Source organism: Perognathus longimembris, chromosome 1 (genome assembly GCF_023159225.1).
Source record: "Perognathus longimembris pacificus isolate PPM17 chromosome 1, ASM2315922v1, whole genome shotgun sequence".
In the NCBI taxonomy this organism is placed as follows: domain Eukaryota; kingdom Metazoa; phylum Chordata; class Mammalia; order Rodentia; family Heteromyidae; genus Perognathus; species Perognathus longimembris.
The window spans coordinates 73,418,248-73,490,336 of record NC_063161.1 but is presented as its reverse complement, the minus strand read 5'-3'; positions in this window follow the sequence as shown (position 1 = coordinate 73,490,336).

Below are 72,089 nucleotides of genomic sequence, written 5' to 3'. Positions count from 1 at the left end.
AGCCTTTCTATCTCAAGTGAGAACATGTCGTTAGGTTTAGAAATAAATGTCACAACTTTGACTTTGTGCTGCCACTGGGAGACGGACCAAGAAAGGAGGGAGGAAGAAAGCAGTCTGACAGTGACAGTGAGCTTTCTTATTGATTCAATTATAAGAACTGCAGGGCCTGGGATTAGCTCAGGTTCTAATAGCATGCATTGTTCCTTCTAGTATAAAGGTTTTCGCATACTTAGACATTTTGGGAATCTAAAAAAATATATATAAGAAGAAATTAAATGTCTCCTAGAATTCCATTGTCAAGCAAAAAGCACTGCTGATACAGGTGAGCTGTGGAACCTTCTAAGTGAAGGTAGAGACAAGGACGAGGGTGTGCATCCTCCTGGCACTGTTGGCCTGCAGGGCAGGGAGCTTTGCAAATGGCTGTGAAGGTAACAGACCCTCCTGTCTGCCCCTTCCTTGCCTTGTTTCTCAAAATGCATTTGCTGTGTTTGCTGCTCTGCCAGTCTAGTGCCAGGCCCCAGGGGAGCAGGCGTCTCCCACTGGTGTTCTCGCTTAGCACTGACGGAAGCTCACACTGACAGAGCTCACACGGAGTGTGAGAGAGAAGGTGCCAGAATCTGTAGGTCTGTTCCTTTCCCTTCCTGTGACCTCCCATTTCCCTGTGCACCTGGCAGAACACAGCAGGTGCATGAGACCAAGAACAAGCCAGGTGGAGCGTTTGTCTGTGTGCTTGCATGGTCTCTTTTGTCTTCCTTCCCTGGCTCTAAGAATGTGGCATGAACATGACAAGTTTCGCTGAAAATAGCCCTGTGAAGATGACTTGGGCCAGTGCTGTAGTGTTGCAGGTAAGACCTGAAGTCCATGGACTCCTGTTTCAGAAACATACTTGCACTGCTTGCAGCAATGACGGAATTAGAACTCAGTCCGTTTGGTTGTGTTACAGGTCTTTGGTCAGGGGAAGTGAGTTGGGACTGTATTCACTGTGGATGAGGTCAGTGAGGTAGACGTGTCTGAATAATGGCTGCAACTCGGTAAGGACTTCCTGGTGCTGGCTGTTATGCTTAATGTCTGCCATTAAATCACTCACTTTTCCCCCAGTTAGAGAAGCACACAAGTCCATTATCACTGTCCCTGGACACTCAAAGCACAGACAGTGACTGCACAGGCAGTGGGTACACAGGCAGCGGGTGCACAGGTAGCGAGTGGTGGGTCTGAAGCTGGACTGTTACTTTGGCTGTTAACCATCGCATCAGACTTCCTTCTCACTGTCAGACTAGGGATCGGGCTAGGAATCTGGCTCCTGGGTCACATAGGCTCCTACCTCCTTCCTCACTCTGTGTCTTTTCATAATCCCTCCCCAGCCAGCTGGCCCTGTCTCAATCCTGCCCCTTAGTTGGCAGCCAAGTGGGCCGGTGAGTGACACTTAGCTCAAGGATTCAGTGGTGCTGAGGTGGAGGTAGGCAAGCATGCGGCAGAGGGAAAGGAGGGCTGCCTGTGGGTGGATGCCATCCCGATGGAGTCTGTGGGGAAGGCAGGCGTGGCATTGACCTATTGGAATTGACTATGGACGTGTGCAGGAAGCGGATGAGGGAGGCATGGGCGGGCTAGGACAGAGATGGCAGCAAGGAAGTCCTGGCTAGTCCAGAATTGTCCAGCTGGCTCATAGACATGGAGTTGGGCAGGGTGGTGGACATTGCAGAAATCACCGGAGGAAGGGAGGAGGAGGAGGAAATCAAAAGCATATCATTTGGGGCCAGCCACCTGCAAGTACTGGGGGTCAGAAAGAACACTGAAATATTAAGACCAAGAAAATAAGAGCTTTACTATGGCTAACGGACATTCAACAGTGCCTTTTCAAGCACACAATGCCTTAAAGGCATTTCCTAGATACGAAATTGAAAGATGCCCCATAGATAGGGTGCAGCTTTTTGAGAAGAGGTAGAAGAAGCAGGCATTCACTAATACATCAGGCGAAGGAAACTAATGAGCCCTGCAAGGGATGCAGTATGCAGCCCGCCCCCTGCTCCTGAGCTCGCTGCTTCCCAGGAAGAATTGCACCTCAGCACTGGGAACCATGTTAAAGAAGACGCCAACACACACACACACACACACACACACACACATACACACACACACACACACACACACACACACATACACACACACAATCTCCTGTACCTGCACCTGCTGCTTCACAGGGAACATTAGACTTCAGCACTGGGAACCATGTTAAAGAAGACACCAGGGCTGGGGATATGGCCTAGTGGCAAGAGTGCTTGCCTCGTGTACATGAGGCCCTGGGTTCGATTCCCCAGCACCACATATATAGAAAACGGCCAGAAGTGGCGCTGTGGCTCAAGTGGCAGAGTGCTAGCCTTGAGCAAAAGGAAGCCAAGGATAGTGCTCAGGCCCTGACTTCAAGGCCCAGGACTGGCCAAAAAAAAAAAAAAGAAGAAGACACCAACACACACACACACACACACACACACACACACACATACACACACACAATCTCCTGCCCCTGCTCCTGCTGCTTCCCAAGGAGAATTAGACTTAAGCACTGGGAACCATGTTAAGAAAGACACAAACACACATACACACACGTGCACACAAATGCACACGCACACACACACAATCAGGCATTGTTATTTTTACTTATTTATTTTACTTCATTTTATTTTTGCTGGTGCAGTGGCCAGGGCTCAGAGTCTCTCACTCACATGTAGCTTTTCTCCCTCAAGGTTGGGACTCTACAGCTTGAGCCACACCTCCACTTCCAGAATCTATGGAAGTGGCATTTATTTAGGGCAAAGCCCAGAGAAGTGACAAGGGACAAGAGAGGGCAAGTGAGGGAGAATATGTGTGTATGAAAAGGTCATAACAAAGCCCATTTAAATATTGTAAGAAAGATTCAAAGCAGGGTGAACGAGGATAAGGCAAGGGCAAAAGGCAATAAGAAAGAGCGATCCAGGGGTTAAATATGATCAAAATATATGATATTCCCTCCCCACTGTACAATTAACATATACTAATAAAAATTTTAAAAAACGAACTTGGTGCCAGTGTCTCATACCTGTAATCCTAGCTACTTAGAAGTCTGGGATCTGAGGATCACAGTGCGAAACCAGCCTGGGCAGCAAAGTCTGGGAGATGCTTATCTCCAATGAGATACCAAAATGTTAAGCCAGAAGTAGAGCTGTGGCTCAAATGGTGGAGTGCTAGCCTTGAGTGGAAAAGCCCAGGACCAGAGTGCGTGCACACCCACCCACACAGGGACACGGAAACCAACAAAGAACAAACCAAGAAAACGATTGAGCTCACCTTATAGAAAAGCATGACTTCTTGTGTCACCGAACATTTAATTCCCACCCTGCCAAGGGGCCAACGAGGCTTTTCCTCCTCCGTTCCCTGTCCCAGATGGATGCCGCGTGGTCCACACCGGCACCGAGCACCCACAGTCAGTCTCCACCTATACGTGCAACTGCCAAGGATGTATTCACTCTTATTTAGAGACCACAAACTAGTGATAGGACGGCTCTGATTGCCACTACAGACCGAACTGTTCACATTTAGTCACAAAGGAACTAGTGTTGATGGGTTCTTTGCACACTTTAAAACACCAGAGAAAGCCTGAATTACTAGAATCCTATAGAATCTGAGAAAGAAAAGCCATCCACCTGGGGCATCTCAACTAGGAGTAGAACCACCCAGGAGGGTGTGTTTGTGTGTGTGTGTGTGTGTGTGTGTGTGTGAGAGAGAGAGAGAGAGAGAGAGAGAGAAATTAAGTCATGCTGTAGTGAAGATCTCCATATATATAAGAAAATAAATATTTGTTTGCTTCAAAATCTCACCTTATGGGGAATGCAACACCCCCCAGAAGTGCAGAAACAGCAAAAACAAAGTGCACCCCCATGCAAGCATGCCCAGGAAATCCAAAAGACATTACAGAAGCCACTCCTAATTCCTTGCGGTTTCTCTACCACGAGCTACGTGAAGGCTGTCACGCTGTCTTATTTAACTTAGTGCATCCACCAGGCCGACAACCTGGCACACCGGCTCTCCATCACTCTTGACTGAAGCACTGAAGAGATTAGCAAGTCCACTGGGACTCTTCTTACTTAGTTCATTCTGTCCCCAGGGCCTGCATTGGGGGTGCCATGGCTGGTAGTCACAAATCAGATGCACGATTGGGAGAAATTGTGATTATGGTGTGCCTGGCTGTAAAGGACTTTGGGACAGCCCTTCGGCTTCAAATATGGACATTCTGGTAAGAAGAGCACTGACTCTTGCCAGTGTCGTCCTGGGTCGAATTCCCAGAAGCTGTGGTGATGCTCCTGACCTGGCAACAGGACCTTTGCAGACAGGATGTAGATCAGGATTCTGGGACGAGGAGGCTATCCTGGATTCCTACTTGGGTCCTTCAAGGGTCCACATGAGAGGGGACTGATGGTAGAGGGAGAGTTGAAGAGGCTGTCTTGTGTGCTTTGATGGTGGAGGAGGAAGGCGGACACCCCTCCAAAGCTGGTTGACCTCTAGGCTGCCAGTAGAGACCACCAACCTCTTTTAGACTACAGATGTCTAGAACCTCAAGAAAATAAATCTCTATGTGTTTTAAGTAGAACAATTTGTTATAGCATCAATTAGGCACTAATCCAAATACCATCAACTTAGGATCTTTAGTTGCATTTCTCACCTTAAAAGATACATTAAAATGTTCACCGAGGAGGCATTTATAACCGCCAAATAGAGTCAGTACTGCATAAGAACAAAGTAAATTCTGGTTTGTGCACAAGGTAGACTGCATCCAGTCATGAAATGGATGCTCCCTGTATATGTTCCAAATGTAGGATTTCTTCCTTTCCTGATACAATCAAAATGGCAATCAAACTCATCACAAGAATTTTTTTGGGGGGAGGGGGTCAATCACATTGAAACCATAGCCACCTCCCATCTGGGAAGGGACAGCCCCAGGAGCTTAGTCTCGTGCTAATTCTGAGTCCAGAGTTTCAACTTGAAGCCACCGTGCTCTGCCCCACCATCTGTCTACACAGCCAATGGATGAGTCCCTTGTGTCTTTTTGTTGGTTGGATTGAGATTCCATTCTTCAAACCACAAGCAGACAAAACTTTAAAGGAGTCATATCAACCGTGGGCCAAGAAAGCAGGGTTTTTCTCCTCAGCCCCTGTGAGGACTGAGGAATTCTCTTCTGGCTTCTCTGCGTGAGTATCTGGCAGAAACGGAGCTGCCTGACTTGCACACAGAACCCTGTTCAGAGCTGTCAACCACCTTCCTCCTAGACTTCAGCAGCCCCTGCCAGTAATCATCTGTCTCCTGGGATTCAAGTGGTGCCCAAGTCCTGGGGGTTAGGTGGATAATTTCTCCCTTTGAAGCCACACTCTGTCTCACCTCACCGAGGGGGTTACGGCATCCAACTGTGTCTCTGTGGGTTTTTTTGGTCCTTTCCTCCATTCTTGCTGAGATGGTATTATTTGCTTGTTTATCCCTTCCCTTCCCGCAGGAATAGAAACCTGAATTGCCTTTGTATAGAAAACCGAATTATTGAATTTAAAAAATGATCTATTACTCCTTCAGAATCAGGACAAATAAACAGCCGCTGGTACAGCACATCTATCTGTGTCATAAATTCAGAAAGCAGAAATGAGGTTTATACAAAGGAAGGAGAGAGGAGAGAGGGAAGAGGAGGGAGGGAGGAGGGAGAGGGGGGAGGGAAAGGAGGAAGGGTGGGAGGGAAGAAAGGAAGGAAGGAAAGAGGGCAGGAGGAAGAAAGGAGGAAGGGAAGGAGGGCAGGAAGGAAAGATGGAAGGAAACTGCAGGCAGATTATAAAACCGAAAACCACTCAGGATCATTCCTGAGTGCAAACAGGACTGGAAGTATGGCTCAAATGGTAGATCACCAGCAGTGAGGAAAAAAGAATCCCAGAGAAAGCACAAAGCCCTGAGTTTAGGCCCCAGTACCATATGAGGAGTGTAATGTATGAGGAGTGTAACCTCTCTGGGTAAATAGTGATTGTGTGAGTGAATGGATGAATGGGTGCTGGAAGGGGAAGCTACATGCTAAGTGAAGTACTTTGTTATGTGAAAGCCCTCAGATTCTGTGGCAGCTCAGTGAGCCAGATTCTGTTCTTGGTGCTCTTTTCCTGGTGAGGGGCTCCACATGAGTCGGGGCTGCTTAACCATCCTTTCATTCCCAAGTCCAGACTGTGTTCGGGGGTGCTTCTCACTGGCCTTGGCCTCGTACACCTGCAAATCAAGACCTGGAAAAACCCCATAGCTCTCCAAAGCTTCAGCTGTGAATCAGGTTTCTTGGGACTTTTGTATGTGTGAGTTTTTCCTGCCCTTTCTTTTTAGTGCTGGGCGTGAACTCAGGGCCTCACTCTTGCTACGCAGGGGGTCTACCACTTGAATCGTGCTCCCAGCTCTTTTTGCTTTAGTCTGTTTTTAAACTGGGGACTGAACACTTTCCTGTAGTCTGACCTGGCCCACGCTCCTCTTGCCTTTACCTCCCAAGTACCTAGGATTACAGAAGTGCTCCGCTGTGCCTGGCTAGTTCATATTCTCCCTTTCTGTTTTTGTGTATTTGCTGTGCGCACAACTAAAACGTCTATGTTCCTTCAGGAATACTAGACGTTAAGCCTGAGGAAGCAGAGGAAGACATGAACGATAATTATCTTAAATATACTGCTTGGCTCTTCAGGTCACAGACTGGCTGTGCTGCTCCCTGGCGCAGGATAATAATTCTTACAGCAGTACTTACAGTCAGCACGGGTCTGGCTTCAAGTCCTTGTTCTTGTTTGGTGACCTTGGGGCTTCTGTTTTGCTTTGTTTTTATCTTCTCTGTATCTCAGTTTTCTCAAGTGCAATGTGTAGGTGAAGAGGCTGCCTCAGGAACTGGCACTCAGCAGGCAGGCACTCTACCACCCGAGCCACACCCTTGCCCTTTGCTTTGGATGTTTTTTGCACAGACCAGCCTCTGAGTGTGATCCCCCTATCTCTGCCTCCCGAGTGGTATACAGGAATTCAATCGGCAAGATACAGAGAAGCCACGCTTTGAGATGTGGAACCTGCAGTCTTTACTGGGAAGCCGTCGACTACAAGCAGACTCACGTCTCCGTAATCTCCCAGTTTCTAGTGCAGTTACTACTGTAAGGGAGCTGAGCCATAAAGGCATTAAAGAATGAGCAGAAAACCACCTCAACAGACCAAATCAACTCTAATAGAGAGCTGAAGAGGGATGATGCCATGGTGAACTGAGGAGAGTCGAAAGACATGAGGCCTGACACAGTGACAGCAGGGCTGGAGAGGCCTTAACTGGGTCCTGGTTAGGGGGTAGGGTCACAGGGAGCTCAAGGATTCAAAGAGTCTCAGGAGGTTATGGTACAGGTCTGCTTCTAGGAGTTGAGGTGCCTATCACTGGGGGTGGGGGTAAGGATGGGGAATTTCACTTCTAGAGTTTTTGGGAAGTCCCCATTATCTATTAAGATGCCCAGATAGCAGTGAGGGCAAGATGGCGTTACTTAGATCCAGTATCCATATTTCACCAAGTAGCTGGTATTTCAGGTGTACCTACCATGCCTGGCTGGGGCCTCATTTCTCGAGCCAAATTGCCACACCTTAGAGCAAGGAGGTTGGCCACTATGCACTGGCTGTGTGTCCAGGAAAGAGGCATGCGTTCTGGTGAGGCACTTACCAGGCAGACTCACCATGGCCCCCGCTCAAGCACTTCAGTGGTGACCTCATTGCTCAAAGGTGCTGTGAGCCACAGACCTACTCAGCTGCTCTCACCAGTCACTGTCAGGACTCTGCAGATGCTGCACTGGCTGGGAGAGCGTCCCTGCCAGCTATCAGCATCTGCTATTCATTTGCAGTGCAACAGGAGAGAAAGAAGAAAAGCACCCTTGTCCCACCCCAGCAAGCCACTGTGTGTATTTGCAGAAGGCTGCAGCCGGAATGTGTAGGCCAGCATATGGCTCCAGGAAAGCCCACTTGGTTCACTTCACATCGTCCCATGGCCTGTGAATGTTCAACGCATCTTAACATGAAAGTCATCAGGAAGCTGGTTCCTCTCCTGCCTCCCACACGGGCTGGTTCCGCAATGGGCTCTGCAGAACCAGTGATGTATGCTGTGGTAGGGGAGGGAAGAGAGCTAGGGAGGGGCTTTCTGCTGCCAGGAGCCCTGAGAGCTGCTCAGTGAAAGCTTACAGCAAAGAGCTTGGCATCTGCTGAAGCAGGGAGCTTGAACCCCTTTGAATAAAAGCCTAGCCAGTCCCCTCCCCCTGTGGTAGGTCAGGGAGCTTCTTTGAGACAGAAGTTAGGACCCAGGCCAGGCCAGCTTTGGCTTTCAATGAGGGAGAAGAGACAAGCCCTAGAATGCATTTGAGCAGGATTCCCACACGGTAAAGACAGCTGAGTCTTTGGGGCTGGCAAGAAAGAGCAGTTTAGAAAGAAGCCCAGGCATCGTGACTGTTTTGAGAGTGGACTGTGGCATTGCCTGTGGTCTGGACTGGAGCAGGACAGGAGGAGGGGAGCCGAGGGAGGAGGGGACCTGGGGGAGGAGGGTAGCTGCTGGAGGAGGAGGGGAGCTGAGGGAGGAGGAGGAGGGGAACTGTGGGAGGAGGGAAGCTGGGTGGAGGGGAGCTGAGGGAGGAGGAGGGGAGCTTGGAGAGGAGGGGAGCTGCAGACCCAGCAGATGTTGCTCCCAGTGAATGGAAGGCAGGGAGTGCTCAAACAGCTCAAGCCTTCTGATGTCTGAGGGCCCAGCCGGGAGCTCCATGGTGGCCACATGGCAGGGGAGGCATCAGGGTATCCTCCTCCTCCTCCTCCTCCTCCTCCTCCTCCTCCTCCTCCTCCTCCTCCTCCTCCTCCTCCTCCCCCCTCCTCCTCCTCCTCCCCCTCCTCCCTCTCCCCCTCTTCCCCCTCCCCCTCCTCCCCCCTCCCCCCTCGTCCTCCTCATCCTCCTCCTTCTTTTTCTTCATTAGTTATCTGTGGCTGCTGTAGCTAATTACCAAAAACATTGAGGCTTAAATTATCTTATAGTTATAAATGCCAGAACCCGGCTGAAGCCAAGGTGCTCCACGACTGGAGTCTGTTCCTTGGCCTTTTGCCTCGTTCGGCTTAAGACCCACCGGGGAGTCACTCTGCCCTTCCATTTTCATCCTCACACCTCCAGCTGCCTCCTCCAGATTTCTTTTCTCTTGTTTTCCTGGGGTACCCTCCCACAGATGCCAGGTAACAGAGCAATATCCTTGCCTCCAGATGCTTCACCCAATCACATCCTCCACTCCCTCAGCCTCGCTCTGCCCTTCCACTCCCAAAGGCTTCCTGAGGATTTCTCCCTGCATCCTGCCTTGGGCCTGAGGCCGGGTTGAGCGTCCACCCCCAGGAGGAGACAGGAGTAAATCCATCCACGAGAGGCACCGCCAGAGCGCCTGTGGAGCAGAGGACAAGAAGCCAGGGACAGTTAAGTGGCTTCTACAGCATCTATGGAAGGCCATAAAAACCACATTAGGAAGGCTGGCCTTTGGCCTGAGAAGAAAGGGGAGTCACTGAGTGCTTTCCATAGCAGAGGCTGCAGCAGGGGAAAGTCGGACAGAAACCGGGCTTTCTGTGTGTGAGTCCCTCAAATGACTGCCATGAGCTATCAACAGGCACCGTGGAGCAGGTCCAGAAAAGAGCCATGTGGCCTCTATCTTTCAGTATGTAATTTTTGAAGTAAAAGAAAAGCATGCAATCATGCTATAAAATTTTATATGAGAGAAGCTTTTTAAAAAAAACACCTTGGAGTTCAGAGGATAGGCAATCCGCTTAGCTTGACTTGGAGGCTGGGTAGAACCGGGAAGTAAACCCATGATAGACCCACGAGCCAGCTTGTGCCTTAAGCACTGGAGAAACTTGAGGCAGGAAGATCAACAGGGCCCTTGGGTGGGGAATACAGGGTGTGGCCAACACACTGTGGTGGGTTCCCTATGGGTGGGGACCAGAAAAGCGAAGAGAAGCCAGGGAGATATGAGCCTAGTGGTTCAAGCTGTAATCCTAGGTACTCAAGGGGCTAAGATCTGAGCATCCCAGTTGGAAACCAACTCAGGAAGGAAAGTCCATGAGACTCCCCTCTCCAATTATCCAGCAAAAAAGCTGAAGTGGAGGTATAGTATGGTTTAAGTGGTAGAGTGCCAGCTGTGGACAGAACGGCCATTAGAGAAGGCTGGCCTGTGGCACGGGAGGGACAGACAAACCTACTTTCTGTCCTTCTCATCACTCTAGGTCACTGTTCTGGAAATGACAGCCTTATGACTCAGCAGGTAATGAGCAAGAGCAAAGATGTGTCAGACCTCCTCAAAGAGGGGGAATGTCTCCCAGGCCCGATTAAGACTTGATCGATTGTGTTAGCATAGCAGACAGAGCGTTTCCCATTAGTCCTTGCTCTGAGGACCCGGTTGTTGAGTTGGACTTCCTTGCAGCAATGTTTAGGCTTTCTCAGATGTTTTGATAGCTAGACATTCAGAAAGAAGCTGTGCTTGTGACACCAAGGACCAGTTCTTACCCCGTAGTGAATTAACCAAGACCTTGTCACCTTTGTTAGCCTCGTGGTGGCCATCTGGCTGAACCCTTGCTAGCCGTAGCAACCTCTTCCCCTGCCTCACTGTGCTGGCCAGCTGCCTGTTTGTTCTCAGATTCATGACATGCCCTTCTCTCACTCTGTACTGTAGAATACAGCTACATTCCCTAGGTTCCCTGCTCCTGGGCTCAGCCAGTAGGTAGCACTGGTAGGAGACTGGACAGCACAAGAGAGACCAGACCTTGGGAGATGCTATTGCTTGTGGGACTGGTCAGATTTCCATCGCTGTGACAAAATACCTGAGCAAGGCAGTTTCAAGGAGGGAAGATTTGGTCTGGCTTGTGGTTCAGTTGTGGCCAGCTTGCTCCACTGCTGTGTGCCTGGAGTGAGGCAGACCACAGCAGCAGGATGACCTGGCAGAGCGACACTCCACTCAAGGTAGCCAGGAAGCAGAGAGGTGGCAAAAGAAAGAGCCTAGCTCTAGTATTGACTTCCTCCAACCAGGCCCCACCTCCTCCTACTCACACCTCCTCTAGTCCATCAGATTATGAGTCCCCAGTGGATCCCTCCATTGATGAGGTCAGAGCCTGGAGGGACAGTCACCTCTGCCACCCATGGGACAAGCCTTCATAACATGTGTTATGTGGGATACCTCACATCCAGACCAGCACTGTTTAGTCCCCTCAGCAGGCCCACTGCAGCTTCAGCTGTGTAGGTGGCTGGCTCCCAATTCATTGGGTCTAGAACTCCACTTCTTCCTGTATCTCTGGAGCCTGGGACACAGAGTTAGGGTGGCAAGTAGCTGGTCCCTGCTGTCCCACCCTTCCCCCTTCTCCTACTCCCCTATATGATTTATCTCTTCCATCCTCTTTGAAGCCAGTGTATTGCATTCTTTTTCTAATACCTGGAGTAGATCCTTTTGCCAGAGCCATGACTAGCCCTATTTCGTGTGATTTTCTGGATGATATGCCCCTGGAACCCTCAAATGCTATCCTTACAGGGTTGGAATTTAACTCGGGCATCTGTGCTTCTCATTTATGTGCAAAAAAACCAAACCAAAAAAAACCCACAACAACTTTTGCACATTTTTCCTGATTTTCCCCTTTCCTGTACATTTGGGACAAAGAAAGAAAGTAGCTGGGAGTTTCCTACTAAGACAAAGAGACAAATTACCATGCAAGAGAGACACGATTTTAAGATTTATCGGGGCACATCAAAACATTTTGGCTCTTATAAGAGGACAGTGAATAAAATAACTTTTTCAGTTAGAAAATGAGCTTCAGTAAAAGAAAAAGGCTTGTGGACACTTCCAAGTCTTGGTATGGACTAGAAAGCTTCTCCAACAGGCTAGGTGGTACTTGCTTTATACTGTCCGGTCATGTGATCTCCATCACAGTGATAGTCATCCCTCACTATTGGCAGGGAATTGGTTTCCACCACCCCAGAGATACTAACACATATGAGTGTTCTCATTTGTCACATAAAACAGTGCAGAATTAGCATGCAACCTACACATATCCTCCTGTCTTCTTGAAATCATCTACAGATCACTTATAATGCCAAATCCAATGTAAATGCTATGTAAACAGTTACTATACTGTATTATTTAGGGAATTGTGACAGGGAAAAAGTCTGTACGTGTTTAATACATATGCAATTTCCCCCCAAATATTTTGGGTCTGTGATGGAAAAAAACCAACAACACAGATGTGGGATTTGTGGATGGGGGAGGGGAGTGTTGACTCAACTCTGCTATCAAAGAACGGCCATCGAAGAACAGCCCTCATCCACCTGGTACAAACGAAAGGCAAGGAGCCTTGGTGATGAAAGCCAGCAGCAATAGCGGCTGCAGGGCTGGAGGAGTTGAGATTCTTAACAGATATGGCCTGATGGAAACTGAGTGAAAGGGGTGTGGCTTCCCTGGTGGGCTAGACAGGCGGGAAGCAGGAGGAGCGGCTCAGTGACAGTTATTGTTGAGAGCTTCAACACCTCCCCAAACTCATACTCTGGTCTGCTGGCCCTTTGGGGAGGAGGGGGTGTCTTTAGGAGATGGACCTTGGAAACAGGTCGCTATGAGTATTAAGTCCTGAAAGGAGACGTGGGGGCCCAAGCCTCTTCCTCTCTCTTTTTGCATCCTGGCTACTGTGAGGTGAGCAGTGTTTTCCCCCCACCCCACCCCCCCATCATGATGGGGGAGATGACGGTGTCAAGGGACTGTGGGCCAAAACACCTGAAACTGTGACTGCAACCAAGTCTCACTTCCTTTAAGTTGACTTGCTCAGGCATTTCGTCTCAGCAAAGCCAACTCACACAGTCACCCACCTCCATTTTCTGGTGCACAGGACAGTCACCACCTCTGCTCCTTGCTGCTCCAGTTTTCACTCCACAGGAATTGGGGGAAGGTGCTCTCGTTTCCCCTCCCTTCTGGGAAGTTTGGGAACTCTTGAGCTGCCAGTGCTCTGTTCTTGTTCTTGGGCACTTACTTGCAGCCTTCGCCAGCACCCCCTCTGCTCCCTCGTTCTGTTCTCACTTCACACATGGCATCACTCTGGGCTCCAAGCCATTGCCTTGCTTGTTGCATGGAGGAAGTGCCCAGGGCCTATATTTTCACGTTTCCAGTGACTGCCTTGTTGTACAGGGGGCGTCCCAGTGAATGTAGCTAATTAACATTTGCAAAGCGACTCCTGTGGCTGAGAGGAGGCCCACCCAGAAGGGCCAGGTGGATAATCACTGTCATATCTGGGCCTTAACATAATTCCTGGTCCACCTTGGGATGGTTTTTTAAGCCTGGTTAATTGGGGAATTACAGTGTGAGGGCTGACAGCAGCTGTGGTTTGAAGTGGCTGGAACGCGTCTGTGGGTGGTGTAGAGCTGGGTGTAAATGTTGATGGATATGTTAGAGAAATTACCTCTCAGGTCCTTCGCAGCTGCTTTGAGGTAATGTTGGGCAAAAGGACATTTCTGAACAGATGTGCAAATAGCAATTAGATGATTTAAAAAGTCATCAGATCAATATTGATGTGTGGATGAGAGAAAACATATTCCTTGAGCATCTGTGATCTGAGCGAAATCTGAATACCACCTTCCACTGCCCGTAGTCAGTATGAACTAAAAGTCAAGTGAAAGGGTGCAGAAGAGAATACTCTTGGAGCAACTGTGCCTGCCACCTAATTGGCACTTGTTGGACACTTGTGAACCAGCAGACGGCTGAGTGAATGAAGGGTACAATGTAGCCACATCTTCCAAGCTCTCGGTGAGCAAAAATATTCATCAGGAATTGTCAATTCATCTATCTACACTGGGAGGTTAAACTCAGAGCCTCTGGATGGTGATCTACCGATTGAGGCACACCTCCAGCCTGGGTTTTTGCTGTTTAATATGGGGTCTTGCAAACTGTTCTGCACATGCTGACCTCAAAGCTTAATCTTCTGGAGTTCAGATTCCTGGGTAGCTAGGACTACAGGTGTGAGTTCCTGGATGCCAGGGAGACTCCTTCACAGGTCGAGTTTTCACTCATGTTGCCAGTTGCTAATAATGCATGTGTAAGAGGTTCATCCATTTACCTGGCTTGTCTTGGGGGCAGCAGCCCTCAGAGACTGCTGTCTGCTTTGTAAAAGAGAGAGCCATGGAGGCTTTACAATCAAGGAATTGAGTGCAGATCAACTCCTCCATGGGCCACACATTGCACCAAGAAGTGCACCGCAGCTCCAATGCAGGGCAGTACAGGGCAGGGCACTTCGAGTCCCATACTATGCAGTACACAGCAGTTCCTATACAGTGCAGTGCAGTGCACAGCAACTCCCGTAACCACCCTTCAATGCTGTGATTTAAAGTTTTTAAACAATCTTTTGGGAAGTATTGAGAAACCCAGGGCCCCACCCTTGCTAGACAGGCACTCCACTTGAAACATACCTCTAGTTCTTTTGGCTTTAGTTTACTTTTCAGATAAGGGCTCAGACTTTTTCCCCAGGCTGGCCTCACACTGAAGTGCTCCTTTCTCTGCCTCCCAAGTAGCTTCTTGGATTATAGGCATGTACCACCCCATCTATGCTGTTAGTTACTATAATTTCCTTCTTTTCACTGATAAATGAATACTCATTCATTATATGAAGTTTCTCAAGTCAGGTTCCTTTGTTAGGATCCTAGTCCTCTAGGCAGCAATAGTCAGAGGTTGTGAACACAGGACCAATGGGAGCCTTCAGGTGATTTCAGGAACAATGGGAAGTCTTCAGTGACTTCAGGAACAATACGAATTCTTCAGGTGACATCAGGACCAATGGGAAGGCTTCGGGTGACTTCAGGACCAATGGGAAGCCTTCAGGTGACTTCAGGACCAATGGGAAGCCTTCAGGGCACTAGGCTGCTGCCCTTGGAAGGGATTATTGTAGTTGTCCTGAGACTCCAGTTAGCGTGTGGTCTGCAGCTCTGGCTTCCTGCCTGTCACACAATCTTATCCTCTTAAGTTGCTCTTCCCATGAGCCCATGTGCCCCAGTGTCTCTCCTGAGCTGAGCTGACGCCACTGAGCTTCCAGAACTGAAGGCAAATAAACCTGTTTTCTTTCTCAGTTCTCGGCCTTGGGTGTTGTGTTCTAGTGACAGAACTCAGACTGCTGGTGTGTGTGTCAAGGCAGGGCCAATCCCAGAAGTCTGACTGTGACTTTGCTTCCACCTAGGGCTGCAGCCAACATAAGTGAGTCTGTGGGAATGATGTTCCACCACGTGTTGGGAGTCTGTGGGAATGACGTTCCACTGTGTTTCATGAGTCAATGGGAATGACATTCCAGTGTGTTTCATGAGTCTGTGGAATGCTGCTCCACTGTGTTTTGGAAGTCTGTGGAATGACATTCCACCGCATCTCAGGAGTCTGTAGAATGACGTTCCACTGTGTTTTGGGAGTCTGTGGAATGATGTTCCACTGTGTTTTGGAAGTCTGTGGAATGATGTTCCACTGTGTTTCAGGACTCTGTAGGAATGACATTCCCTTACATTTTGTGAGTCTATGGGAATGACATTCTACCACGTTTCTTTACATTTGAATATGAACACCCTTTGGGCTCTGATTCCCACTTCCCCTGGGCTCCCTCTTACTTTTGTTTCAGTTTGTTTGCTTGTAGTACTGAGGCTTGAACTCAGGGTTCACAGCAGTCTCTGGGCAAGGGCTTTACCACCGGAGATGTGTCCCCTAGTCTGAGATAAGAACGTGTTCTTTTCCTTCCCAAGCCAGCCTAGCACTGAGATCCTCCTAATTCTGTCTTCTTAGCTGCTGGGATCACAGGCATGGCCTTCACACCTGACTTGTTTTAAAGGTACAATCTTGCTGACTTTTTACACAGACTGGCCTTTAACCACAATCGTCCTGTATCTGGGACTCCAGGCATAGATGACTTGTTTCCCTATTATCTCTGTAAGAATTGTTTTATACATGTGTGTGATCTGTTCACAGCCGTATGGGCTCATGAACGTGCACATCTTTGCTGAATGAAACACACAGGATCTTCATCTCCCTGAGCTGTGCACCTCCTCTGCCGCCTCTGTGCTCTTGTGAAGAATTCCAGCACTTCTCCCAGAGGCCACAACGTCTAACAGCGTCATGAGTGATGGTGAGATTCTGCACAATTGCTGCTCTGTATTTGCAATAGAAAAATGACTGCCCCTCGTGTTCAGTGGGTCTGGCATTCAATCCAGTGTATAATAGGGGCCGCAGTACCAAAACACCCATCGATGCGAGAAAGAAAGCATTTGTTGAAGGCAAGTGGGCCAGTTGGAGGGTGGGTGGAGGTGGGGGCCAAGAACCTGCCAGAGAGAGGGTGTTGATGGATGGGACGTGAAAAGAGATGGAGAGGCTGAAAACAGCTCTTGCCCCGGCCCTCCTCTGAGGCTGTGGTGTTGGAGCTGTGACTACAGCTGGGGACAGACAGTGAGTGGCTTCCAAGCAGACAACTGGTACTTCCGGGGATAGCTGGCAACTGACTCATGGTATGTGCACACTCACACTGGGATTGGAAGTAGGCCCCGGCACACATGCCAGGCAAGCACTGTACCCCTGAGTCACACCCCAGCCTGATCCTGACTCCTGAGTTTAGTAAGTGAAACCGACTGAGCCCAGTCCCAAAGCCAGAGGCCTTGGAAGGGCAAGGAATGGGCCATGGGAACAAGTTGATGACACCGTGGTGGCCCTACTCTGCTTCCATCCTTGAGTGTTACCTGTCCCAGCCAGGCCTGGCCTCACCCTGTTCACCTGCCTCCTAGGCAGCAGACCTCGCCTAAAGCCAGTGTGGATACTAACCTGCATTCTCCGGGCAGGCATCCCGGCGCAGGGCTGGGTGTGGGACAAGGAAGAACAGTGATGGCGGCCACGAGTTGGAGCTTGGTCAGCACTGCTCCTGTCAGCCTCTGCGCGTGTTCCTTTTCACAGAGATGCTTTGCCCACAGCCAAGCCGCTGGCACCCCCAGGCGGGGGAGGTTGCTGTGGATTTGCCCCTGTGTGTTTGAATGTTGCGTCTCGTGTGGTAAGACATATCTGTAGGCTGTGAAGCTGGATTGTGGGACTCGGTAGCAAGGCAGCCATCTGCTGGTGAGGCAGGTGTGGAGCCTCGCTCCAGGCACAGCCTCAGTCAGACACCATCCCGGCTCTCTCAGCCAGGGCAAGGGATTGGCCTAGAGTTCTCATGGCTCTTAGGGTTGGCAGGAAACTGCAGGAGGCACAAGTTTCAACAGGAAAGGTCGCCCCTGACCTTTTCAAAAAGCGCTTTTGTGGGCGCAATCTTTCCAAGAACAATTTTGCAAAACCCTATCAGAAACGTTTTCAATACCTTAAGGCCTTGGGTCCTTTCATCTTATCTGTATTGTGTAGAAAAAAAGTTCCGTTTCCTTCAGCTCTTTCTGAGGTGTGGTAAGGTGGGGTGGGAGGAGCATCAAGCAAGTGTGACACCCTGAGTTCAAATCCCGCCACTGCCAGGAAAGGAATATAAGAAAAGGAAAATCATTCCCATGTTGGATTTCAAAAAGAGCTCTATCAAATTGGATTTTATAATTTTCCTCCCTGCTAAGGGAAATCTGTGATATTAACCTCACACATGTCCTAAATGAAATGAGATAATTTTACTTCAAAACTGTTTCCAAGCTAGATAAACAAAACCAGCACAGAAATCAATCAGGCTTGTTCCACTTGGATGCATATCCGAGAGAAACACGCGCATGTGCACATGACGTGCTCACACAGTGGGCTTTGTCCTTGAACTTCTCCCTTCTGCAGGGAGGAACACAGAGACAGAAGAACGTTGGCTAGTTCCTGGGGTCCCAGAGGAAAGCGAAACAGAGCTTTGGTGGAAAGAGAGTTCAGTTGAGCCCTCAGCCCCAGCCCTGGCAGACAGCTGCTTGTCAGGTGTTTATATATGGCGAGGTGTGGAGAAACTTGAGCAATTAAAACCCAACCCCCTCCCCTCCATCCACCGATTACCTCAGCCTGGCTGGGCTTGCAGCTTGTAGTGTGTAATTTATTTTTTGGCTGTAATTACTTGCATTACCAGAAACATTGGTGGTAGATATAGTGCCTGGCTCAGCAGGAATAATTAAAAGACAGAGGCCGTGTGGTCAGCAGGAAAAGAGCAAGTATGGGCTGTTGGAGGCATGGATTGGCCATCAGCACCAGGGGGCAGGCAGAGAACTCACAGCTGGCAGACACGGAAGGGTTGTGCACAAGCCAGTGTTTGCTGAGACTTAGGAAGAAAACAACGTGCCTTGGGGGAGGAGAGCCATGCTTGTGGATTGCAGTTCTTGGCTGCCGTGGGCACGATCCCAGTTCCAATCCACGAGACACCTTCTAGGACACAGGGTGCCCTTCCTCGACTCGCTCTAATGGGAACATACGACCTGGCACCAGGAGGCACATCAAAGCTGAGCCATTTTTCCTCTACTCTTCTCATGATGCTTTGGGAAGAGATGGAAGAGTCAAAGATGGGGAAGCATGTCACAAGAGAACAGAGGTTTACTCAAAGATCTAGAAAAAGCCAGGGGCACGAAGTGCACACCTGTAATCCTAGGTACTCAGGAAGCTGAGAGCTGAAAGGTTATGGTTCAAGGCCAGCCCAGGCAGGAAAGCACATGAGTCTCCATCTCCAACATAACCAACAAACATCTGGGCTGGAGGCATGGCTCAAGCAGTAGAGCACCGGGCAGTCAGGTAAGCTAAGCAAGCAAGAATCCTTGGGTCCAGGGCTGGGAATATGGCCTAGTGACAAGAGTGCTTGCCTCCTACACATGAAGCTCTCGGTTTGATTCCCCAGCACCACATTTATGGAAAACGGCCAGAAGGGGCGCTGTGGCTCAGGTGGCAGAGTGCTATGCTAGCCTTGAGCGGGAAGAAGCCAGGGATGGTGGTCAGGCCCTGAGTCCAAGGCCCAGGACTGGCCAAAAAAAAAAAAGAATCCTTGGGTCCAAACCCCAACACCATCACAAAGACCCTGAATGGAGAGGAGGGGAAACATACTAGATCTATGGTGGTGTTAAATTACTGTTCATTTTACAAATAAGGTAGATAAGACTCCAAAAGTTTTGAAAGAACTTTCCACAGACTGTGAATTTTGGTGCTATTGTGTACCTATCACGTGTGCATAAATACAGCATGTACAGTATACTACTCAGTTAATACATGGCTCCACTCCAGTGCTAAAAGACAGTAGAAAAGGCTGCCTCATATGCTTTGCTTGGGATTTATTTTGTGGCATCTAAAATCCTTGCTTTAGAGTACTTTCAACTACATTGCAATACCAAGGTAGGCAATAGCATTGCCGGGGTGGCAAATGCTCATTATCAAAGCTCTTTTAGTAGTTGACGTCACTGATGGCTAAATGATCATGCTTAGCACATCACAAGTGGTCAGTTTTGTGTGGAGCAGGTAATTCTGTAGTTACTTTCATTTCATCAAAGGCTGGCTCAGTGAGCCATCAAAACACCTCTGTTTAGTTAATCTCACAAGGCAGCTAACAGAGGAACAAAGCTCTTAAGAAAGCTGGATTTGATAGTACATGTTTGTAATCCAGATACACAGAAGGTGGCAATCAGAGGATTGCAGTCCAAAGTTGGCCTGGTTAAAACCAAGAGACCTTACCTAAAAAATAAAAAGTAAAAAATAAACTAAACTAAAAGCAAAATGGGGGCTGGGAATATGGCCTAGTGGCAAGAGTGCTTGCCTCCTACACATGAAGCTCTTGGTTCAATTCCCCAGCACCACATATATGGAAAACGGCCAGAAGGGGCGCTGTGGCTCAAGTGGTAGAGTGCTAGCCTTGAGCAGGAAGAAGCCAGGGAAGGTGCTCAGGCCCTGAGTCCAAGGCCCAGGACTGGCCAAAAAAAAAAAAAGCAAAATGGCTAGGAGCATGGTCCAAGTGGTTGGGTACCTGTAAGCTCAGGGCCTTGAGTTCAAGACACCAGTACTACAAAAAGAAAGAGAAAGGAAAGGAGGGAGAGAGGGAGGGAGAAAAGAAAAGCTTAAGAAATTTGTTTAGTTTTACCACTAAGTAAGAGGTGGCACAAGTGGTGATGGAGCCAGTCTGCTGACTGAGCAATATTCTGGATCACTCTGGTGGGCCTGTAACAGGAACTTGTTAGCCCTCTCCATAGGCACCTAGCCATTCTCATCTCAAGGGTCTATGGTAGACTTGCCCAAGATGATGACCATGTTCATATTTGTGCAGGCAGGTATGCCCATGGATAGTTTGGGAGGCCAGAGGCCTCTCACTGATGGACTTCGCAAGAGCAAATATCCAAGACTGTTTGAGGAAGGTGGAGGATGGTGTTGTCCCTTGAATCAGGGCTCTGCTCAGGATTGAACTGGTTGTCCCCGAACAGGACATTCCCCTCAGGGGTGAGTGGGGCTGAAGTCCAGCCCCAGGCCCACAGCCCCACTGAGGACCTTGTCTACCAAGGCCAGGGCAGGGCGTCCCAAGCTTGGCACCCTTGGATCTACGTCTTTCCAGGTAGAGATACCAGTCCTCGCTTGCAAAGCAGGGGCTCGTGGCCTGGCCCTCATTCAGGAGGTGCCACACTGGGTCGGGATGAGGCCATGGCCCAGGAATTTCCTGTCCTTTACCTTTGTGCTGACATAATCCATGGCTCTCAGTTGCTTGACTGCATGGCCCAGGGCCAGCCATGAGCTCCTAACTACAGCTGTCAAATAATTGGAGAATAAAGAAAAACAGACATAAAATATGCCTGGAATTTTCTATGTTGAATCTCTCTCTATTTTGGCAAAGTATGAAAGAAGCTCAGAGAGTGCATTGCCCAGGATAAATTGGCACCAAGGTTTGGAAGGAGGTAAACATTCCGTTATTGGTGCCAACTAGGTGCATAAACCAAGCAAAGACAATGGCTGAGAGTGCTGCAGAAACTCAAGAAGGACCTGGCCACTTTTTTTTTTTATCTGTGTGTGTTTGTGTGTATATGTGTGTGTGTTTGTGTGTGTGTGTGTGTGTGTAAGAAATACAGAGAGAGAAGAGTGTGTACTAGGGACTGAACCCTGTATTTTATGTATACCAAGCAAGCATTCTACCCCTGAGTTACATCGCTGGCAAGATTCTTTAATGCAATAAGTATACTTATTTATGGCACCCAGTGTGAATTTTCAGTCCACATGGGTAATGTGGGCTGTCATTTCTGTTTGTGTTTGAAAGAGTTGAGCTTCTCTCTCCTAGTTCTTGATGTGTCATGGGTTGTTGTAAATTATAGCCACCCTCCTGCACTGTGGAAAGCTGGAACTCACTCCTCGCCCATCCCCCCACCTATATTTTGTCCATCCGTCCACCTTCCTTTCCCTCCCTACTGCTTCACCTTGAACTTGAAAGGCCCCCCAAAGGCTCATGTTTGGGATGGAGACTTGGCTCCCAGCTGGTGGGCGCTGGGGAGTGATTGGATCTCAAAGGCTCTGACCAGCTGCCTCAGTGGGTTGGTCCATTGACGGTTCATAATTTGATAACGTTTTGGGAGGTGGTAGAATCTTATACTGTAGGATCTAGATAGAAGAATTGGGCCCTTGGGGCTACATCTTGTTCGTGCCTCCTTTTACTTTACTTTTATTTTTTAACCATACTGGGGATTGAACTCAGGGCTTTGTACTTGCCAGGCAGGTGCTCTACTGTTGGAGTCATTCCTGTTTTTCTCCAGGCCCTTAGTCATGTTATTTTTGAGATAGGATCTTGCTTTATTCTCAGGCTGGCCTAGGCCTTCTCCTAGGCTTCTCCTTCATCTAGGATAGCAAGTACATGCGATCATGACTAACCATTGGTTGAGGTGAGATCTCTCAAACTTTTATATTCAGGTTGTCCTCAAATTGTGATCCCCCCCCCCCATTTCTGCCTCCCAATTAGCTAGGATTACAGGCTTGACCTACCATGCCCAGACATGCTCCCTCTTTCTCAAATCTCTATGTCTTGTCTCTGTGTCTCTCCTTTCCTCCTTCTCTGTCTTCTTCAAGCTACTATGAAGTGAGCAGCCTGTCTTCCTGTTTTGATTCTCTGCTTCTCCACAGCTCCGAATCCATGTGCCTAGCTGTCTTTCCTCTTTTGTCACATGACATATTCCCAGTAGCTCCCTTTCACTCTCTTCTTCTTTGAGACCAACTTATTTTAGCTTCCACATATGAAAAAAAATTAACTCTTTTTTTTGGTTTTGTTTTTCTTTTAGCTAGAATCTCACTATGTGCCTTTGGCTGGCTTTGATCTCATGATCCACCTGATTACTCATTAGGAAGTATGATATTTGACTCTGTGTCTGGCTTCCCTGGATGCATACTGGTAGGAGGAGCCTCTGAGGGACTGGGGAAGGAGCTTAAGGCTTGCCAGCTGGGAGTCTGCTTGACACCTTCGGCCATGTGCAGTTGTGGGAGGAAGAGGAGGTGACCCTAGGGCTAGATTGGGATGGCAGGGTCTACACAGGATCAATGCCTGTGTCTTTCCCCCGGTCTCTCTGCAATCCTGGCACCCCCCCCACACACACACACACACACTGCCAGCTCTGTGGCCCGTGGCAGGTCTGAAGGGCACCTCTGAACAAGGGCTTCCCCGGGCCAGCTCCTGCAAGGGAGGAAGCAGACAGGGAGAGCGTGGCCCACAGTGAGTGTGTGAAGCCCTTAACAGCCCAGTGGGGAAAAGCAAATGTAATTTCTCTTCTCGGTTTTGCCTCAAATGCATCACAAATTGGAATCGCTTCGTGTCCAAAGCCTCATTAGAAAATGTTTCTGAAAGGCAGCACAGCCCATTAAGGCTCATTCTGAAGAGTGGTTTTACGTTCTTCACATTTGTGCCTATATTTGTTAAAGATCAAGTTCAGTTTGTGAAATTGCCAGCTGTCTTGGCTGAGCTGCAGCGTGGAAGTCAGAACTCTTGGGGGACCCCATTCAGAAATAATAAAGTTCCCTCCCCTCCTAAACTCAGCGTCAGAGCCAAGGGGATCGGCATTGTTGCTCAGAAATCAGGACCGCAGATTAAATTAATTTTATCAAAATCACTTTCTATGAAATGACTGATTTCAAGTCTCAGTAAATTTAACGCGTCTCAGCTGCCTCATTTGGCACTGGTGGCAATGGGACGACTTTCTGGGTAGATGAGCAAGGGTTTGATTTGTCACTGGAGCCCCCCACCCCTCGCTTTGTCATTTTCCACCACTACTTTTTCCAATCCTCAGTTGTCTTTTTAGCAACTTGATGTTGAAACCAAATTGACATGGTGGAGTAGGGTCTCCAATTTAATTTCTATTTTTTAATTGCCACTTAATAATTGTATGTAGTTATGGGTTACAATAGGATATATTGGTTCACATACACCTAACAATCAAACCAAGGCAAGCACTTAGCAGTTTTAGTGGCAAGAATGTTCCTGATCCTATGCTCTGTATTTGGAAATAAAGCATCGTTGTTGACTATATACTGTGGTGGACTACCAGAACTCAGTCCTTAGAAGTGAGATCAATGAGCAGCCTCTCTCCATCCTGCACCCATCCTCTCCCCACCCCGCCTCTGTCCTCTCCACGGCCCTCCATCCCAGGCAGCAGGGTCAAGCAGGGGCCCAGCCAAGGCCCAGCCTGGACTCGTACCTGAAGGGCTGGATGGCTCCTTATAGTAACCGAAAGCAGGTAGAGCCAAGAGGACAAGAGGAAAGTGTGTTTAAGACACAGTTCCAAAAGCAGGAAATATGGAGGTCTCCTGTGTGCTCGGGGCTGAGGACAAGTCAGCCTGGGGAGTTACTAAGCTGGAAAGTTCCACAAGGCAGAAGGGAGTGGAAGGACTGTGAGGGGCAAAGGACCAATGCGGCTCTCCAGTGGCACCATATCAAGTGAAAAAGCTCTTGCACAGCAAGGGAAACCGCAGCATGAGGGAAACCACAGCATGAGGAGGCAGCCCACCAAAGGGAGATTCATGTACAAAGGACTCACCGCCAGCATAAAATTAAATGCCAAAAAGATAAATAGTGCCATTAATAACAGATGAATGGCTTTCAAATGAAGAAGTACAAACACATTTCTTGACCAAGAAATACACAGAAGTTTAACATTTTTATCCATAAAAAGGAGAGAGAGTCTTGCTTACCCCATCATCAAGAAAGGAAACAGCAGCAGGTGCAGGTGGGGTGTGGAGAGGGAGGCTGGACGTGTGGGTGGGAATGTAAGTTAACCACTACGGAAGTCAGCATGGAGGGTTCCAGAAATCCAAAGCTACTTCCCCCCTATGATTCTACTGGGTCACTCATGAGCATAGATCTGAAGGAGTGTAAACCACCATACACGGAAGACATAACTTTATCATGGCACTACTCACAATAGCCAGAACAGTGCCACCCACCCAGGTGCCCCACAACGGACAAATGGGTAAAGAAATGTAGTATATATACAATGGAGTCTTATTCAGCCAGGAAGAAGAGCAAAACAGTGTCATTTATAGGAAAACGCATGGGACTGGATGTCTTCATGGAAACTAAGGTAGATTTAGAGGCAAAGACCACATGCGTTCTCTCATATGTGAAATCTGTATCTAAGGATGAATGGACATGAGCAGAAATGACAGTATTGGGGATGGACAGCAAGAGAAGGGAAGGAAAAGAAAGATAGCCAATATACTCAGATAAGATACAGAGATGATGTAGGTACAACCACAGGAAGGGGATACAAAAAGATCATCAATAATAGAAGCTACAATTACACATAGCACGTTGAAAGTAGTGACAACAGTGATATAACCGTCTATACTGGTATTAGAACTAGGAAATTGAAAGGGAATACCAAAATCGAGAGACACAGGGTAAAAAAAGACAAACAACTACAAAAGCAATACTTGCAAAACTGTTTGGTGTAAATGAACTGAACAATTCATGGGAGGGAAAGGGAGAAGGGGAGGGGGGAATGAGGGACAAGGTAACAAACAGTACAAGAAATGTATCCAATGCCTAACGTATGAAACTGTAACCTCTCTGTACATCAGTTTGATAATAAAAATTAAAAAAAAAAGAAAGAAAGATAGCCGAGACTACAAGCAGCCCAGGTGGGGTCTCTTGGAGACTGAGACTCGCCAGATTTGCTTTCCTCGGTGAAAGACCTTGTCCAAAAGTGGGAAACGGGAAGGAGCAGACCCAGGACAGCCATGCTTTTTATAACACCTCATCCTGTATCTTTAAAAAAAAACGGTTTCCCTTAAGAAAATTAGGTTAAATTCCAGATGAGGGGACTGGGGCTCAGAAGGCAAAGGAGGCCAACGTCAAATCTGCCATGCTGATGTGACGGCACTTGGGAAGTCTTGGTGGATTCCAGAAACTTTACACTGCTTATGGCAGGGTCGGGAGCACTCCCAGGGCCTTGGGGGTGCTGGGGACTCGGGAGCCATCATCCACTGGGACTCTGTGAGTCAGGATTCATCCATCACTCTGTCTGAATGGCCCAAGGAAATCATAGGCTCCACGCCTCCACGGAGAAAGGGGCTGCCTGGGGACAGCCCACCCCTCTCCACTGAAGGGCCGTGTGCCATTGATTTCACTCTGTACCCAAACTACACACACACACACACACACACACACACACACACACACACACTCCTCTCCAGCCCAAGGAGGAACAAGGTGACTTTTCAGGACAGCAATTGTGGAGAGAGATCTGTGTGTCTGAAATCACCACGTATTTAAGTGCATGATGCTACACAAAGCCCATGGATCTTCCAAAACAGGTTGGCTGAGGGTGTGTGTGTGTGTGTGTGTGTGTGTGTGTGTGTGTGTGTGTGTGTGTGTGTTAGTTCTTTTGAAAGTGGCTTCAGTGAAATTCCTCTTCTTTCCTTTTTTTTTTTTTTTTTGTGCCAGTCCTGGGTCTTGAACTCAGGGCTTGGGCACTGTCCCTGAGCTTCTTTTGCTCAAGGCTAGCACTCTACCACTTGAGCCACAGCGCCACTTCCAGCTTTTTCTGAGGAATCCAACCCAGGGCTTTGTGCATGCTAGGCAAGCACTCTACCACTACGCCACATTCCCAGCCCTGAAATTTCTTTTTGGAGGTATTTTACCTGGTGTGTTTAAAATATAGTTTCATTTAGAAGAAAAATAATTTCTTTTTTTTTCTTTCTTGAGAAATCAAGATGCTACATTCCTATATAGCAAAAGATGAGTGGCAAGGAGATTACTACAAGAAATAAAAAAGGATATTTATCACTGCTTCCCAGCTCCTAGGGTTCCAAAGGAGTGTGACATTAGAAATGATACTGAGTTTGGCATGGTGACATATATCTGTAATCCCAGCTACTCAGGAAGTGAAGTTCAGGAGGTCTGAGGTTCAAGGCTGGCCAGGGCCAAAGGCAAAAGACTGCCTGAAAAATAAGTAAACTAGGGGCTGGGAATGTGGTTCAGTGGTAGAGTGCTTGCCTAGCATGCACAAAGCCCTGGGTTCAATCCCTCAGCACCACATAAAACAGAAAAAGCTGGAAGTGGCTCTGTGGCTCAAGTGGTAGAGTGCTAGCCTTGAGCCAAATAAGCTCATGGACAGTGCCCAGGCCCTGAGTTCAAGCCCCAGGACTGGCAAAAAATAAAAATAAAAAAGAAGTATGAGGCCCTGAGTTTGAAATCCCAGTACATCTGAACTAATAAAGTAATAGTAGTTCTTCTAAAAATAATAATTGCACAGATAGGCCACATATGAGTGGTAGCATCTAAAACATAAACTCACAGTGTAAGCAGGACGAGGACTTGTTACAGAACACACCTGATCCCCACTCCAGCAGGTGCTGTGACCCAGTTTTCACCGTTTCATACTGTTCGCAGGTGACCTGTCGTCGGGTAGACTGGGACATGCAGGAATTTCCATGCTGCGCCTTTCTGTATCCCCATGTATCATTCGTCCTGGGCAGTGTGGAGAGGTCTGCCATTGCATAAGGCATTGTGGTCTGAGCCAGCCTCCTCCCTCCCTATCTCTCTTTCTAACCTCCCTTTCCCTCTTTCCCACCTCTCTCCAGTGCTGGAGCTTGACCACAGGCCCATGTTCTGGCTAGACAGGTGTTCCCCAAATGGACTCACCCTCCCCAGCCCTTTTTGCTTTAATTTATTTTTTTTAATAGTCTGGAATTCCCCCCCCCCCCCGATACTGGCTTCAAAGTTGAATCCTCCCCTCTACCACGCCCACCTTGAGGTTTATCAGTTGTGCTAACTTTTTAGGAAGGCTAGCCTTGAAGTGTGAGATTATGGAGATGAGCCCTAAAGCAAGTTCAGGGTGCTTCTGAATCTGTGAGATGCACAGCCCTGAGTCTGAGAAGTACAGAGCGTAGTTTCCAGTCAGGATGAGAAGACATAGGGAGGCCAGGCAGCAGTGGCTCATGCCTGTAATCCTGACCACTCTGGAGGCTGCTATATGAACGTTTGTGAGACTCTTATCTTCCGTTAGCCACCAAAGCAGCTGTGCCCCAAGTAGTAGAGCACTAGCCTTGAGCAAAAAAGCTCAGGTACAACACCCAGGCCCCGAGTCAAACCCCAGGACCAATGCTTGTGCGCACACACACATACACACACACACACACACACACAGATGTTGGGGACACAGATGTCATCATACAGTCACACCTATAATGTATCTACACATCTTCCCCAAAGCCATGGCCTCTCATGGTATATCTGCACGCCAGTCACTGGCCACGCCATCCTTTCATTGCTTTGAAGACAGGAAAATGCTGCTTTTTCACATCTGTACCCACTCCATTTTGAACGCCATTGAGCTTTCTTCAGAATGTGGGTGGAGGTCAGGCCCTGCTCCCAGTTCTCTGCCCTTCTCCTGGTTCACGTCACCAGCGTTGGGGTGCTGGCTCTAGCTCATAGCTTCTGAAGTGGTCTTTCTGCCTTCACGCCTGCTCCCCAGCAAGCACTGCTCAGCACAGATCAAGAAGGGGCCCCAGGGGCTGGGGATATAGCCTAGTGGCAAGAGTGCCTGCCTCGGATACATGAGGCCCTAGGTTCGATTCCCCAGCACCACATATACAGAAAATGGCCAGAAGCGGCGCTGTGGCTCAAGTGGCAGAGTGCTAGCCTTGAGCAAAAAGAAGCCAGGGACAGTGCTCAGGCCCTGAGTCCAAGGCCCAGTACTGGCCAAAAAAAAAGAAGGGGACCAGAAGAGGAGCCAGACTGCACTCGGACTGCTCAGTACCCCCCGGGGCTGAAAAATCCTTTCCCTGGGGGTGGCCAGGTGCAGGGCCCTCCTTCTGACCATCTCCCGCCTGGGCCTGGGCTGGCTTTCCCTTGTCTGGGTACACTTTCCCCACCTGATGGCCCAGCCTTGGCCTCCTTCAGGCCTCTGCTCTGCTGGCCCACACTGTTCAAAATAGCCAGATCTCTGTGTTGACATCCCTGTCCACTTCCCTGTCCTTACCCTGCCCCATGGCTGTCACCACCACTGAGCAAAGTGGGCATTGCCCTCGCCTTTTGGTTTTGTCTCTGCCTGGCCATGGTATCTTGGAAACTCTTTGTTCCTTACAAATTTCCCTAAGACTGACGACATTGCCAAGCATGCCATAAGGACTTGGTAGGCATTTGTTAAGTGACTGACTGGCTGACCGGGTGAATGAATGATTATACAGGCTGTGTAATACCTTCTGCTTCCGCCTCTTTTGTGAACTCAATCAGACCATTGGGCTGTTTCCCCAACCTGTTATTTTTTTTCTGTTTAATAATAGATTTTGATAGTTGCTCTATGACAGTACATAAAGAACCACAGTATTCTTTTTTAATGGCTGCAACAGGATCTCACAGAACAGCTATAATAAAGTGTGTTCAACCAGTTTCCCCTGATTGCCTGGCTGGCAATTTTTCTCTCTTACTAACATGCAGTGCATTCAGAGTTTCTCTGGAATAAACAGCAAGTGGCGAATGCCGTGATTAAAGAGTTAGAGCTGTGTGTGTGTGTGTGTGTGTGTGTGTGTGTGTGTGTGTGTGTGTGCTGTGTGTGTGTATGTGTGTGCCTGTACTGGTCCTGGGACTTGAAATCAGACATTGGGCATGAGCTTTTTTGCTCAGAGCTAGCACTCTGTTATACTTCCAGCTTTCTGGTGGGTCATTGGAGATAAGAGTCGTACAGGTTTTATTGCCCTGGCTGACTTTGAACTGAGATCCTCAGACACCGGCCTCCTAAGTAGCTGGGATTACAGATGTGAACTACCAGATGCCTGATTTTGACAGCCTTCATTTGCCGTTCTGCCTTCTTCTCTTATAGGAGAGCATCTCCTCACTACCCAAACTGGGGCTTGAGTGTAACGTCATACAATTTTCCTCATTTCCATGCTTAACCATTCCATGGCAGGAGCTACACAGTGCCCACTACAGTGGCCAGTCCAACCCAGAGACAGTCACCATGAGAGTGTCTCAGAAATAGAGGCCCTTGGCCCCAGTGGTTTCCAGCATGGCGGGGGGGGGGGGGCGGTTCCCAGGGTCACAGGGTCTGAGTAGCATCTGGCGCATTTCCAGATACTGGAGACAGATTAAGGAGGAATGGTCCAGGTAGAGGGGAAAGATACCCCGGGTGAGGCTCTGTGGTGTTGCAGGAAGTGGTCAGGGAAGCCAGTTCCCCATGATGACAGGTGCCCATCAGGGGAGGGGTCAACCAGGTAGCTTTCTGAACCACTGTGAGAGCATGGTCTAATTGTGAGTGTGGAGGGTGGGTTGTTTTGTTTTGCTTTCACCAGATCACTTAATTTTGACTTTTACAAATCACAATTAATTTTGACTTTTATAAATCACAATTGTAGCTTTGCCTAAAATGATGGAGGAACCAAACAGCTTTAGTAGTACGTAGGTCTCTAATACGCATCCAATCAACATTTGTGCAATAGTGAATTAATGTCACTGTAATTTTGCTGAAATGACTGAGTGTCTGAACGCCAATTCACTGTCTTCAGGGTAATTATATGGAATAATGTTTCGTGGTGACATTTGCATACATGCGTGTTATATATCTTCAACGTATTCTCCCGACCTCATTCCTCCTGCTCACCTCCAGCTCCCCTCCCACGATCTCCATCATTTTCTCTTACCGTTCCCTTCTAGCTCCATGTCTTTTCTCTAAATACCATACACGAGAGAAAACATGGAGTTCTTTCCAAGAAAACAAAGCTTTCCTGAGATACTCATAACTAGGAGCTTCTTAAGTTTCTTGGAGAACTCAAGTTTGAAAAGGCTTATTTTCCAATCATTATTTTAGTGGATTCTTTTGGGGGGAGAGTGGGAGGAATAATCTTTAGCCAGGGGAGACAAAGAGCTTGCACATAAATCTTCCTGAGCAAACCTGGGTAAAGTGCTGATGTACTTTATAAGCTGTAAACTAGGTTTTTATTAGCCATTTATGAGCCATTTTTTATGATGCAAGTTTAATATTAAACTATAAAGTTCACAATGCACTTATATAGACAGACTCCATTCACTTTGTAATTCTTGACTTGGCTACCCCACGAAAGCCAAGCGTATCGTGGTGTATCAGTAGCTGGGATCTGCTGGGACTTTGGAAGTGGGCATAGGGTTAGAGCTGGGGGTTGGCAGGCACTGGGTACGTTGTAGGCAGGAGCCGGTGAAAACCATCAACCATAGCCATAAAAGTCAATGCAGACACTGGGGGATCATTTTTCTTCTGACTTCTCTGGAACATGGGGCCTTTAGAGCCATTTAGGAAGTGGGCAATTCCTTTTTCGAGCAATAGCAATATATTGCAGTTTGATTTTGTGTAACTTACCTTTCCCTGAGAAGATCAGTAGACCTGCTGTTTTTTTATTCCTGGTGATGAAAATTAAGTTTGTTTTGAGAGCTCAATACCATGTCCTGAAATAATAGGAGTTCTCCAGGAGACTGATCAATTTTTGATTGCCACATTTATTCTCTCTAAGAGTCATGGGCATGTGGAGAGTGAATGGGCCTTGGGGGCTTTATCCTCATTATGAGAATTATCAATGGGGGAGGGGGTTGTAATAGCAGGCCACATAAGTGATTATATACAGCTTCTTTGAGCCATGATAGAATTTTTCTGCAAGATGGTAGGGCACATGTGGTTGTACTCACTTGTAACCCCAGAACTTGGGAGGCAGAGGAAAGAGGATTGTGAGTTCAAGGTCAGCCTGGGCTACATAGTGAAATACTGTCTTGACACAGAACTTATCTGCTCAGTACTGGTCCTGGAATACTGGGCCAAGCTCATACAACTCTGGGCCTCAGGATCTTCCTTAGTAACTGAAGATCATAGGGTAGATCTCTCATTGGGGAGGCAATGATTAATTCATGTAAGAGTTTGGAGCAGTGCAGAGCACCTGTAAGCTCTCAATAAATATCAGCTATTATCATTAGACATACTCTCAAGTTGCTCACAAGTTTATCAAAGAGAGGCAAAATTTCCCAATTAAGGAGAAACAAATATATCGTCTGATAAACTGGATATAATCAAATTCTAAAACATCTTGTAGAAAATAATGAAGGCACTGTTGGTCTCTGGGAAATGTTCCGATAAGAGGAAATGTTCTGGCAGGCTTTGTTAGAATGCAGTGTTTTGAGAAGTTTGAATGCAGAAGGCTGACGTCAGAGCTGGGCTAATAAATGGTTGTCAGGGTCCCCGATTCCCAGGCAGTGAGGAGGTGGGAGGGTTGCCCCCGGCTGCAGGAATGGAGCACATCTAAACCACTGCAGAAAAATAAAGGTTCCAAGAAAGTCTCCCTGGTGAGACATCAAGAAGCAGAGGCCATGGGCCACTGTGTGGCGTTCTGCTCTCTCACTTCTTTTCATCACATCTACCCTCTGTGTACTGTATGCGTCCTTGCCTTCATGAAATCAACAAACACATACCTGCACTAGATATGTCTGAGACTCTACAAGATTAAATCCATAGCCTTCTGCTGTTTCTATTTTATCGGGGGAAGAGACAATGAAGGGACAGAGTTCACAAATAAATGCATCAGGTAGACCCTCGAAGGTACCAGGGGTCACAGGAGATGGTGAGATCAAAATTAGGAGGAGAGGGCTGGGGATATGGCCTAGTGGCAGGAGTGCCTGCCTCGGATACACGAGGCCCTAGGTTCGATTCCCCAGCACCACATATACAGAAAACGGCCAGAAGTGGCGCTGTGGCTCAAGTGGCAGAGTGCTAGCCTTGAGCGGGAAGAAGCCAGGGACGGTGCTCAGGCCCTGAGTTCACGGCCCAGGACTGGCCAAAAAAAAAAAAAAAAAAAAAATTAGGAGGAGGGGATGCAATTTTAACTAGAGTGTGGGGTTTTGCCTCATGAGAAAGTATCCTTTGAAGGCTTAAAGGAAGTGAGCTAAACTGAAATCAAGAGGAAGAGAATTCTATGTAGAGGGAAGGGTGAGTTTTAAAGTCGGGAATGCATGAGATATGTCCAAGAGGCAGAAAGTAGGCCTCGATAGACTGGAGGCTGGGGAGTAGAGAGAAATGGGAAAAGATGGAGGGAGGGAGTAAAGGTACCCCAAATCAATCAAGTAAGCTCCAGAAATGCTTTGACTTCTCCTCCAGTGAAATGGGAGCCATTGGCGACATGCATTTTCAGAGGATGATTCCACTCTATTCAGAAACTAAAAGGGAAGGCCGAGGGTAGCAGCAAGAAGAGCAGTTGCAATGCTGAGGTGTGACGGGTCTCAAGTAGATGGGACTGAGAGGAAGTCCAGCTTCTGGGCATCTTGAAAGGCAGATTGGACGGGACTGGCAGACAGACTGGCTGTGGAATGAGGAGATAACCAAACCCTCAGACATCATCTGTGCAAGCACAGTCACCACACAAAGAAGACCATGCACGGACAGCGGGGTTGAGGAGAAACCACTAGAAGTCCACCATTTACATCAGAAGAGAGCCAAGGAGAGACGTTCTGGTGGGAATCAGAGAGTTGGTGGTATTTCAAGCGCCGAGTCTGAGGTGTGAAGAGACGAGATGTTTCCGTGATGATTTTTGCATTCATGTTTGTAAGAGGTAATTGTCTAGAACTCATTTCTTAGCGTGTTTGTTTGGCTCCTGTGTGCATAATGCTGAATCCATGAGGGTGCATGTCATACAGGAGACATGATTCTTTCTCTGCCTGTCGGGAGTCAAACTGGTTTATATTGGCATTGTCATGGAGCCCCAAGGATGTAGAGATGACTGGGCCCCTCCATGCCTGGAAGGAGCACAGAGCAATTTTTATTCTGACATCTCTCAGGTCTTGCTGTTTGCCTCGCTATGACATACTGAAGATTTAGGGAAATCATACTGTGAAACAGGAGGTTTGCAGAATGAGATGGTCTAGAAACTAAGCAGATGACTCTCAAAAATCGCAGCCTGCTATTTAAATTCCCCCCTTCTCCTATGGGGTTGGCAGATCCTAGAGAAACCCATTAGTAATCAGCACTGAGGTGGCTATCGCTTTACCACCGCCCGGAAACCTCTTACATGTTTGTTCTGTGTAGTTTCTGAGAGAAGGAGTTGCATTTGTTTGTTATCAAATGTGAAAGGCAATGGTATCTTTCCCCCTGAGATTATCTTGCTGGTGTCTGAAAACAGAAAAAGGGGGAGCAGATTTGACAGGGCGGATGAACGTCTCCACGCCCATCCTGTGAGCGGAGATGGAGCGATTGGAGGCAGCTCTGGTTCTTGGTGCATTGTGGTAGCAAGGATGCATCTTCCCACAAACCTGCTTGTAATGTGATCTGTTCCCACTCTGGCTTCACTGGAGCGGCTGGAACTCATCCATTTCCCTGAAAGGACAAAGCAAGCTAAGGTCAGTGGTTCTAGCTCTGACACTCTACCACTTGAGCCACACCTCCAGCCCAGCTCTTTGCTATTTTGGCTTTTTTTTTTTTTTTTTTAGAGATAGAGTATCACAGACTTTTCTGCCCAAGCTGGCCTCAAACCACCATGCTCCAGCCTCAGCCTCCTGGGCAGTTAGGATTGCAGGCAGGAGACACTGGCACCTGGTTCATTACTTGGTTTTAGTTGTCTCCCAGGGCTGAATACTTGAACTGTAATGATGACTGTGTGGTAGCTGTAGTAACTATCTTGTTGTGCAAGGTGACAGATGTTAAGAATAATAATAAGTTGATTCCCAAGTCAATGTTCAGGTTATTCAACTTAGCGTGACTCTTCCCTTTGCATGTCACATAGCATCATTGACTCAGAATGTCATAGTTTCTCTGGCACTGCTTAATAGGACTCAGCCCAGGTGCAGAATCCGAGAAGAGGGTGGAAGATACATCGTTTATTTGGGACTCACACGGGCATGACGGTGCTGGGAGGTGATGTGGGGAGGAAACCAGCCTTAGTCACCAGCTACCACTGGGGGCAGGGGGCTTAATCCTACCAGGATTGCTGCGGGGAATGTGAAATGCATACAGTAAACCAGGAGTTTTCAGACATGTGGTTCCAAGGAGACTGCCATTGAGAAAAAAAAAAGCATGAATACTCAAGAGGTGTAGTTTAAACACAGCTGACAAAGCACATCTCCACACCCACTCAATTGAAGGGTTTTGGCTTTTTTTTCCATTGCACTTGGGTCAAAACCATGCAAAATCAACCCACCAGTAAAGTGGATTTACTGTACTTCCGGATTACCCCAGCCAGGATATAACAAGGTGGGATCTTTATATTCCCAGTCACAGGCACTGGCTAAGATTCAGACATCCGGACAGATGCAAACCCAGGTCCCTTCCGTCTTCTCTAAACACATGGGCTGAGCGGGCCCTGGCAGGCCAGAGCCATTCAGCTAACAAATGTCCAGATGCTGGCTCTCGAGATCAAACAGGAATGCATGGAACAGCCAAAGCTGAGGCAGGGCAGGAGGTGGGGGGTGGGGACGGGATGCACGCATAGACGGGCCCTGTCACATAACTCACAAGCGGTCATTCACTGTGTCGAACTCTTCATATTCTCTGTTCATGTAGGCAAATATCCTTTTATAAGTATCTTGGGATACTTTTTACAAACTGTAGAGTGTGGCACCAGTGTATTGATGTTATCATTCACATAATTGGTATGGGTATGGTGGCTTAATTACAGTTATCAGTACTTGAGAGTGAGTAGAACACACTTCTTAGAATAAAAGGGATAAGAATTTCAAATAGAATTCCAGTCACACATAATCAATATCATGCAAACTGATGCCCAGTGTCTTAGGTGAATCAATTTCAGAATGAACACAGGAAGAGTAGACATTTGTTAGTTATATCTCCCTTGAGGAACAGTGGCCACTGAGATGTTCACCAGGGTTTGTATGTTGAAGCCATTATTTTGTCAGGTTTCTTCCATGATAAGTGACTATTAGATCTGAGGCTGACCGACAGATGGTAGCCCAGTCTCCTTCAATGAGACCACTCAGACAGGCATTTCAATCCATGTTGGATGTGTTTCTTTTACATCTGTGCTGTTCACAGACTTAAACTACTAGCACATCTCTGAGAAGTTCCACTTTTTTTCACCTAAATCTGTCCCCAAAGCTGCTACTCCATGACCATTTGCCTCTTCTTTCTCTCCACTGGAAGCTCCCCAAATGCCTTTCTGTTGAGGTAACCCACCGTGACAGTGGCACTTGAGGAGAACAAATGGCAAGGAGGAAAAGGAAGGCGGAAAGGGTGGGGATGAGAGCTGTATAGGTGATGGAATTATCCAGACTGATTGGGTATGGAGGGGAGAGGAAGGGAGGGAAGTGTCAAGGGTGATGGATTGGGTACATGTTCATGCCTTCAGCTGCAATAGGGCTGATGAGGTGAGAATAGATCTGAGGGGGGGAAATGATACTTAGACACAGATGGATATGTTCTCTCTTGAATAAAATGCAGCCAACAACAGTTATGGGTAAAATCAAGCCTGTAAAATGATTGAAAAGGACTGACAGCACCATTATAGATGACAGATGATTAGTTTCCCGGTCATCTGGCTCATACAGCTTCAAATTAATAACATCCCAGCCACTAATTAAGTACACATCCTCTAGGCCGCATGTCTAGAGTCTTGAGGGTGCTCAGTTGGTGGAAAGTAAAGGAGAAGCAATCCCTTGGCTGTGAATGGGGCTGTGAACCCCATCGAATGAGAAACAATGAAGTCTCCTTGTGCTTAACCAGGAAGACGGCTGGTAGATGCCAGCCATATTTCCCAGAGCGAGGCCAGGAGGCCTGGGGGTATCTGGAAGTGCACATACCAAATGGTGCTTCCATTGTGGAGTCAGTCAGATTGAATTTGATTTCCAGCTTGATCCTTTGGCTGGCCTGTCACTGAAAACCTGAATATTTGTTCTTATTACTCCTGTACTCAGACAAAGACCTCTTGAATTCACAGAGCAATCTGTAATGTGGCTATCCATTTCCCATCTGTTCTGTGTGTACCTTAACACATAACGATTCAGGCATTTATTTTAGATTGCAAACTGAGGGTCCCTTTGAGTCTGGGCTTTTGAGATCCAAATTGATAGCCTGGGAAAATGAATCTCTGACAAAGGTGTACTGAGGGCCCCAGTCATCTTAAAGTAGGGAGAGGAAGAGGAAAGGCCCAGGAAACCTCCCCAATCTTCTTTCATCTACAGAATTACCAAAAATGTTCTTGGAAGAATGGCTCATGCGGGTTCACGAGACGCTTCTGTAATACAAGTAATTTCTGGTTAGTCCTCCTTTCTCTGTTTGAATCTGTGCATGACCCAAAGGAATAATTTTCCACTGCGTGGAGCTGATGAGATTCTGAGGACGGCACAGGACGGGGGACAATGAATACATCTACGTGGCATCACAAAGAAGTGGCGGTTCCGCCTGTGTGGGAGCAGCTCAGGATGAGAAGCCAGTGGCAGAGGGGCAGGCTGGAGAAACAAGTGCACACGTAGCTTAGAGACCAGTGCCAGACGCCGTTCTAAGCGCTCTCTCTAGAGCCTGCTACCTCACCACAGCTACCCCTGCTGACAGGGACACTTGGATAGGAGATACATAGTAGGGAAGGTTGTACAGCAAGCAGTAGACAGATCCGAACCCAGGTTCTTGGACCTGAGAGTCAGTGTAGAACATGTGGAGAACCTCACTGCCCTCACTGGCCAGCAGCCAGGGCCTGTAGGAGCGGGCCACTGTCGCCACTGCCGCCACTACCCCCGGCCAGCCCGGTTTCCTCAGCCCTGTGAAGTGAATCTCTTTGAGGCATGACAAGGGATTAGATACAGAAAAGGAAAGATGCTTATGAATGTCATAAAAATAGGAAGCATAAAACAGGGAGAAAATGGTATTCCACCATGTCAAAGTACTTAATCCACACTTGTTAAGCTCAATGATACTTGGTGAAGGAGTGAATCTCACGTTGATTGGTGCTTTGCTATATCTACATTACAGATATACGTAGTCTGCACAAGTAGATGATAAATAATCCATGTGTATCTCCCACAGGGTCTTGCACAGCTAGCAGGATTCTAGCGGAACACCAATATATATTGACTGATATGGTCAGATCAGTGACAGAAGATGTTAGTCCATTGACTAATCATTACAAATGCTAATTAGAACCTATGTCATTTTTTAAAGGTAAGGAGCTCAATAAATAGTGCTATTAAGTCAAATTTAAGTATTGCTTTTGGAAAACATCCTCTTAAAAATCAATAAATTGATGAGGACTAAAAGGACTATGCCGCTGTCTCGCCCTAAGGCTGGCAGTGGGGCTAGAGGCATTGTGGATTTGGAGCGAGAGGGGCTTCATGGCTGGAATAATCTGCTCTCGCTACCCCGTTGACAGAAATGAAATTAAACTTGGGCTTTCTATTGCAAAACAATAAGCAAATTGAAAGCCAATTATACCGGCTCATCAAAAATAAATAAATAAGAGAGCTGGCGGGCTACAGAGGATTTTACATTTCTGAGTAAAGCAACTTTTCAGATGAAAGAACTTATTACAAGAAATTGAGAACATCTGGGCCATCGGAGACAGAGCACAGTGAGTAATTGGACAATCACAGACTAGCGTCCATTTGAATAAGACGCTTCCTCAGTCCCGGGAGGAAAAGCGTGCAAAATTCCTCCTCTGCAGGGAAAAAGAAGCCTGGCTTTTAAATAATGATTTCTCTATACCTGGTTGTTATTTGGTTATGAAAGGTACCTATTTTGGGAAACCGTGCTCCATGAAGTTATTCTTGGAACCCAAACCAGGGTAACGTGGCAGAGATGTGACTGGTCTACCTTGCTATATTCCAACCTGAGCTTAACTAAGGCCCACTGACAATCAGGACCCGGGCAGATAGAAAGCTCACAGTAAACCAAAGCAATTCTGCTTCTCTTAGTCCTCCACCTTTCTTCTCTTGGCGGGTCACCCTGCTGAAATCCTGATGGTTTCCACAACAGCTTGGATTCTAACTGTTCCCCTAAAACCCAGGTGTTCAAAGCTTGCTCGCCAGGGCAGCCCCTTTGGGAGGGGGTAGGGCCTGGGAGGAGGTCTTTAGGCCTTTGGGGAGGTGCCCCATGGAGGAATTCTGAGGCCCTGCCTCCTCCTCACTCCTTGGGGGCCTAAGAAAGGGGTTTTTCTCTGCCTCACAGTATGTCAAGATGTGCTATGGCACCCCAGGCCTAAAAGCCAACCCAGGCAGCCAATCATGGGCTAAGTCCTTGAGACTGAGCTCAAACAAACCTTTCCCCTCAATAAGCTGATTATCCTAGGTATTTGTGATGGTAACAGAAAGTTGACTAACACAGTACCAGACAGATGTTTGTCACTCTGAAGAAAACCCTGGCTGGTGGGGGAAGGGGGGGGGCGGTGCCTGTCCAGAGCGGGATTGAACACTCACCTAGAAATTTTACACATACACAGATTTCCAATTTGACCTTAGTTGTAACTATTACCCCTTGACAGCTAGGAAAACAGAAGGTCAGTGAGATGAAGTTACATCAAGGTGATTTGGATGATACTGTATTACCTAGCACAGGTGGCAACATTTCAATTGATCCTTGCTGTCTCACGCCTGCTGCATGTCCTTAACGGGTTGGTGGCCAGTGCTCCTGCGGCCGCGGGGACTCGCACTGACTGAGCAGCCACCACCCTGAGTCAGGCCAGTCACTGCCCAAGAGAAAAGAAAGCTCTGACACTGCTGACGCAGTTCAATGCTTACCCATAGGATGACATTCATCACCTCCCCTTGCGGTTCACTGTCTGTGTATGTCCTAGAACACATAGCTTCCAGTCAACAATTGTGTGGATGTGGGTAGAGAAAATGGAGCCCTGTGCTTCCCGCAGGCCCTGCGAGAGAACTAGAAGCATTCACCAAACAACACAGCCAACAGCCAAAGGAAGAGGTGCAAAGCATCCTAGTTAAGACTGCATTTAAATTGTGATCCACCACTGAAGTCGGCAGAACCCGGCCAGATGACTTAACCTTCTGCACCCGTGCCTCTACTTGTTTGATGGGGGGATCATTCTCCCTCCAGCAGGGAGTTGTTATGAGGCCCAGCAAGAGTGCCTCCACAGAGCTGGGACCTGCAAAGTGGAGCCTGGGAGTCTCATCTTTACCGTCGGGCGGGCCCTGGAATTCGCTGGAAATGTCATAAACAAAACTGTGTCTGGAAACAAGCAGTGGGTACACTGAAGATCTGTAGGAGATAAAGAGTCCAAGGAGAGGCTGAGATCTAGGCAGAAAGAGGTACAACAAGAAGGTGATGCCAAACAGATGACCATGGTGACATCAGACGCAGTCAGTACTTGTCCACTCTCTCCGGTCCAGGCCCTGCCTCTCTGCTCTCTCCTCTTGAGTCTAGACAGAGCTGTGAGAGCTTTGACCCACAGAGTACGAAGAACAAGACATTGTTTGGTGCCTTGTGCTGCCTCAAACAAGATGAAGCATCCCCCGTGTTTGCTGAGACCCCCCTGCCCTTTTATCCCAGAGCCACCAACTGTGACCTCAGCAGGTCATCGTGCCATGAAAAAGACAAAGCCTAGGACAGGGCACACGTGGCCGCTGTCTCCTTGTGAGGCCTGTCTGACTCAGACCAGGCCAGACACCAAGATTCCACCCAGGTAACTTCAGACAGGTAATTTCAGCACGCCCTCCACCTGTTACTCCCAGCCCTCTGAGTCTAGGAAGTGCCCAAGCGCAAGCTGTCCCATTGTGCTGCTGTGTTCCTGAGTGGTCAAGAATAACAAACATCCAGAATGTGGGGGTGGAGAAGGGGTGGTATCGGTGGGTGGGGAATCACGGACACAGCTCTGCAGACTGAAGCCAGCATGCCTGCACCCACTTACATCACAAGGCACCACCCTGAGGCCGAGGTGTCTGTCTCCCTTTGCCTACCAGAATGGGTTCACCAGCACCTCCATCTCCCCAGCCTCGTTCCTAACCCTGGCTCTCCCTCAGCCTTGCCCCTCTGTGGCCATCAGAGCTCAATACCTTATTTGTATCCTGCTTGCTCTCAGGTGCCAGCCTTTGTTTCTCATCTGTTTCACAGTTTGGATCTGAAATGCTTCCCCCTCAAAAAAAAAAAAAACCAGGAAGGCCTCCCTTCCCCGTCAGGCCTCTCTCATCTGTACGTAGCCTCCTGGACATGGATAGGAATGAGGTTCAGGCATCCTGTGGCCCGCTGAAGTAGGCCCAGAGTAGTAACCATCACATCAGCAGAAAGAGAGAACAGTAAAATAAAATTACAGGCCTTTTAAGTCACCCACCCACCCGGGTCGCCTGTCCTGCCGCTGTCCTTTGGGAGGTGCTAACGTTCCGGGAATTAAGTCAGCTGCCATCAACCCCTCCCAAGCCAAGCCTGACTACCTCCAGTGGGGATTTACACGAGAGGCACTGCTCAGAGGAGACCCGCTCCATGAAAGCAAACTGCTCAAGAAATAAGAGTTGTGGGTTATGATCACTGCTCCCCGAGGAAGTGGAGCCCCCCCCCACCTTCTCTGGAGGCGCTCAAGTACCCCTGGCTGCTGCACAATCTCAAACCTGACTTCTGAGTGCCAGAATGCCTGCTATCACTGGGGGAGATTTGCACACGCCTGTGACATCGGGCCCAGTCGGACTTCAAAGACTGAGGGAGAAACGACTTTGGCTAGCTTGTGGAATTTAGGTCAGAAGACACACTTCTGTCTCTCTGCCTGCAGAGGGGCCACTGACCATGGCGGGTGAGGCCCTGGGGAGCAAAGTGCAGGCTGGTCCAGCTGGGCAGGCCCTGGGGAGCGTGGCACGAGTGGGCCTGTGGGCCCAGCCCTGGGGAGTGTGGCAAGGGTGGGCCCGTGGGCCCGGCCCTGGGGAGAGTGGCAAGGGCGGACCCGTGGGCCCGGCCCTGGGGAGAGTGGCAAGGGCGGACCCGTGGGCCCGGCCCTGGGGAGCGTGGCAAGGGCGGGCCCGTGGGCCCGGCCCTGGGGAGCGTGGCAAGGGTGGGCCCGTGGGGCACCCGCAGGGTTCTGCGCAGCAGCAGTTCTCCCGGCGTTTCTCCCCAGAGCTCGCTTTTGCTTGGTTTCATCTGAGTTCACTGGAACGGAATAATTTCCAGGAAACAGCAATTTAAACCCGTGAGTTTCTCACGGCCTGTGGACTAAGTCATCCATCAACTTCCCCTCCTCTGAAATGGAGCCCTTCCTGCTATCTTCTAGAAACTTCCAAACAGTATAGTGGACACATGGGGTGGAACTGCATGCCTGCCTGGGAAATTTGGAGACAGGTAGTCTGTTTTCTTTTCTTATTGAAAACATCCTTGGGAAGGCTGAGGAGAATGAAGCTTTTAATCCTCTTTCACATTAGAAGCAAGGAAAAAGGTTCTTGGGGAAACAAAGTAATTCTTTTACACATTCAAATGTTGTCTGGGCCACAATGCAGGTGGCTCCTGTCTCCTCCATCCGCCTCCCATGAATTCATTCTCTGACTAATATTATCCTTGCGATACTGGTTTAAGGGCTTGGAAACACGAATGGAAATGAATGTATGCATAGAGATGATTAAGTAAGGCACACTTGATGAATGGGCAGTTTGAAAACACAGACTTTACAGTTGCCTGCTGGAGCTGGAGGCTTTCGGAACAAAGGAGAGGGCAGAAAAGGCGTGGCGGGCAGCCCAGGCTGCCTCAGGGGTCTCCGAGGCTTCATGCCAAGTCAGGAGCATAGCTTTATTGTCGCTCTTGGATGACATGAAAATCACCCAGGGGGGTTGGCAGTCACCACACCCCAAGTTCCTTTCTGCTGCCCTAGCCCCCTGGGTGAAGACCTGGTATGGAGGAAGCATCCAGGTCTCCATATACTAGGAATGGTGTCTAATTCAACATGGCATTCCCATTTAATACCCTAACATATTATTTCCTCTGTATTGCTTTAGTCCTTATCAGACTGAGCTTGTATACCAATAAATGAAGGTGCAACTGTAGGGATCATGTGTCAAAGACATGTGCATTGTGTTTGTTAATGTGAACTACAGGAAGCAATAAGGACTTTAGAGTCAACATCCTCTCAGAACATGATGAAGATTGTCACTGCCCAACTTTGTCATCTAGTTACTGTTCTCTTGGAGACTGATAATCACACAGCCAATTACTCTACCTTCTGCCACCCATCCTCCATTTGTAAGAACCCAAAAGCCATGAGATGGCTGTTGTGTCGATTGCAAAATCATAAATGAGTGCCCCAGCTAGGAGGGAAACACAATGGCTGGGCACTGGTTGGCTGGGCAGGCACTGGTTAGCCCCAGCAACACAAGCAGGAAGACCAAAACTCAGGCTGGCCCAGACATAAAGCAAGAGCTTACCTCAGGATACCTGAGGCTAAATGACCTGGAGGCATGGCTCAGGTGTTAAAAGAGTATCTGCCTAGCAAGTGTGAGGTCCTGAGCTCAACCACCAGTGCCACAAAAATAAAAATAAGGGGCTGGGAACATGGCTTAGTGGTACAGAGACCCAGGGAACAAATGGCAAGTGGGGATTGGGTCTGCCCACGATCCTTCCACCCACTTCAACAAACTCACACCCTGTTGACATGGAAGACAGGCAGGGCATAGAATATTTTCCTTAAGATGCTTTTTAAAAAATTATAATTGGATGGGGCTGGGAATGTGGCTTAGTGGTAGAGTGCTTGCCTAGCATGCATGAAGCCCTGGGTTCGATTCCTCAGGACCACATAAACAGAAAAGGCCCAAAGTGGCTCTGTGGCTCAAGTGGCAAAGTGCTAGCTTTGAGCAAAAGGAAGCCAGGGACAATGCTCAGGCCCTGAGATTAAGCCCCAGGACTGGCAAACAGAAACAAACAAACAAATAAATAACTAAATAAAACAAAAACAAAGAAAATGTGCTGCACCCACAAAGGTCAAAGGTGTGTTATGCAAGAGGCTATAGGTAAGTTCAGAGGAAATAAGAGGACCGAACAATGCCAGGCCATAAGTAGGCATGGTAATGGAAGGCAGGCTTGAGGGAAGCTCCGTCAGGAGAAGAAAACCCCCAGGTGAAGGTGGGGAAGGTGGGCAGGCACAGAGCTGGGCAGTGCTGAGGGTTTGTCTTCCCAATATGATTACCAGATGTTATCTTAGTTGGTGGGAACAGAAGAGCCAAAGACAGCTCCGTAGAGGCGCCTGGGCATCCTTCTCACTGGTCCTCCTCCCTCTCCTTGCCTACCCATGAATCCTCCAGACACTTGGGACCCTCAAACCCACGTATTAACTTTCTTCTTCTCTGTTTCCACAGCCACAAGGACTTTCTCGGACTTCCGAGACTGTGGAAGTAGTCTCTCTTCACCTACCTCCAAATTCCAGTCAATGAACTGATACCATTTCTGTGTTTGCCTTGTTCTTTCTCCCCACTGCTTTTGCTGGTTGCCATGTTTGTGTGGAATGCCTTTTCCTAAATAATTTTAGGGTCTTTAAGTAGTTGTACAAAGAAGTTGGCAAGCAACAAAGCAGGTTATGAATACGATGCATCTTGACCACCCCTTTCAATGTTCTCACCCATCCCTCCTAACCCACTCCTCCCCTCACGTTTCTTAATTTTGTGGGAATTTTATGACAAATTCTACCCTCTTGTTATCTTCCTTTGTCTACCTCTCGCCTCTTGACCCCACTTCTTAGTGTTTATGTTGTTCAACAGTGAGTTAGCCTTTCAAAGGAATCACATCATTTGAGTTCTTCCCTGAATCTACCACATTTCAGTTAATAGATTTGTGTATACTTGAATATCACCCCAAAGTGTTTACTTATATATTTATAAATTAATTCTATATAGTTAATGTATGAGAGAAAATAGGCATCTCTTGTCTCCCTGGGCCTAACTTTACTTCACTTAACATGATTTTTTTCCAAGTCCTTCAATTTCTTTGCAAATGGTGCAATATTATTCTTTCTAATGATTGATAAAATTCCACTGTGTATATATACTGCATTTTCTTAATCCATTCACCCATTGAGGGGTATCTGTGATGATTCTATACCTTAGCTATGTTGACTAATTCTGCAGTGAACATGGCTGTACTGGTGGTTTTACTCTATCCTGGTTTGTAATCTTTTGGATAAATGCCCAAAAGTAGAATTACTAGATTATAGGGTAGTTCTGTTTCATTTTTTTTTAAGAACCTCCATACAGCTTTCTGGAGAGGAAGAACCAGTTTATGTGGAATGCCTTTTCTAACCTTCCCTTCTCCAGAAAATCTAACTTGCCTTTTTATACCCAGCTTGAGTATCCTTGGCCCTATGAACCTTCTCGGCTCTGTGGGGTTCTGTTGCTTCTTTCTCCCTTCCGTGGTTTCCTGGCTGATCAGAAGTGGCTCCACTGAGGTACACAATGCATGGCAATCCCAGATGTTTACCTGAATGTATCATGAATGCCTCTAGAGAGGTGTCTTTGGCTTTTCTAGCCCCACCAACTAAGATAATATCTGGCAAAATGCAGATGGCAGCATAGGTTTGTTGGATGAACGTTCTCAATTTCATGCGCCAAGGAATTCAACTCAAAGATGTCAATACCACACGGCAAATAAGAGACATTCTTTGTGCTAGTAAGAGACAATTCAATATATAATTTCCACAATTTTCAGTAGCATAAAATAAGCAGTGTTTGGGCATTACCTAGGAAATGTACTCAATTTTCCTCTTGTCTGGATCATTTCCAACATGCATCTGTGTCAGTGAGTCCTCTTGACTGTAATCCTCTTGGAATAAGATGTTCATTTTGTACTTTTATTGCATGTTGTCACGAGTTGTAAGCTGTGCAAAAGAAGCTGCCTGCGTTTATCACAGAACTGGAAACTGTAATTAGGAAATGTACAAATGCACTAGGAGAGACTCCAAGCAAGAAGGGACCCTGGCTTAAAAGAGAGGTGGACACTTCATCTTCCGGGGGTGGGGGTGATAGGGAGGGCTTCTCAAAGGGCAGGGACACAATGATCTACCAAGGAAAACCCTATCCTGGAAGCCAGGGGTTTGTATTTGTCTGTAGATGAGCTTCACATAAGCCTGTCTGCTTGTTAACATGATCTTGGTCGAAGGTGAAGACATTCCTCCAACCCTCCCACACAAAAAAATGTCTAACCCATTCAGGCATCAGCTACCTGCTACCAAGTACTTAAAAGTAGGTAAATGAACAGGGAGTGAAATATTTCTCTGCAATCTGTAGGCCCAAGAGCCAGCATGGGAACAAAAGGGTAGGATTTAGAGAAACAAGCTTTTAGTTTTCTAAAAGCTAAGTCAAACCTTGCTTCGTGGGTTAGATTACTCATAGCATTTGAGCCCAGATAGGGATGCGCCCTGGGTAACTTACAGATGATGTGTGTAGGAGATACGCTGAGAGCAGCTGTGATTCTAGATCATCCTTGTGACCCCGATTTCCAGGCTTGATTGCTTACTTTCTGACTGCTCCCAGAGAATATGTGCTATCTGAACAACTGAGATACTTACAGAACACTTCTTGAATAACTGCTCCCTTGGTCCATGGATGTTGCTATAAAAAATACTTCATTCTGGGTCGTTTACAAATAACAGAATGTATTGCTCATTGTTCTGGAAGCTGGAAAGTCTAAGATCAGGGTGGCCCCCTCACCAGTGAGGAGAGGAGCCATCTTCCATGCCCTTGAGTGGATGCATCAAGAGCATTTCCCCTCAAGTCTCTTCTATAAGGGTGTTTTTTCATTCGTGAGGGTTCTGCCTTTCTGACACAATCACTTCCAGTGGCTCCACTTCTTAATAATATTTCACTGCAGACTAGGTTTCACATATAACAAATTTGTGGGGACACAAAACATTTCAAGCATAGCCAACACCATCTTGAATCATGAGACACAGTGGCAAGCCTCCCCCTCCCTCCCCTTCCTAGGAGGCTGCGTGGGGGGGGGGGGTTAGTACGGAGGGGTGGGGGAGGCATTGTCTAGGCACAGATTTGAAGGAGACGGATTCAGAGAGCTGCAGAGATGTTGCGTTTTGTCCTGATTTTCACGGCTTACTGCACAGCCATTCCCACATTTCTTTGTAGGAGCAGTATAATAAGCAGCTTTCAGGAGGAGGGACAGCATAATGAGTGGATTGTAAAACATGCTCATAAAAACAGGAGCCCGTGTGCAGTGTGCTGTCTGCTGTCGAGCCTCTGACTTTCCTGCTTTGCCTGTGCCTGTCATTTGCACACTTCCTATTAAAAACAGGCACTTAATGCACATGCAACTCACTTGAATTTTTATCTTTTTTCCCCCTCACAGGGTAAGAGTGAGCACCTGGGGGGAGGTCGCTTTACAGTCCTGACAGAACACAGATCTAGCCACAGAGTTCGTTACAGGGTAATTAATGCATGCTAATGATCGTGTAAATATTATGGGGTAATAGCGCTCAATAAATACATACTCCAGTTTGAAGGCTCAGAGCCACCCCTGCCATGGGGAATGAGAAGTTCCTAATTAATGCCTTTAGAAGAGGCTCCCGTGTCTCTTCGGGTAGTCTTGGGAAATTACAGCTTTGGTCTACAGAAGGAGTGGGAACCATTCATTAAGGAGCCGTGACGTGTCTGGTGTCTGTCCCACTGGGGCGGAGTGGGTTGGACAGGCCCACCTGGCTGGCTCTCTCCCTCCACAGTCTTTGTGAGTGAGCAGGCTGCTCAGATACAGTTGGGGCCTGCAGCCACCCCAGCCCCAAGAAGAGCAGCTCTGAGGGAGCTGCCGGTGCTCGCTGCTCGCGAGGGTCTGCTTACCTTGGGCTTTCTTTACCGTCTCCTCCGGGCGGAGCCTGGGGCACTCTCTGGCAAGCTGGTGGGGCTGAGCTGCTCTGGTGGTGTCTGTGGGGCGGAGTTCCGGTCTTGTTTTCCAGATGAGCCCAGGTTGAGTCTGTAGTCAGTGTCTGCCAGGCTGGGAAGTGGTGTAGGTCTTGGGCTCTGGGGGTGGCCTAGGATCAAGGTCCCCCTCAGCACTTGGCCAACAGTTGTCATGGTCATGAGCTCCCAAGGGAGAGGAGGGCACGCTCTAGGACTCTGACTCAAGTGTGACAGAGTTGGGAGAAAGCTTCTGTCAGTTCTTCTTGTTCAAGAAAGCAGGAGTAGCTATTCTTCTTCCATACAACAAGTCCACTTCTGGTTTGGTCACATTTTGAAAACGTGTGCCGGCAAATTGCATTGGTAAGTGGATTGGGGTGGGAGATGAGTTTCTATGCATGTTGTAGATCTAGCTATGGATGGTGAATGCACTTTGGTTCTTGGAAGATACTGGACTCCACTTTGGGCTCACAGCAGAGCATGGGATTTGCATCACAACAAAAGATATTTCAGTCAGGACTCCACCAAAGATACAAAACCAGCAGGGATGATGGGTATTGATTTCATTTATTACAAGCAATTGGTTTGTGTGGCTGTGGGAGTGAGCTAAGTGCAAAATCGACAAGACATGCCGTTAAGTTGGGAAGACCCATGGACAACGTATTTTCTAAATATGTCAGTAGGGTTGTAATTGCCGAATTTGACCAACAACCCATTGAAGGCTGGGATTCACAGTGTGGCACTGCCCTTTCTCAGCTTGAGCAAAAGAAGCCGGAGAGGTTTCATGGCTTTGTAGAATGGGAACTAATTTGTACCTAACTCGGCAGTCTGACTGACTCCAGTCTTTATCTCCACAAGGTTTTAAGAATCCAAGTTTCTCCGACTTATTGATTCCATCCTGTCATCCTGCTGATGTCTCCAGTAAAGAGTTAAATAAGATTCTGACATGTATTCATTATCTATTTGTGTGAAGATTATTTCTTCAATGATTTGGGAATGATGCCGAGGCAGGATCAGAAGGGAGAAGGAGGTGGGAGGGGACCGGGTGTGTGGGAATGAGACTGTGGGGAGAGGTGAGATGAGATGTTTGTGCGCACAGCAGTGGATTCCAGTCAGCTACAGCAGAGCAGGTTCTGCCTGCTGTCTGGAGACAGGACCTCGATTTAATCTCCAGATTTCATCATTCAAGTTTGCTGAACTAGTCAGAAATAACTTTCCATGCCAGGTCTCCTCTTATGAACCCAGAAATCTAAGAGAGCAAGACACACATGGAGAGAGAGAGAGAGAGAGAGAGAGAGAGAGAGAGAGAGAGAGAGAGAGAGAGAGAGAGAGAGAGAGAGAGAACATCCATGTATAATTTATATGTAAAACAAAAACCAATAGAGCATCCTCTCCAATGCTGTGATTTCCACATCAAGGACAAGATGCCCTTGGGACTGTCTAATCTGCCTCCTGATACAGCTGCAATTCCCGCTGCTGGTTCTTGCTCTGGCATCGGTCTGAAGAGCTTATTGAAAAGTAGGGCATGACCAACTACAAAAGAAAAGTGACCTTCATCATTGAGTCAGGTAAGACGAGCAGGCATGCCAGCTCTGTGTTCCCATCTCTCCTTGACAAACCTGTTCTCCTTTCTTTTCTCATACCAAGCAACCATTTGTGCACCAGTATGCATCTGCATACCCCACCCACAAGTGTGCAAACCCATAATTGAATTGCTAAGCAGTGTGCAGTCTCCACAATTCAGGAAAAGCACACGGGAACCCTTGCAGGAGGCAGGCAGGCTACAATCAAGCCACAAGTGCACACGTCTCTAATAGTACAGTAATCAGTGGTAATCACCCGTACAGTTTATGTACAGGAGGGCCTAATAGGGTTCCTGCCTGTGTGGCGGATACATTTTCATTTACAGGACTAAACGCAAGCATACATTACCTGTTTAATTAAAAACAAAATTCTCTAGCCAACCATTTGTTCCCTCTCTTGGGTGCATGTTATGTATGTGACTTATACGTCCTTTATGTCTACCGATGAGAAATTTTTCATGTAGTTTGTCACTGCACCTAACTGCTTAACAGCTTAAGCTTCTCTCTGCTGAGAACTCAGAGCTCCGGTGGGCCACTCAGGTGCAAACAGGGGACCAGAGCTTCACCTGCGCACATGGTGGCATGCCCTTGTGTGGCTCCACCTGAGGAACACAGGTGTTAAAGGCAGCAGCTGCCAAGCCAAGCTGGAAGAACCACCTCTGCCCCAGACACTGACTTCCATTAAGCAGACCTCACCTCCCACCACATCCCAATAACACCATCAGCCTGTGAATTCTTCAGTTCATCCTTCAGATCGGAGGTCTCCTGACCTAACCACCTCTCGGTGAAGGTCTCGGCCAGTGGAGGACAGGTTCCTTAACACAAGAGCCACGAGGGGGACACTTCAAACACAAACCATAATACTAAGTGGTCAGAGTGTCTCATGGAGTCTAAGTGGTTGGTAAAACACAACGTGGTCTGTGCAGAACATCCACTTCCCATTGAGGAACCTAGGACTTTGGAATGTGTAAAGCAGGGGCTCCCTACAATAAAGACCCTGAACACTGAGCCTCATGAGCTTTTCGAATAGAAATTTCATGCTTGTCCTCACAACCATAGTTAGGGGAATTAAGTGCATGCACGTGACTCCCATGGGCGAAGACACTGCAAAGCTTTTTGTCTAGTTTCCGTAGTCTTGAGCCCATATGCCGTTTGCTTTTTGTGTTTTTGTCATAACATACCATAGCCATGAGTGTGGTAAGACTCCGGTAAGTCTTGGTGACTTCTCTCCCTACCATTCTCCTAGCAAACCACCAGCCTGGAAGGGTTCTGGGGACTCACCTCTCACCCCTCACCTGCAGTCAGAGGGTTGGCACGGTCATTGGCTTTGTTCTCAAAAGCCTAGATCAAGACAACCACGTGCATAACATGGTAAATATCCATATTCAGCTCTCTCTCTCTCTCTCTCTCTCTCTCTCTCTCTCTCTCTCTCTCTCTCTCTCTCTCTCTTCCGAGCCAGGAAGATGAATGGAGACAGAGAGGAGCAAGGGAGACACCAGTACCACCCTGTGCTGGTCACTTCCCTTCCCTGTGACAGAGCACCTGACGGGAACAACTTGGGAAGGAAAGGCATGCTTAGGGCCATGGCTTTGGAGGGTTGGGCCCAGGGTCCCTTGGCTTCACTGGGTCTGAGCTGAGGCAGAGTGTCACAGTGTCTGGGGAGCAGACCTGCTCATCTCACAGGAAGTCGAGAGACAGGGAGGAAGGGTCTGGGGCAAAATGCCTCCTTATGGAGGAGCACATCCCCACAGACCCACTCCATCTAACGAGACCCTGCCTTGGAGATGGGGAAGACCGGAGCATGGCGCCAACACCTGCTCCTCTCCTGGCTGGGGCTCAGGCTGCTCCCAGCAGGGTGGGAATGTGATCGGAGAATAGACACCTGGCCAAGAAAAGCGTCTGCGTGAGACCCAGGGGAGACCAGTCTCATGTCTAAAAACACACTCCTTTTTCTTAATTGTTGTTTTAGAGGTGATATACAGTGGAGTTACCTTTACATATATTGGGAGATAAGTACATTTCTTTCCTTTTGCTTCGTATCAGCTGTTCCCTCCTTCTCTTCATTCCCTCCTTTCCATCTTTCCATCTCTGCCCACGAGTTGTGTGGTTCACTTTCATCAATGTCCAGTGCAGCTGATGGGCCCTGCTGCTGCACTTAAAAACACACTCTTAAAGTAATTAATGCAGTCCCCAAACACACACACACACACACACACACACACACACACACACACACACACACACACACTTCAGTCTCTCAAGGGAGTCCATTCCCTCAGGGCAGGCCCTTCAGGACCTCACCACCTCCCGCTGGGCTCCCCTCCTCTCAATCCTCTCATCTTGGGGACTGAGCTGCCAGCATTTGACTGTTTTGAGGGCAAACCATGTCTGGCCCATGAAAATTGCTCTGCCATCTGCTGGTGTCATAGCCGCTGTCACACTGTTCACCTCTGTGCCTTCGTGTTCTTATCTACAGAGTGATGTACCAACGGCAAATGCCCATTTCTCACACCGGGAAAAAGACCGAAAATTGATGTGAGAAGAGCTCTCCCTCCCATAATATCACAGGAAAGGAAGCCAAAAGACCCAGGCATGAAAACTCCAGAAGCATCAGGAACCTTAACGAGCGCGTGAAGGAAAGGGAGACCCAGACTGGAAGCCTCTGGGGAAGACCAGGGAGGAGGCTTCACAGGAAGGAGGGAGGCCAGTATGCTCTGAAGGTAAACCACAGAGACAGAACCAGATGTCTCCGAGGATCAGAAACCAAGGGGCCAGCACTCACTCTCATTCGGTCATCTGCCAGAAACTTCATAAACCCACACTGATGAAAAGGAACAAAAATCCAAGCATCAGCAAATGCAATCATGCCATCTAGTAGACACTACACTGTTGGTCGTGCACAGGCATGGGAGGGGGAGGCTGGGGGAAAAGCAAAGGAAGGGGCAACATTGTCCAAAAAGGAAATGTACTCAGTACCTGACAGGAAATCCTAACCCTTCTGTACAACACCTCAATAATAACAATAAAATTATATTTTAAAACATCCAAGCATCACAAGTTTCCGTTCTTACTGGGGGACACTGAGCAGGCAGCAGTGGGGGTGAGCATTGGTAAGGTTGGGAACCTGGGTGTCGGGTGTGTTCAGGTGTGGGTGGCTTGGAAGCAGAGGAGGTAGCTCTTGCAAACGGAAGCACCGAGGAAGGTCTCCCCGAGAAGCTGGCATCGGAGCAGATTGTTGAGTGATCTTGTCGCTGTTCATGCAGTAAATGGGGGATAAGGTGGAAGCAGGAAGGAGAAAACACTGTTTAAAACCTGCGTGTTGGAGAAAGGAGGAGAAACGTTGGACAGTAGCTGGAAAGAGACTTGGGGTTTCAGGGTAACTTGCATTTGAGCTTGGAAACACTGGAACCTCTTTACTCTGATGCCCAGGTTAGAGATGAGCAAATGAATATGGAGACAAAATAAGGGCCTGGAATATCAGCAGAGATGGTAAGGGATGGAGCCACAGGTCAGACACAGTGTGGAGAAAGGGGGGAAAGTTATGAACACAGCAATCTCTTAGACCCCGGTAAAGAGCTCTGCCAGCCACCAGCCCCTGTGCTGCCTCCGCACAGGATCGCCTCACCTGAGCCGAGCGGTGAACTCCTTCTCCTCCCGCCCCTTCACGTCAGCTCAGCCACCGCTCCTTCTGCGCACTGGACACTCAGCTACTGACCCTTTGTCTTCAAATCAATGACGGAAAGTTGCAGGTACTGAGTGGCTCCCCAAACTGCTTCAATTCAGGAAGAGAGTAAGTGACCACAGGTAGCAAAGGTGAGCTCAGAGTGGTGTCTGGAGTGACACAGAAGAGGCTTCTGGAAGTCAAACCCAGTGCATGGTTTGGGGAGGGGGTGCTGGACCTCACGTGGGGCGGTAAGATCTCCTGGGGCCTCTGGTAGGTTCTGGCAGAGCCGAGAGCTGGGCAAGCTGGGCAAGGCCGGGGAGCATGCCATTGTGGGGACCGACTCTATCCCTGTGGTGAGCTCCCAAGCAAGCTCCGGATGGTCTCAGCTACTTTGTAGTCAGAGGCTTAATCCATCTGCTGGAATGGCGTAAGCAAATTAATTGTGTTTATTAATGAGACATTCTATTTGCTTTCCGGATATATTTTTCCCTGTCTTGCTTTTGTGCAAAACCATTTCCTGGGTGCTTCGCTGGGGGCCTTGGGAACCATTCCCTCTCTCCACCTCTGCTGGCCTGCGGAGCAACGTGCGGCTGCCCGGCCTGAGACAGGGTTTGAGAACTGCAGTATTCTTCTTGTCCTGCTGCTCTTTGTTCAACAGACGCTGGAGGGAAATTCTCATGGACAGATGGAATGAAAGGAAATCAAGTATCGAAATAAACAGCGCTTGTCATTTTAAGCCTGCATGGGTAAGGGTGGTTTTTCAGATGAGGAAGCCAAGTTGATGACTTCAAGTAATTGAGGCAATATTTCAAGTGATATACACACACTCCTCCTTGATAGATCTTCCCCTCCAACTAGCCATCATCCTTTCTTATAATGTTATCATATTTTTAATTATATTGTACATAACTTGTTTACAGCTATTTGCCATCTATCCAGGGTGACATTCCAGTAAATTAGTTTTTACCCATTGACTCGCACTGTTCTTGGCTTCACACAGAACCATAAATACTGCACCTGACTTGCTCGGGTTATTTATCTTGGTGGTATGTGACCACAGTAGCAACATCCCAAGGCCCGTGGTCCTGGAGGCTGAGCTACAGGGGCCCGGGGACGGGCGCCTACGTCCAGGTGCACAGCTTGACCTTCTCATTGCTGCACGCCCAGGACATAGTGCCGGCTGCCTGCTTGGCTGGGTTGGGGAAGGAGTTTATGAGTCTCATGCTCGAGTCTCTTCACTGACTGACATATAGATTGGGCAGCAGATACGGGATGATTAAGGAATAGAAGAGCGCGAGCATAACAAGGACCCCATGTGACGTCCAGTGCAGAGGAGCTCTCAGACAGGACCTGCATCTCTCCATCTTTGGGCACCAGGATTCTTCTCATGCGAGAGAGAAGGGCACAGGCATGCCGAAGGCCTCCCTTGGCTACGTCTTGCAGGTGTGGGGCACTGAGCAGAGCAGACACTGAGGCTCACTTCTCTGATTTCTCCCGCAATGGTTTGTCTGCCATGGGACCTAGGCTTGCCCTCCTGGCCCGGAATCACCTGCAGAACAGGTTGCAATGATGACATCTGATTGAGTTTACTGAGTGTGCTTGAGGGGTTCCATGGTGTCCCAAGTGCTTTGTTGTTGACAAACTGTGGAATCCTCCATACAAGCCTTGGAGGCCAACAGGGAGGGGTGTGTGCCAAGATGTCTGGCCTTCCACCAGTGGAACTCCAGTAGGAGTCCATGTGAGTCCATCTCCCCTCTAGTCTGCTCCTCTTCTTGCTATGTGGTGTCACTGAGTACCTGCCTAGAAGCCAGCTCCCCAAAGACGATCTTCGTGTGCTCTCCCCGCCCTCCCCCACCACCCAGGCATCTCATGTTTACCTCGTCCACCACTCCATATGCCCGCTTGGCTTTCTTCCTTGACCTCCAAGTACCATGCCACGCCTTGCCTTGGGGACACAGGAGAGGGGCTATCTTAGCCTCAGGCACCATTGAGACCATGTGAGTCACCTCACAGAAAGCTACACCAGAAAGATATAGTTAGAAAAGAATAGGAGAAGAAAATGAGATTACTTCAGAAGTGAAAGTGGATTCCTTAAGCCTCACACTGGAGAAGCTCAGATGCTCACTTCTGATCCTGGAAGGAGGAGAGAAGGCAAGGAGTGGAGGCCGTATCTACTGAAGGATGGTAACAGCTACGGAGCCTCCGCTTCCGGGCAGAGCATGCACGAGGGGTCCTAGCCATCTCTGGGCACTTGAATCTAAGTGAGTTGGGATCCAAGATTGCCCATTCTCCCCACAGCTTTGAGGACCGGGTCATGTTCCAGACCCCCTTGCCCAGCTTTAAACCACTGCGGGTGCATAGTAGGCATTTAATAAATACCTCATTGACTTAGCCAGATGAAGAATAGCACCAATTCTGTGTTCCCGGCCTCCCTCGGGGGAAAATTATACTGTTGCTCACAAGACCAGCAGGGATCAAAGGGATGTTTGACATTTTAAAAGCCAATTTCAGATGCTCAGAGAAATCTCAGAGTGCAATACTTTTCTACCTCAGCAGTCCACGATATAGGCACAGCGTGGAGCATCCTGCCAAACTCTGCCATCATGTAGGGAGCCGCGGGAGAGAGGGGAGGAGGGGGAAAGGCCGGGGGAAGGCCTTGACCAAAAAGAAGTGTGGGACTCTGAGTCACTAGTTTCTGCATTGAATCCCCAGACACAGTCAGGGGGCAGTGGAGGGAGGGCTCCCGTCCAAATGTACCGGCAATTAAGGTCAGATATATGCAGAGCCAGGGGAGAATTACTCCAGCTCCACAAGAGAAGTGGCCGTGGTGTTGAGAGTAAATTCTAGGCAATGAGAGCAAGGAGACCAATAAAAAGCAGGCTTCCAGGCACCCAGCGTTGGGCCTTGAGAGAAAGAGGCACTAGCCTGACTTTAATGAATTGGCTGAGTGATTATAAAAAAAAATTGTGATGCATGAAGTGCAGGTCTTAATTACTTTGAGGGGTCTTTCTTCTTGGACCGATCATGTCTGGACCTGTCCCTCATCCTCTTGACCACCTTGTCTTCTACAACCTTCATCTCAAGATGGCAAAGCAAGTGGTGGCAGCCTGGCAGATTCCTACCCCCCCCACCTCCATCTCTTTTGAGATTCCTGGCTCAGCCTGCTGGGGCTCCTTGGGGACCCCAAGGTCTGCTGGCCAGGGTGGCTCTGGGGCCACGCAGATCGCAGATCTCGTGAGCATGTTTGCAAGGGGGCCCTCTCAGGGGAGCTCAGAGGCATTCCTACATAACACAACAACTGTGGACACACAGGACAGGACTGGAGCTCCTTGGGGACCCCAAGGTCTGCTGGCCAGGGTGGCTCTGGGGCCACGCAGATCGCAGATCTCGTGAGCATGTTTGCAAGGGGGGAACTCTCGGGAGCGCACAGAGGCATTCCTACATAACACAACAACTGTGGACACACAGGACAGGACGCGCGGTGCATCACAATGACCTGTTTACACCGGCTCCTTCCTCACTGGGAAGGAAAGGATCCCCAGAGACTGCAATGTGGCTTTTTCCCTCTCTTTCTCTCTCTCTCTCTCTCTCTCTCTCTCTCTGTCTCTGTGTGTGTGTGTGTGTGTCTGTAGCTACAACACTTGCATACAATGTATTCTGCTGAACAAGTGTATAATAATAAGTTTATGACATGCATGTTGAAATGCATATAAACAACCTCGCTCGCTCGCACACACACATGCGCACAGAGGCAAGAGGCAAGGGCACGCCCTCCATTGGCTTAGCCGTGCTGGGAGCAACACATGTCGCCTGGCTGACCCCATTTGCCTTGCACGTGGCGATCGCCCAGCTACTGGGATTTGTTTACATCACACCAATTTGGCACATTACTTTATGCATAGCACTTACTGTACGCATATCAAAACAAGGAGCTGGAATGGTTTTTATTTCTCCCCAAAGGAAAAGAAGCAAGCAACTCTTATCTTGCCTGCCACATGTGCAGGCACTGCCCAGACTCTGCTTTTGTTGTGGTCCGAGCCTCATCTGCAGTTGGCTTCTTGGTCACCCGATGGGGAGTTCCAGCCACAGGCAGAGGCTTCCGTGTCACCCAGCCAGGGTCAGATAAGCAGCAGGTGTCACGTCGTCTCGGCCCACTGTCTCCCTGTGTTCAAGGTGGGGAGTCAACAGTGGTGCTGGAAAGAGTGATGTTGTAGGATTGTAGGAATGGCCATCCCTTGTCCCGGTTTATACGTGTCTGCAGTGCAGTGGGCGTTAGGAATCCCTCTTATTTTTACGGTTGAACGAAAATCCGTGTTTTAATTTTTGTTGCTGTTGTCGTTACTGAGGTTTGAACTTCACGCCTCACATTTGCTTGATTTGCTTGTGCGTGGCTGGTGCCCTACCACTGAAGTCATGTCTCCAGCCTGACTTTTTACTGGCTAATTAGAGATAGAGTCTCAGGGACTTTTCTGCCCAGGCTAGCTTTGTGGGCTACAGCGCCAGCCTTCTTACCTCTCTCCTGCTTGTCACGGCGCCTGTCTTCTTGAACATTAATTAGCTACTATGACAACTGTACCTCCTCCTTGGGCACTGCGAGGCAGCCACGGCAGGGACAGCATTCTTTCATGAAGTCAGAACTTCCACGCGATAATCACGCCCCAAAGACCCCACCTCTGAACTCGCATGCATTCAGCGCCAAATCTCCAACACGAGCTTTGAGGGGAGACGTCAGATGCAAACGTCACAGATCCACAGCAGGGCAGCCGCCACTGTACAGGACTCAGCACTCACAGCCAAAGACCTGAATGGGCTGTGAGTGTGGTCGATGGTGTTCAAGGTGACAGCCCACCCCACGCCTCTCCAGGGATACTCCAGGGATTTTGCTATGTGAGTTCCCACTTTTTCCAGTCAGGAAAGACAAGTGGCAGATCCTTAACTGGTCTCGCTGAAGAAAAAAATCAGGGGTGGACACAGAGGAGTTTTAACGGAGTAGGTTTACCAAAGCAAAGGCCTTTATGAACAGACAAGTGAATTGAAAGTAATCACATACCTTCAAAGGAAATGGAGGGCAGGCAGCTTAAAGCAGTCAAGTACGCTAGCCCCAGGACCTGGGTGCATCTACGGACAGCATAATGATTATGGCAAGAGTATTGCATACTTGTGCACATTTCTAATAAATGGGAGGACATTTCCATGAACTGGACATCTACCCTAATGTGGCACCCTCAGAGCCATGATTTGAGGAGGAAGTGGGTGCCTGGAGCCCCAGCCACCACACGGGAAGATGAGGCAAACCCAGGCTGTAGGGATGGGAAAGTCCTTGTTTTGAGGGTGCTGTTTCCCGTTACCTGGTTGTGTTTTCCTTTTACGGGGCTTCATGGAAATGAAATTAGACAGTTTTCACTCCCGAGCTTTTCTGTACCTGCCCTGGGGTAAGATTTCCCTGTTGTTGCTCAGACTGACCTTGTGTTGATGTCACACCAAGTAGCTGTCCACAATTGATGAGTTCTCTGGCAGACATTTGGTCTTTTGTCAGTTTGGAGCTGTTATGAGCAGTGAGTAATGCTGTTAAGGACACAGTAGTATAAATCCTTCTGGTCTCTTGATGCGGCTTTATTTCTCTTAGGTAAACAGGGAGGAGCAGAATTGCACAGTCAGGGTAGACAAACTGCCAGAATCCCCCCACGGACTGTACCGTCGTGCACTGCGTGGCAAAGATGGCAGAGAGCTTACCAGACTGGCGGCCTGACACTGCCACCCGTGCCAGCAATGTCCACAGGTTTTATTGAGAGCACTTCAGCTAGGTGGGGATGTGTGAGGAAGCTCTGGTGACTCATCCACTAGCCATAGCAGCTGGTTTAGAACCCTGACGATGTCATCTGCACATAACAACGTAGTGAAGTCCGTTCCGGTCCGAACAACTCTCTCCTTGCTGTTTTATTGCCTTCTGTGGGGCCGTGTTGAGTAGCAGTGACAGATGTGGACATCTGTCTTTTTCCTCGTGGAAGTGAGGAACCAATCCAGGCTCTCCACATTGAGCATGATACTGGCTTTAGCTTTTGCACAAATGTTCTTGTCCACTTAAGAAAGCTCCTTTGGGGCTGGGAATGTGGCCATGTGGCCTAGTGATAAGAGTGCTCCCTTTAGCAAGCATGAAGCCCTGGGTTCGATTCCTCAGCACTACAAATACAGAAAAGGCCAGACATGGTACTGTGGCTCAAGTGGGAGAGTGCTAGCCTTGAGCCAAGAAAAAAAAAAGCCACGGACAGCCCTGAGTTCAAGCCCCATGACTGGCAAAAAAGAAAAGAAAAGAAAGCTCCTTTGGTTCTTTGCTGGCATTGTTGTGTTTTTGGTGGTTGTTGGTTTTTTTTTTCATCATGATCGGACATAAAATATTGTCAAAAAGTTTTTCTGTGTCTGTTGAGACTACCTTTTAGCTTTTTCTTCTACATTTTATTACTATAGTGGAGAATAGTTTTGGTTCAAACATATTGAACAAACGTTGAAATCCTGGGGTAAGCTTAGTTGATCATAATATTTTATCCCTTTCGTATATTGACAGACCTGGTTGGCTAATATTTTCCTACGGGTTTTGCATCCACACTCACATAGGTGCTGGTGAGTTGTTCTGTTTCCTCGTGTCTTCGTCTTGCGTTGTGTGTGCACACCTCCGTGTGTATGCACACCTCCGCGTGTGCACACCTGCGGTCCTCTAGGTCTCGGCTTGCTGAGGGGCTGGCATCACAGGTGGAGCCGTCGGGGCCAGCGTCAGGATCTTTCTTAACACTGTGCCCTAATCTTATTTTTATTTTATTTTTTTTCTCAAATTTTTATTATCAAACTGACGTACAGAGAGGTTACAGTATCATACGTTGGGCATTGGATACATTTCTTGTACTGTTTGTTGCCTTGTCCCTCATGCCCCCCCTCCCTCCCCCCCTTTCCCTCCCCCCCCCAGGTGTTCAGTTCACTTACACCAAACAGTTTTGCAAGTATTGCTTTTGTAGTTATTTCTCTTTTTTTTACCCTGTGTCTCTCGAATTTGGCCCTAATCTTATTTTTAAAAACCCAATTTTGACGTCACCTTTTCTACTTTTGATTTTATATTTTTATGTATTTCACTTTTATTCTCATCTCAGAGTTTGATTTCCATTTTTTGCTGCTTCTCAGAGTAGAATAAATTATTTATTTTATGTAACTTTTGTTTTACTCAAGACAGAAAAGCACAGAACATAGAAAGCTTTATGCTAACAGTTTTCCATCAAGCAATTACTTTTAATTCAAGTTCAGCAGATTTTGATAGGTTCTGCTTATAGTATAATGCTACAATTCAAAATATTTTTGTCACGCTGTTTCACTGTTTATGCATCCACAGGTTACTCAAAAGTGCTTCCTAAAATCCTGCATATTTAAGCATTTTCTAGCCATTGTAATTTGTACTGATTTTTAATATATATATATTAACTGTTATTTTCAAGTAGGTGTTTGTGGAGGTCACGATGTAACATGCTCATTTCTGTGCGCAATGCATGTGCATTAGACTTGCTCTGCCTTGAGGGCCAGCCAATGCCACATGCAGTCCCAAAGACATGATGTTCTCCATTACATGCTTAGGTGCAGTGTCAGGAGAAACATACTGTTTCCGTAGTCTTAAATAGCTGGTGCTTTAAGAAGACATGAGCTGTACGGTTGGTTTACACCAACTGGTTTTGTAAGTATCACTATCGCAATGATTTGTCTTTTTATCCTTTGCCTCTCAATTTTGGGGTTCCCTTTCCCTTCCCTGGTTCCAATACATGTCTGTACAGTATCCGGGTACTAAGATCAGTTACAGTAATAGCAGGAGTAAAACCATAGGAAGGGAATACGAGAAGGGGAAAAAAAGGTACAGTTTTACATGGTATGTTGAAATTAACTACAACAATGATATACCACTTATTTCCATTATATGGAGTTCATTTCACTTAGCATTATCTTATGTGTTTATACTGTACTTGCCTTACATATGAAACTATAACCCCCTGTACTTCACTTTGACAATAAAGAAAAAATAATAATAACAAAAACTTAAAACTAAAAAAAAAAAAACCCTTTTGGCATATATATTGTAAAATAAATTCTAGGCTCAAGTTAAAAAAAAAAAAAAGGAAGACATGAGTTCCAGGAAACTCAAAGTGAGGTCACCATGAGACACTGTTGCATACAGTAGGAGTGTCTGTTGACTAAAAAGACCACAGAGTGTGCGTGAGGCTATGTGGGAAAGAGAGGCCTGGTATGGTGTTTAGGAATGCACACTGTAAAACACCATGGAACATCGTGTGGAGACTACCCAAGAGTGTGGTAGTGAAGAACAGGACTACCTCCCGTGTGGGTCCCCTTATCCCATGCCGAGGAACTGACTCACAAGAAGTGAAATAAACATAACCACCCTAACTAAACGCCTGCTCTCCCTTCCCTACCCAAGTGGTGGGATTCCCATTAGCCAGCACAGAGAACCAACCTAACGTTCCCGAGAGGCCTAGGGGCATGAATGTGGTGTGCACCCATGCACAGAGAGGCAGCAATGCATAGTCCAGAAAGAAGCAACGCCTGGCATTTGTGACAACACACGCGAACCTGGAGTTCATCATCTGACTGACAGAAGCCAGACAGGGAAAGATGAATGGGATGTGGTCTCATTTATATATGGATCCAAAATAGAGATTTATAGAAACAGAGATTAGAACCATGTATGACAGGGGGGGTTGGGAGGAGGGGTGATGCAAAGATGTTGTCACTCGAGATATAACGTGTACTTCATTTTGTGCTTCAATTTGAAGAGTTTAGATAGTCGGTGTTCTCAACAAATACCTGGAAAGGGACCTAGGTCAGATAATCGGTATGATAATTAACTGGATGCTAGTGGTCATTTCCCAGTGCCGAAATATATAAAAATGTCACACTGATACACACACACACACACACACACCCTTTCACTTAAGTATATCCTCCTTAGTTATATGTCAATAATGAAGGGAAAAGAGGACATCCATTTTTCTCATGTTCAGGGTTGACCTGTGGTCAACATGGCTGAGAACAGTAGTGATTGCTTCTCAATCACCTCATCTCATAGGAGGGCCATAGAATGTTCACTTATGTTCCCTAACACTGGTTTTCCATTACTGTAACAAAATGCCTGCAGGTGGATGCATTATGAACACAGAGGTTCTGCCCACGTCTTCTGGAAGTTCTAAAGCATCAATTCTAGTCAGAACCTCATGGCAGAGAGCATCACACTAGCAGAGAAAGACCCCATGACAAGATGGGGAATCGGAGGGGGGGGGCAGTCCTTGTCTTGGGCAGGCAGTGGGGGGCAGTCCTTGTCTTGGGCAGGCAGTAGGGGGCAGTCCTTGTCTTGGGCAGGGAGTGAGGGGGGCAATCCTTGTCTTGGGCAGAGAGTGAGGGGGACAGTCCTTGTCTTGGGCAGGGAGTAAGGCGGGAGGCAGTCCTTGTCTTGGGCAGGGAGTGGGGAGCGGCTTGTCCTTGTCTTTGACAGCTCTAATAGAACTGAACAAAACTCCCACAGAGCCTGGTTAGTGCTCCCTAAGAGGAGTGGCCAGCCTGACCTCCTGAGCTCCCAGTAGGCTCTGCCTCCCAACATTGCCACACCGAGGGTCAAGCTTTTGGCATATGAATTGCCGAGAGACAAAACTCAAACCACCTCCATCCACACCCTGTTCTGTGGTTGACGGATACTTGGCACCTGTAGACCAAGATGGACTTGGACACTTGACCTCTGGCTCTGGCTGGAAGGCCAGTTCCGACTTGCAGTGGCTTGTCCGGGATGCAGGGAAAGCCCACCTCCTCCTGAGCTCACACTGTCACAGGATATTACCATCACACAGGTCATCTTTCCTGCAAGGCCACCAAGGCATGGAAAGGAGCGAGCCAGGGTGCAGTTGGGGAGACTACTCAGAAGGCTGCGCAGGAAATGAGGAACTAAGAGCAACATGGCAGAAATGGCAAGGCTGGAAACGCCCCAAGAACCAGAGTGTGCAGTGGAGGCTGGAGAGTGGAGGCTGGGCCCCCAGCCTGTCTTCCAGGTGGGGGTGGCGGGGGGTGGGGGGCAGTGTTTGCAGGCATCATTTTGTGAGCCACAGGGCTGTATTTTGGCATAATGCAGCTCTAGGGAAGCCAAGGGACAAAGTCTTCAATGGAGAGGGAATGACTTTGTAACTCTCTGGAAAACCATCTGAGTGGTATCCATAAGTGCTGAGACTCAAAGACCAGCCAGTGGTTAAAAGTCTGGGACCAGGAGCTGGGGATGAGGCTGGGGATGAGGAACAAATCAGAATCAAGTCATCCTGAGGGAGACAGGACCCGAGGCCCGCCCACACCAGCCATCGGACCTGGCTGTTTGCAACTTATGAATAGGACATTAAAAAAAAAAAAAAAAAACGCGCTACACAGCCAACGGGGATGAAGACACACTTTTCTTGCAGTGTGTCAGGTTCTATAATCCCTCACTTAAAGCAACTGTAAGTATGAAAATGTTTAAGAATTTCTCTCTGGTCAGAAACTAAGGAAATCTCAGAGGCTGAACGCAAATGGAAAGTTGTGATCAGGGAAAAAATTTGGGTTTCTGGCAGTGAAGGTTTTCACAGCTGATCCCTTTGATTGCCGTTCTAACACGGGATTCTGACCAGAGACGCTGGGTTCCAGGGGACAGACCTTAGGAGACCCCACACAAAGATCTGTGATCTCCCTGAACTCCAGGCACCTTGTCTACACAAGAAGGCAACAAGGAAAGTCCTACTTCCATCCTGTTCCAGGTAGAGGAAACAGATATGCTTGCCTATGCACAATCACCGGCTGGCCTTCACAGAGGCTCACAGCCCCCATTCTCTCTTCCTAGTTAGCCTAAAATCTTCCAGTTGAGATGCAAGGTTGAAAGTGTCTCCCAGACTACAGGGGGAGCATACATAAACGCGCGTTGGATGGCATCTTCAAGAAGCCTTTCAGAATGTCCATAGGTATATAGATATAGATATAGATATAGATATATAAACTGAGAAAGCTTTTACATACTCTGGACTAGCAGAAACCACAGGAAAAGATCAGCTACCCCAATATTCAAGTGCCGGAATTAGAATGTAAAATAATGGTGGTTGGATCAAGTCTGGTGGCACACATCTGTCAGCCCACTACCTGGGAGGCAGAGATAGGAGGATCACGGTTCAAAGCCAGGCAAAGTCAAAAGTTAATGAGACCACCATTTAAACAAATAAGCTGAGTATGATGGTGTATTTCTATAGTCCAAACTATGGTGGAGGTATAGGTAATAGGATTGAGGCCCCAAGCTAGCTGTGTAAAAATAGCGTGAGACCCTATCCAAAAAATAAATAAATAAATAAATAAATGGTCCTGGAAGCATTTCCTCAAATGTCAGCAACAGACAAAGATGTCCAGAAAAAGATGTCTGATTCTATTCAATATAATACTGGAAATCCTACCCAGAGCAAAAAGGCAAGAAAAAAACAAATAGTATTTGAATAGGGAAATAAGATGAATTATTCCTTTTTGCTAAGCTTAAAAGGCTTCAAAATTTCCACACCAAAAAAAAAAAAAAAAAGACCTCATAGATATGATAAAACACTTTTGGTAATTTAGCAGGATTTTTTTTTTTAAGTGAACACATGGAATTCAGTGCCTTTTGTGTACACCAACAATGAGCGGCCCAAAAAGGAAATCAGGAACACAGTCCTGTTTACAAGATCCTTGACTTCCTTTGGTAAGCAGTAGGCCATTGTTTTGTAGAACACCCCCCACTGTGGCCCCCAACTTGGATTTGTTTGATGTTCTGGGGTTTGTTCCGGCTGCAGACTTTCTGTGTGTTATAAAAGCGGCCTGTTGTATAACATGCGCACACTGACCCCATCAATGTGCATAGGTGTTTGTGTGTGTTAGGCTTTGCAGTGCTGCCAGGCCGGGAACTTGCAGGGCCCAGACCTACGGCTGCCTGGCGGTCAGGTGTGGCCTGCAGGACTGCGGGCGAAAGCAACCCAGACTGGGATCATACACGAGCACACCAAGAGCCTCAGGAGACCAGTCAGAAGCCATTCCTCCCAGAGAGCTGACCGGACTTGAAGGCCAAATCTCTTCTGTTATTTAGACAGAAAAATTGCATAGAGCATGTGTGTTGTTGAGATTATACCTCTTCTTTTCACCAATCTTATCTGGACACTTTTTCTTTTGCTGTAATTATCCCTATCCTGATCAAATCGGCTTCTACACTCAGGAATTTCTCATCAGTGTGTGGACTTGATCTAGGGCACAGACCCAGGCTGCTTGGGTAAGCTCCAGATCTAACTGCAAGTTGCTTTGGATCATGCACAAATCGGATCCCATCAGGCCCTGGTCACACCTGTGCAGGACTTCACCATGAGTAGCCGTGTTCTCCTGCTCTAGGAGCTACAAGACATCACACTACCCTCCCCTGCTTCATTCCACAATACGTAAAGTCATGGGAGGCTTTGCTGTGGCAGTCACTGCTTGTCTCTTATGGCCTCATCTGTGTGGGGGTCTTTAATTTCCTGTCCTAGATATTCTAAAGTTTTATGAGGGACACAGGGAGATGACAAACTCTGCCCCCACCTCCCTGTGTCTCCTCCTGGTGTTAGCCTCTCCTTTCCCAGAGGCATCAAGAAGGGAGTGGACTCCTGCTCTCTGGATGGAGAACATGGCCTTGTCCATTGTCCCACCAGTGCAATGGGAGTGGAGCCACAACTGAGCAATGTCAAGTTCAACATGACCTGTGCACCATTTAATGGTCACTGGCCATTTTCCTTACCCCTTTGTTGGGGGGGGGGGGCTTTTGAACCTGCAAGTAGTCACTGTTGTGGATCACTAAGAAGATATATGAAATAGAGACCCTCTCCAATCCATGGGCTTGAGAGCATGAGAACATGTGCCCGTCATTGCATCTGCCGAGGGTCAGGACTGTTTGTTACACTGCATTGTTGGAGTTACTGTTGACTATTACATGTTCCCTATCTGTGAGGAGTGTGTGTGTGTGTGTGTGTGTGTGTGTGTGTGTGTGTGTGTGTGTGTGTTTACAGAAATAGAGCCAGGTATCGATGACTCATGGCCATAATTGTAGCTTCTCGAGAGGCTGAGTTCTGAAGATTCAAGTTCAAAGCCCAGCCATGGCAGGAAAGTCCATGAGACTCATTTCCACTTAACCAGCTAAGAGCCAGAAGTGGAGTTTTGTCTCAATTGGTAGTATACTAGCCTTAAGCACAAAACCTAAGAGACAGTATCCATGCCCTGAGTTCAAGCCCCAGGACCAGCACACACACACACACACGCAAAGAAATAGAATGCTGACTGATAAATTGTAAGCTCAAATCGATGAGTTTAGGATAGTTTTTACATGTTTAAAGGCTGGAATCTTTTATTTTATTTATTCATTTATTTATTTTTTTTTTGGTCAGTAGTGGGACTTGAAGGGCCTGGGCACTGACCCTGAGCTGTTTTGCTTAGGGCTAGATCTCTACTGCTTGAGCCACAGCTCTACCTCCAGTTTTCTGATTCATTAGAGATAAGAGTCTCATGGCCTTTCTTGCCTAGGCTGGCTTCAAACCTTGATGCTCAGATATCTATCAGCCTCCAGCAGAGCTAGGATGACAGGCATGAGCCACCAGCGCACAGTGTAAAACTTTTTCTTTGTTGGTCATCGGGCTTGAACTCAGGGCCTGGGCACTGTCCTTGAGCTTTTGCTCAAGGCTCTAGCATGTTGAGCCACAGTGCCATTTCCAGGTTTTGAGTGGTCAATTGGAGATAAGAGTCTCACAGGGACTTTTCAGCCTGGGCTGGCTTCAAACCATGATCCTTATTCTAAATTGCCGAGTTTATACATAGGACAGAAAGCCTGTGAATTTAATATTGGGTCTGTTACAGGAAAGGATGCTAGCTGTATAAGAGGAGAGGAAAGCACTGGAGACATATAGCAGGAAATCTCCATTTCCTGTTTCCTGGCTCAGGCTACAGGAGTCTATTTCCCTACGAGTACAATGAGCGTCTTGGACTACAAAGCCTCTGAGATCCTTCAGGTCTAAGATTTTACATGACATGTAACCCAGCTGACACTTGAGTGCTTTGTTTTGCTACAGCCTCATATTTGGGTAAATCCTGACCAATAATAATTACAGTGATGAGCCCCCAGAGTTCCTGTAAGCAAAGCCAAGCTCCCCTGGGAAGACTCTATGCAAGCTGGGGGGATGGAGGGCGGGCAGGCCAGGGGGTGAGGCAGGACAGGGCTGCCCTGCGCATCCATTAGCTTTATTTGTGGCCTTGGGGAGCTTTGTGACTCCGACTACAAATCTCTAATCTGTAACTAACTAGAGAAAGAAAGAAGGAAAAAAGGCCACGTGTGTGTGTGTGTGTGTGTGTGTATGTGTGTGTGTGTGTAGTCTGATTAGACTATAGCAGTAAGAAATTGGCCTTTTGTGAATTGATGTGATTTCATGACACCTACAAAATAAAAGTATAGTACTTCAGGAAGAGATGAATAAAATGCCAGTGTTTTATTGGGATGAAGCTGTGCAGCTAGAAAATTGTGGAGTTGGGAAATGGAGAAATTGCATCTTTCAGAGAGCCTGCATGCGCGGGTGCAGCGAGGTTGGTACAGGCCTCAGCTCCTCTCCCGGCTCCCTGCCTGGCTGATGTGGGCGGGGGCCCCAGGGGCCCACCCCTTGACATCATTCCAAATATATGATTTTGTGTTCTCTCTTCCTTGGGGGGGGGGGAGGACTTAATCCATTTCAATATTCTGTACAAATGATGAATGGAACACTGACACAAATCCTTCTAAGCCACGCTTTCTATGAAGAACAACCATTTGATTTTTTTCTTTTTTTGATCCCAATATAAAGGGAACAAATGCTGTATTCCATTTGCTCTCTTAGGGCATTTCTCTCTGGGAGGAGGTGAATAAATAAGGAGATTATTCATGAGCCCAAGGTATATTTCTTCTTCCTGGGTATATGACTTAGAATAAAATTCTATTCTTTTTTTTTATTGGCCTTTTACATTTGTGCTGGAAGTAGCCAGTATTTACTGCCCTGCGCTAAATCTGTGTGCCAACCAAGGATTCCTAGTGTGGATGCCATCCAGATAAAGACTTAATGTGTGCTAAAATAATCTTTGGATCTAACTCTCCTCCTCCCCCCCCCCCCTTTATCCTCCTCCTCCTCCTTCTTCTTTGGTGATACTGGGACTTGGACTGGAGGTCCTATGGCTGTTTGCATAACTGGGATTACAAGTATGTTTTACCACACCTGCTTTGTTTATTGAAATGGGAGTGGGGCTATCTCATTAACTTTTTGCCTTGGGCTGTCCTTGAACTCTGAGCCTCCAAATCTCCAACTCCCTCCAGGACAGCTAGGATTATAAGGTAGTATCGTGCCTGGCCCTGGATCTGACTTTCTTCCACATGATCTTGGCAGCTGATCTATTCTGCCTCTTGTTGCGAGGCATTAACATTTCAGGTTTCCCCAACTTTCAAAAGCAATGGGAATGAGAGCTTCTAAGTCCCTGCTGTGCCTCTTCATTGAAGCCAGATTGGTTCTTTTCCTGGACAGGCAAACATCTACCATTTGAAGAGGGAAACACATCGTCACTAGTGCATCTCATTGCTAAGACCACTTTCTCAGCCATGTTTGGGCAGGGCCATAAATAAACAGCGATGTTGGACAGACAATGAGTGGGGAGAGGAACTTGCATTTACATCTGTGTCCCATGGAGAACAGAGTCCTGATTTCCTTGAGAAGCCTTTGTGGGTCCCACACCCTCGGCCTGACCTCCGGTGGCTCTGACACGAAGCAGGCCATGCCCCCACCATGCCCTCCACAGCCCCACAAACAGGTCTTGGCAAACCCAAGAGCCAGGGAGAGGGCTTTGGAAGTGGAGTGGGGGGAGTCTGGGAGAGAGGAAGGAGGTTCCGCTTCACAGAGTGAAGCACTCCCTTCAGCGGCAGAGCAGGAAGGACGCTTCCAAGGGGCCCTGTGACGCTTCCTCCGTGGCACTCGGCTGGGTTGGGGCACATTTTGAAGTGACTGAGCTTAGAGAGGCAGCTTCAGTGGTTGGCCACAAAGGAAGGAATGGCGTCAGAGTCCCGGCAGCCCCACACCACCCACGTGGAACCATTGATGAAGGAATTGCACTTGTGTGTGTGAATGGCCGGAAGAAGATGAGGCAGAGGCTTGGTCTGTCCACTAGAGGCCTCCATGACAGGCGTGGGCCGTGCTATTCATGGAGGATGAGGAGTGGGGAGACACAGGTTGGAGGTGAAGGTGCATGGCTGGGTGTGGCGAGTACCCGTGGGAGGAATGGTAATGTGGAAAGCGTTGTCGTTTCCAGGAGGATTCCCGTGTGCCTCAGCTGCACTCCTGGCTCTTGGCCTCCACTTTCTTCCCTGAGCCCTGTTAACCGGCGTTGTCATCATTCCCTGAGCTGCCCCCCTCCCTTGGTGACCTGGAGTGCTGTCGTGAACACTGACGGGAGTCAGAAGTCACACCTGGGAGAGCTGTGGCCTGCGGTGCCCACAAAGGATGCCTGTGACCTCCTTATACAGGGGACACAGGATCATCCCCGGGCTCCCTAACATGCCATGGGGGACGAGGTTGGGTTAACACAGGATTATCCCAGGGCTCAGTACCCAGAACCAGCCTCCTCAGTACCCAGAACCTCCTCAGTACCCAGAGGCTCCTCAGTACCTAGCATCAGCCTCCTCAGTACCCAGCACCAGCCTCCTCAATACCTAGTACCAGACTCCTTAGTACCCAGAACCTCCTCAGTACCCAGCACCAGCCTCCTCAGTACCCAGAGCCTCCTCAGTACCCAGAACCTCCTCAGTACCCAGCACCAGCCTCCTCAGTACCCAGAGCCTCCTCAGTACCCAGAACCTCCTCAGTACCCAGTGCCAGCCTCCTCAGTACCTAGCATCCGCCTCCTCAGTACCCAGTGCCAGCCTCCTCAGTACACAGAGCCTCCTCAGTACCCAGAGCCTCCTTAGTACCCAGCGCCAGCCTCCTCAGCACCCAGCCAGCCTGTGAGCTCCCTTCTTGGGTTCGATGATGCTACGTGGCCATTTATTGTGTGCCTTTAACCCAGTTTCCAGCACTAGAGCGCCAAGCCCTACCATGCACAAAGGTAGCAGTCACAATATCAGCACCGGCAGGAAAACGACCATACAACCCAAGAAGAGCCAAAATTGGTTATTTTATCTTTAAAAAAAAAAAAAAAAGAGAGACCTCATCAGTAGAGATGCAGTGGACTCTGACGTGCCAGGCCTGAGCCGGCGTCCCGCACTGCCAGAGCACTCTGAAAGTGCTGCTCTCAACCCACCCCTCAGACAACTCCAGCTTATTTTTTTCTGCTTCAGAAACTGCTAGTAGTTTGCAGTTTGGGGTTCTTGGTTCCGATTGAGTGAAATGCTGACTCCAGTGTGAGAACTATTCTTTCTAAGGTCCACGAGAATTTCCCACGGGTGGAGCAGCTGGTTTCTAGCTAAGTCCCCGGTGAGGACCCTCCTGCGAGGATGGGTTACCAGCACTGGGATTGACGTGCCAGGCGCTGGGACACTGAGACGCAGAGGCTCTGCGCCCGCGCTGACCCCGGGGACATGCCAGGCACGGCCCCCATCCCCGAGGCCAGTGTGGCCGTGAGGCCAAGCTCACCTCACAACTACCATGATCCCCAGCGCCGCACCGACGCGCTTCCTCCCGCTCTCAGATGATGACATCGTTCCCTTCCATCCTGGAATCATGCTCTTCCGCACTCAGAAGAGCAGGCCGGGTAGATGTCTCTGAGATTCCTCCTAGCCAAACAGCAAATCATTTTCTGAAAAATCAGAACCAATAATGTCGCCACGGAGGGCATGGTGTGGGAGAGGCTGGACACCTGTCAGCGGTGGGCATCCTTCGCAGAATGACAGCAGATGACCCTAAACGGAAGCACGTGGCATTTCCGTGGCCCTTACTGCTTCAATGTCTTTTTTCTTGGTGGATTGGCTATGGGTCTGGCAAACACTTCATCTTTATCTCATTAAGAACATCAAAAGCAGATTTTACCCTCTCGTTAGGATCATTAGTACAGCATCAAATCTCGCCTCAGGTTTAAATCATTTATTCAAATCTGTGCCACGCAATTTATTCTTTAGAGACATTAATTATCATCCTGACGCATTGACTACTCTGATGAGCTGAGATGGATAAAACCCAAAGGCTGCCTGGTTGACTACAGTTATGAAAAGCACATTGGTGGCTGGAGAGTTCTGGAATCCTTGAGACGCTGGACATGGATTGTCCTCTGTAGGCAGAGGTCAGTTGCCTGACTTCTGCAAGTGAAGAAAGAGGCTGGGATTTAAGGAAGTGAAAGTGGATTTAGCCACCAGGGACAAGATTTTATCCGACGGGTTCTTTTGTTGTTATTGTTGTTGTTGTTTCATCTTGGTGATTCAGCCATGTGAGCCCCGTCTTGAGCCCCTCCCCCATGTGAGCCACGCAGGCCCAAGATTCAGATGTGATCTGCCTTGACTTCCTCTCCCGGTGAGCCGACTAGCTTCCTGCGGGTCCCAGATTCCTGCTTCTCTGCTCTTTCCCTTCTTCTTACCATTAAGACACAGTGTCCTGACGTGTCTTCTGCACTCTGCAGTTAGTCACAGCCGATGGTGTGCCGAGCTCCTGCTTCCTCCCTATGTGCACATTGACATCTGCTCTCCTGAAGATGCACCTCCAGCTCCTGCAGGTCCCAGGATGCTGCATCCCTAGAAGCCTAGTGTGATCGATCATCAGAGCAGCAGATTCCGGAGCCAGGTGTCCTGGGTGCGAATTCTGCCCGTGCCACGCCACCTTAGGCAAGCAAAGACACCTCTTCTGTCATTGCTGCCACTGCCATTTGATCTTAGCAGCCCAGGACTTGGAACTCAAGCCTTCCTTTCCTGCATGCCAAGCAAGCCCTCTACCGCATGAGCCACTCACCCAGCCCCTTCTTGCTTATTTTTCAGGTCCTACCTCAAGTTTTTGACCTGCACCATGATCTTCCCACGCATGCCTTCCTTGTACAAGGATTGCAGGCTTCCATGCCTAGCTGGTGACACTACAAATGTTCTCTCTGGCTGGCCTCTACCTCAATCCTTCTGGAATCCCTCTGCTTGAGTAGCTGGGGCTCCAGGCATGAGCCACCACACCTGGCCTAACTACCTACTGTTTGCCTTGATCTTTTCATCTATAAAGTACTGCTGATGAAACACTTTCCTTCTAGTATTCCAGAATGAATTGGGGAATATACTTGAATCAGTGCTTAGAACAGCACCCGGCAGAGAGCAAGCAGGGCAGTAAGCGCTGACCACAGGGACAAGGCTTCACCTAATGTCCACACTCACCAGGTTGCTTCTCAGTGCCCCTAGCAGGGCCAGGCTAATTCCTTCAAGACAGGGACTCTATCGTATGTATCTGCATTTCCAGATTGTGCACAGCGACAGACTTTGGATAGATTTTCAATAAATGCCTGCAGAACGGATCGATATAACCACAGTTTATCTAGGAAAGGAGCCTTAAACAAAATTTTACTCTTTTCTTATCGAG